The sequence below is a fragment of the Glycine soja genome, chromosome 16, assembly GCF_004193775.1.
Source record: "Glycine soja cultivar W05 chromosome 16, ASM419377v2, whole genome shotgun sequence".
NCBI lineage: Eukaryota > Viridiplantae > Streptophyta > Magnoliopsida > Fabales > Fabaceae > Glycine > Glycine soja.
Window position 1 is genome coordinate 2,019,025 of NC_041017.1, and position 58,732 is coordinate 2,077,756.

At 31.7% G+C, this 58,732-nt stretch overlaps 5 protein-coding genes and 1 long non-coding RNA gene across 8 annotated transcripts; 4 read left to right on the top strand and 2 right to left on the bottom strand.

The window, feature by feature from the left end:
* Positions 1-12,530: 12,530 nt before the first annotated feature.
* On the top strand, positions 12,531-14,599 carry LOC114389405 (AAA-ATPase At2g46620-like). Its single transcript, XM_028350073.1, has one exon. The coding sequence runs from the start codon at positions 12,787-12,789 to the stop codon at positions 14,212-14,214; it is 1,428 nt and encodes a 475-aa protein (XP_028205874.1). The 5' UTR covers positions 12,531-12,786; the 3' UTR covers positions 14,215-14,599.
* A 3,344-nt stretch (positions 14,600-17,943) lies between these two features.
* LOC114390201 (ras-related protein RABA3-like) lies at positions 17,944-20,014 on the bottom strand. Of its 2 annotated transcripts, none has more exons than XM_028350902.1 (2): positions 19,466-20,014; positions 17,944-18,633 (listed from the first exon to the last, which is right to left on the bottom strand). In XM_028350902.1, the coding sequence occupies exons 1-2, from the start codon at positions 19,741-19,743 to the stop codon at positions 18,183-18,185; spliced, it is 729 nt and encodes a 242-aa protein (XP_028206703.1). In that variant the 5' UTR covers positions 19,744-20,014; the 3' UTR covers positions 17,944-18,182. The 2 variants fall into 2 exon arrangements, with proteins under 2 accessions (XP_028206703.1, XP_028206702.1); XM_028350901.1 differs by having other exon boundaries at positions 17,944-18,639; positions 19,466-19,990.
* A 3,805-nt stretch (positions 20,015-23,819) lies between these two features.
* Positions 23,820-25,847, top strand: LOC114389516. Its single transcript, XR_003661789.1, has 2 exons — positions 23,820-23,938; positions 25,478-25,847. It is a non-coding gene; the product is annotated as an uncharacterized LOC114389516 (long non-coding RNA).
* Positions 25,848-34,085: 8,238 nt separating this feature from the next.
* LOC114390528 (U-box domain-containing protein 44-like) lies at positions 34,086-41,101 on the top strand. The gene is made up of 5 exons (XM_028351284.1): positions 34,086-34,379; positions 35,497-36,873; positions 37,456-37,759; positions 38,070-38,563; positions 39,537-41,101. The coding sequence occupies exons 2-5, from the start codon at positions 35,653-35,655 to the stop codon at positions 40,530-40,532; spliced, it is 3,015 nt and encodes a 1,004-aa protein (XP_028207085.1). The 5' UTR covers positions 34,086-34,379; positions 35,497-35,652; the 3' UTR covers positions 40,533-41,101.
* Positions 41,102-41,961: 860 nt separating this feature from the next.
* Positions 41,962-44,127, top strand: LOC114390163 (pentatricopeptide repeat-containing protein At5g08510-like). The gene is made up of 2 exons (XM_028350865.1): positions 41,962-42,983; positions 43,427-44,127. The coding sequence occupies exons 1-2, from the start codon at positions 42,054-42,056 to the stop codon at positions 44,033-44,035; spliced, it is 1,539 nt and encodes a 512-aa protein (XP_028206666.1). The 5' UTR covers positions 41,962-42,053; the 3' UTR covers positions 44,036-44,127.
* Positions 44,128-44,966: 839 nt separating this feature from the next.
* Positions 44,967-51,244, bottom strand: LOC114390666 (calcium-transporting ATPase, endoplasmic reticulum-type-like). Of its 2 annotated transcripts, none has more exons than XM_028351487.1 (8): positions 50,890-51,244; positions 48,978-50,487; positions 48,774-48,895; positions 47,750-48,028; positions 47,250-47,633; positions 46,664-46,773; positions 46,356-46,584; positions 44,967-45,801 (listed from the first exon to the last, which is right to left on the bottom strand). In XM_028351487.1, exons 2-8 carry the CDS (start codon positions 50,461-50,463, stop codon positions 45,238-45,240), a joined length of 3,174 nt encoding a protein of 1,057 aa, XP_028207288.1. In that variant the 5' UTR covers positions 50,464-50,487; positions 50,890-51,244; the 3' UTR covers positions 44,967-45,237. The 2 variants fall into 2 exon arrangements, with proteins under 2 accessions (XP_028207288.1, XP_028207289.1); XM_028351488.1 differs by having other exon boundaries at positions 50,792-50,903.
* Between the last annotated feature and the right edge of the window lie 7,488 nt (positions 51,245-58,732).

Genomic DNA, 58,732 nt, shown 5'->3' on the forward strand with positions numbered 1-58,732 from the left:
AATTATAAGCATTTTAAAAAATTGTTAGATCGAGCTTAATAACGCCCTTAAATTTTTTAATAAAGATCTGACACGAAAAATAACGGATAAAAAAAAAGGAATAACTAGCGTTTTTTAAACAGACCTAAGAAGAACTATGTTCATGAAAGTTGTTTGTCTAAATATGATTAAATAGTTTATTTAGCAAATATTTCTTTTTTTAATTTTGTGAATGATCTTAAAAAAGATTATTATTTTATATTATTTAATCGTTTCCAAAGGATCACTAATAATTGAGATCAATTAACCTTTCTTTTTTAAAGGAAATCAATTAACCTTTTTGAATGCATTGATAGGTATTTAGGTTAAATTACTTCATTAGTTGTCATTTTTTAGGAACTAAATTAAGCTAAGCCATTATGAATGATTGGATGGCTTTTCACCAAAAAATAAAATAAAATAGATAGCTGGTTTTTTCAGTCCTGATTAGATAGGTAGACTATGTTGCAAATGAAGCTTGCAACCCACATGGTTTTGGGTCTTCTCAATGTCCGTTAAGCCTTATGGACTTCTTGCCTATAAAGGATAAGCCTTTTCTTCCTGCCTCTCATTTTTTGCTTCCTGCACGGTTGCACCTCCAATATTTTTAATATCCCCTTATTACCCCTCTCTGCTTCTTCTGTTGTGCTTCTTCTCCCTTCTCAACACTATGGCAGAGATCCTATGCAACTGAACCAAACCAAAATCTTCCATCAAGAACAAACCAAATTGAAAAAACCACAATGGACAAACTTTGTCATCCAATCCATTAAGCTAGCCTAGAGGCAAACTGTAATATAGTAAGCAACAGCTTAGAACTGACTTGACCGGAATAAATAAATCAGAACTCATGGAGTAAATTTTGTTATTTCTATAGTACTTTATAATTATTTCTTTTTATTTGACAGTTTTTATTTTTTGTCCAAAATTAATCATAGCTATTAATTGATATAATTAAAAAAAAATAATACTAACAAGATATCTAATTCCTCTAAAATAATGGAATATACTTTATTTGGTTAGAAACGGCTTAATTATTTCTGGAATATTTGACAGACCATAAAAAACTGTTAGGTGCTTAGAAACTATTGGAAACAGTTTACATATATCCATCAGTACTGCTCAATTGTTTTGAGAAGCGATCTTAGTCGAGAGCTTATGCGAGTTTGGATTTTCGTGGGAAGGTTGCAAAAGTAAGTTCAAGAGTAAGATTCAATTGAAATCATATTTGGCTGTCCTTCAAAATTATGTTTGAGTAAATTTTGGCTTTAAGAGAAATAAAACTTGAAATACATTTGCAAATTGAAATTTAACACAAATTTAAATTTAATTTTTTTAATCCAAATATGCACTTAGTTAGACTATGTTTGATTTTTTTTGTTTGGAATGTTTCAAACTCAATTTAGAGTAAACTTAGTTTTATGGCGTGTTTAATTATCATAAAAATTTAAAATATATTTTTTTATTAAAATTTTGCCTAAAAATACAATTTTACAGAAACAAAACACTTAATTAGTTGTTTTTACTAATTCAGTTAGTAAATTTAAGTTGAACTTAAACTTAAAACTTAAGTTTACAAATTTTAATCCAAATATACACTCAGCAGTCTCAAGGGTTGTAGTTGGACTAAGCCGCAAAAACCATTCAACAATTTTAAGCTATGCTTGATTTTTTATTTGAGATACTCCGAATTTAGTTTGGAAAATAAACTCAATTTTCTGACATATTTAGTTATCTTTTTTGGTACAGGACGTATTTAGTTACCTAAAAGTATGTTGCACGATAAAATTTTATCTAAAAATTTAGTTTTGTAGAAGCAAAATTTGTATTACTTTATAAACTTTAATTCAAACATGTACATCATCTTGAATGGTTTTTTTAGAAGATTAAGCATTGAAACCAAAAAATGATAATCAAACAGCACCTTAATTTGCATTTTTTAAGGGTTAAGTTAAATGAACCATTGTGTCTAGCTCTTCTCTTTTTCATTTTTGTGTTGAGTATAAAAATTATCAACCATTGTGTCTTTATTGCAACCTCAAACAGTGGCCTTTAATTTAATTATTTTGGTGAATTTTCACTGACACGCAATTATTAGAAACAAGGAATGATCCTATGACAAAATTACCCTAAAGCAGTATGAAACTACCCTGCTCAAACTTTTTCTCGATCACTTTAATTATCAATCTATATATCCTAATATGTGTCGGTTACTTCACTAACCTAGAGGGAAACCTTTGTGAAGTTAATTATCATGTTGTTCCAAGACCAATAATATAAACTTGCTAAACGACGTCATAAGTCACATTACATTTTTGTTTTCTTCATTATCTTGTTTATCGATAGGGTAAACACAAACACACAAACGCTTGTTCAACATTGCAAGATTACCCGTCAAATTAATCTGATGCTTATCATTTTATTATCATCTATCTATTTACGTACGTCACGGCAATGCAAAACATTGGACGCCGACATTCTTGTAGTATTGTCTAGTTGTGCTTAAACCTAATTAGTAGATAACATTGTTAATATACATCCTCAATACTGCAAATTAACGCTAAAGTCATCAAATGCAAGAATAATAATATTTTAATATTTAATATTCATTACTTGGCGGCTGAATTTTCTCAATCAATTTCTGAATATTGCTTGCAGCCTTTTGCCCTGAACAACAGTGATACACTAGTGCCTTTCCTCCCTATATTGATTGCTTCATTAATTTCATAAGTTTTTCTGTGGTTCTCAGTTCCCTTTCATGTCTCTTTCTGAGTAAGGTTAAAGCTGGTCTTGAGTACCGTACGTATTTCAAAGTTCAACACAATCTCTTTACATCAATGTAGCTGCCAAAATCCCTCATGTGATCCACAAGACATTACTCACACTAAACCCTAAATAATAATAATAAAAGTATTTTCAATGGTGCACAGAGTTGTTTAATTATTTTTTTAGGTCCTATAATAGTACAAGAGATTTAAGAAATTCAACAATTAAGTTTTGTTTTCAATAATGTAATTTTTAAGAATTTAAAATATAATAAAAAAATTAACATAATTCAAAGCCGGAAGTTCCTCATTATGTAAAGGTAGAAGGAAAAGTCATTTTACACAATCTTATCTTTACATGTCCAAAGATAATATTTTTGAATTTGAATCCATAACCAATAAATTATCAGGGTGTAGCTTTACTTTTGCGCGGAGAATCGTCCTCAATCTTTAAGACTGTCTTTGATAGAGATCAATGAGGGAAATAGAGGGGATGAAAATAGGTAATTAAGAAAAGAAAAGGAAAAAAAAAAGATCCAAATACTAATTATTTAGTTTAAAAGAAATAAAGTGAAAATAAAATTGTAAGATAATTTGTTTTAAAAGAAAGGAAATGAAGAAATATAAATTATTAATCCTTATAATGCATGTCATTCTCTATATTATTAATTTTGAGCATAATCAATTGTGTATAGTAAGATAATCAATTGTTTTCACCACATTGTCAAAAAAACTTCAACAAATAGGAATAGTAAGTCAGACAATTAAAAATCAGCATTTCTTCTCTTTTCTTCTTATGAATAAAGGAGAACTTTGCAGCGGCGAGCGTGAGACCTCAAAATTTTCTTGCATATGTCCACTCTGTCAAAGCAAAGAAATAGGTATATTTCTCCTTACTTCTCTTCATTTCTTTTCTAGCTTATTTCTTCTCAACCAAACGTAAAGAGTTTAAAATAAATCATACAATAATTCATAATTCTTAAGAACAATTAACAACTGCTGTTTATATTAGTAGTTTTATATAAGAACTGTCACATCAATTTTTTTAATAATGAAACTGTGTAATAATTAGTTCTTAAATTTAACAATCTCGCTCCTAAATGATTTTTATTGGAGATGCTCAAACGACGATGATAAAAAAAGAAGAAACATGCATGATTGAAAGTAGCATTACCCAATAGTTAATAGAAATGCATCATGCATGTTCCATGCATGCGGTCGATCAGTACTGCAAAAATAGATACTTTAATATAAAAGAGTGAAAGACAAATAAATGGACCTTATTGAGCAGATGCAAATGCAAACAATTGTTCAGTGCAGTCTCAACCAATTTGCCACAGTAAGCAGCTTTAATTTGGAGGCTCCACCAAATCCTTAGTTTGACATGCATTTGTCCTATTTAGAGCTTATTTCATGATTAATTTGCAGAACCATATGTTCAACCAAACCAATAATCTACGACCCAAAAAGATTTTATTTAAAATAAAATAAAATAAAAAGCTAGCCAGAAAACCCTAAAATTCACGTGTTGTACGGAACAGAAGTCCAGATACAATAATATAGCGATTTGTATTTTATTTGATGTGGTGAAACAGTTAATTAAGACAAAAGCAAAGGGTATGAAACAGTCCAAAAAGGCATATTGGCATGATGTCTTGGCAATATGCTTAATTAGTGAAGTGTCGTCAAGTAGACTATTGTCCTATTCTTACAAAATTACAATCAAAGTGATGATAGAGATGCTTTTGGTTTTCAGGCCTGCTTATGTATAAAACCGGAGGCAGTTTTTGCCCTAGTTACTTTTATTTTTATTTTTGGATTTTGACCCATAAGTTTCTTCTATTTGGAATTTCAATATTTCACATCACTTTGAAAGATTCCTCTGATTGACTTAATATTAATGTTAAAAACAAACATAAAATAATGAGATCTAGAAGTTCTATTAAGACTTAAAGTATATTATTACTTACATAAGAAGCCTCTCAAGGTTGAACGTGCAGCAAAATAGTAGTTAGAAAGATCGAAACCCACCAAAGCACATACACGATGAAGAATTAATATTATACACTAGTCCAGTATAATTGTGTCCGCTATTTCTTTAGCTCTTCAGTGGTTGCAAGGGTTAAATTATGAGTGAAAACAAATAAAGTCATGCATAGAGGTCATGTACGAAGCCCAAAATAAAAATTAAAAAACGAAAAGTAAAGAATAGGGTACCCGTAAATGGAAGAAAAGATAAAAGATAGTTCGTGAATTTAATTTTTATTTCGATTAATAATTATAAAAAAAAACTTGTCTTATTTCGAATTTCTTTCTTTCTTTTCAAAATTTATAAAAAGGTTCTGAAAATATAAGATAAATAATGAAATGACAAATGTACACGTTATTTCCATCATTTCATTCACAAATCCTTAATTAAAAAAATAAGAAGCACAATACATGTGATATTTTTGGTATAGTTATTAACGAAAACATAAAATATATTAATTTTACAACCAAAGGCGCCGTGCCCTTACTTATTTTGAACAACATATTTTCTGTATTTTTTATAACCACTAATTACAAGTAAATAAACAAAATTTATTTAAAAATGGAAAAATATAAACAGGCATTTTTATGTTACAAATTAATACTCCAAATATTAAAGTGGAAATACTTTTTAAAGATATATATTTCATATATTGTTAATGTTTTTAAACTACATCAACAATGAATATACTGGTTCATCATTCATTAGTTGAAGTTTAATTTAATAATTAGAGTTGCAGTGACGGTAATTAAATATGTTTTTAATGTATTAAATAGTAAACTGATGTAAAATTATGAGAAAAATAAGTTAATTAAGAAAACTTTTAGATTCGGAAATGGTTATATTACATGTTCTATAATATTAAAGAAAAATAATAATAAATAGCCATTAATATGTATATTTCATATATTCATAGTTGCTTATTTTAATTCACATTATTTTTCAAAAATATTATAATTTTTTTTTAAAAGTCCATGTTAAACTTTTTTCTGTCTTATTTCTTAACTATTTTTGGCCAATTTTACTTCACCAATTTTCTTGCTAGGTTTTTTTGGACGGGTACATTAATTCTCGATCGATTCAATCAATTGAACCACTTTTCAAAAGTATGTTGCTAATATAGATTATTTATGTTTTTTATTAATACATCAAATATTAGTACAATGAATAATTTTTTTAGTGTAGACTTTCAAAAATTATACTAATCGTTTAAGTAATGACGACTATACTAATTACAAAGATAATCAAAGCATTGGACAATTTATATATTTGTCTATAATGTCAACTTTTTTTCGTATAAAGCTCTGAAGCAACAATCCTATTAGGCTGCAATTTCTCTGAAAGTTTATGTCTTATTTAATTCGAAATTTGTGGTATATTCTATTCCCCCGTCGTATTCTTCGGGAACTGTTAATTAGATGAGAGAACGACAGAATGGGATGGATGGGAAACTTTCACCTCCTTTTAATTAACACAAAACTTTCACTTACAGAATAGGATTTGGGATTTACCTAGCGTGTAGTTGCTAATTGGTATAATATACTAGTGAGAAAGATGATTTATAGAGCTTTCACGAGTAACGTATAGTAGACGATCAATGCAAACGGACTAGGGTTAACTTGACTTGACCAGTTCCTTTCAATAGTTTGTTTGAGAGAAAATTCCTTTTAATAGTTCTGTTCAGCTTTATTCATTGTGTATATCCTTCCTTACTAGGTTTGAAAAGCCATCTTAAATTAATTACTTCTGTCATAACTTGAACCACTAAATAATAATCGCTTCCTAGCTTCAATAGTAACAAAATTTTCCCTAAGAATTAATTAATTAATCCGTGTTTGTATTTATAAGACTTCATTACCTAATTTACTTAATTTATTTTTATCATTAATACTCTTCTTTCTTATAATTATTTGTTAAAACATTTTTTCTCTTATTTTTATTAGAGATATTTATAGTCTGAAAATAATTAATATTAGAAATATTATAGATTGCATTTTATAAAAAGGAACACTATTTATTTTAAATTTAAATCTTATAAATAAAGATAGAGAGAGTAAAATTTATTAGTAAGATTTTAATAAACAGTTTTGTAAATAAATAAATAAAAAAGATAACATATATTAACTATCTTTTATAAATTAATTTTTTATTCAAATTAATTAATTTATGAAAACTTTCTCATTTAGTTTGTCTAAAATTTTATTTTAACCTCTACATACATAAATATATTGGTTTTTTGAATTCTACATGTTTCTGAAAAATATATTGAAAACCAAGATATATTGAAAAGTATCTCTTTGAATTTTGAAAAAACGACTAATTAAAATCAATATGTATTTCTTAAATAAACATTGCCAAAGGCAGAGAAAATTATTAACTTGGAAACAAAAATAGATTGAAAAAAGTAGCAAGTCACCGACTGATCGAAGGAATCTGATGGAATCACAGAGAAACATATAAAAGAGAAATAATTAATCTGGAATTTAAGTCATCCTTATAATAATAAGGTAAGGATGAAAACGAACCAGTGAAACGGAAAGTTGATGACCTAAACACAAGCAAGAGGAAAAAACCTTTGAGAAATTTGCAATTAGTGTCGCAATCGAGAGTGTGTGTCACTGTGTCACCCGGGTATTCGGGAGTTCAGACTTGAGACTTGCACAAAAACAATATTAAGATGGAAAGTCCTTAATTACGACCATGATTCAAACAGCTAGCCCTTTCAGTTATTATGCATATGATAGTAAGAATGCATAGCGAGAACATATCACTCTCAAATGTCAAATAGTTGAATATGTATGATGTTGGAATACAATTCTGAATTGAAGTTTTACATTAGATAAAAAATAAAAATAAAATTAAAATCATATAAATAAATTAGATATTATATTTTAATTCAAAATTTTAAGACTTAAATTTATAAAAAAAAATTACTTATATATTACCCCCTCGGTTTCATAATATATGATCACGTATAAAATCCTGCTTGGTTAATTAATTACAACCCGTTTCATATATATGCTAAACTGATGGTTTCAAGTTAAAATTCACACTTGGTAAAGGAACAGTGGGGGCCTCGGGGAATTAAGGTGGAAATGGGGGGTGTTTGAGTTCTGAAAAGGCAATTAGAATTGATTAAGAACAACTTGAAAACTTATAATATAGAAAGTTGTATATTAGTAATATTTCAAAAGTTATCAGAGGTAAAAGAAGAGTTACTGAAATGGAACTTCCAATAAATTCATCAGGATGGCCTAGGAGTGGGAAATTTAAGTAGTACATATAAGAGGTCATAGGTTTAAACCTAAGTACGAATATTATTATACACAAAAAGAAAATGAAACTTCAAATTAAAGCACAAGTGTTAATAAAAAGTCTACCTCAATTAGTGTAGTGTACGTGAGTTATTAATACTTAAAGATTTCGATTTTTCTCTTGAAATAAAATGTTGCTATATATATAAAAGCAAAAGTGTCATATTTAATTATCATTTGAGGATGCGATTTTAATAGATGAATTGTATAAACTAACTTAATAATTACTATAGCAACATTTTATTGATAACAAAAATATTAAAAATAAAATTCAATTGCCAGATTGTATCTATTTTTAGTTGTTAAGAAAATAAAAAAATTAAGTATCATAGATTTAAAAAAATTGTGTGACACGCACACAAAAAAAAACACGTATAATTTTTTTTGAAATTAAAATATATTATTAATTAAAACATGATTATAATATAAATTAAGATGTTAAAAATATGATATGAACTTAAAAAAATCCCATTCATATATACATAAATAAAAGTATAAAAAATAGTAAATTATTATAATAATTCAGTCACTCCACACCACAGCAGAAGGCAACATATAAAATAAGTTACTAGTAACATATAAAAGAAATTTCTAGTAACATGTAAAAAATATAAATTTATTTCATTAAATTATATTTTTAATTGACAAAGAAGAAAACATATAAAAAAAATTCTACTAACAATGAATAATTGTAATTTATTATATGTAGAAGTTAATATTTATATTAATTTAGATGGAGAAACAAAAAAATATTTAATTTAAAGAAATAAACAGAAAATACATACCCTCTATATGTTTAACCTTAACAAGATTCAAAGGTAGATTTTTTATAAGACTCACATAACTCTCGGCATAAGCAGTCCAACCCTGCAAACTAATGTCTAAATGGGTCAAACTCTTTGGTAGATACTAGATGCAGTACAAAGCACATGATTCTATGGCTTCAGAGTCAGCGATATTGAAAGAATTGAAGTTGGACACGCAGGTAAGGGCTCTCTGTTCTCGGATTTCGACTAGGATATTATCAAACTATCAACTTTAGCTATCTTGTTAATATATTTTAATTAATTTTTAGTTTTTTTATTAGTTAAAAAGTTAATTTAGTTATTTAATAAATAATTTTTTTAGGAATTTTTAATATTTTTTTAAAACATACAAGAAGTAATATTTTTTAAAATATTATTTTTTTATCTTTTTATATTTTTTCTTAATATATTTATCAAATTTGATATTTATTTTTGAAATAACTCATAATTTTATTATTTTTTTATTATTTTACACTTTTCAATTATTTTAATAATATTTTTTATTATAAGTTAATATGATGTTAGTTTTTTAATTTTAAATTAATTTTTCAACTAATTTTGTTAAATATAACCTTAATTATATAAATTGTGCAATTTAATACTCACAATTGTTGTGAAAAAAGGAATAAAATAAATAAAAATAGAAGAGAGATAATAAAAAAAAGGAAAAAACAGAGTGGAAATTAAATAATATCTAATGTTAGGTTGTTTAGTTTATGAAAAATAGTGTAAAAATAATATTATAAAATTATTTGATTTTTATCAAATTAACATATAAGACCTTTCCAAAAATGTGTCATAGGTACAAAAAATTACCACAAGTAATTATCAAGAAGATTTTTTTTCTATTGAGAGGATTTTCTAGTTGGAGATCGAGAAAGACAACTCCATTTATGCTTTTCTCTCTCCAATTGAAATATTTTAATTAGTTATTAGTTACTGAAAATGCCTCAAACCCTTATTAGGAGGTCACAATTTTACTTGTACACATTGTGTTAGTGTGGATGCACTTTTGAATTACTGACATTGGGATTATGGGACTTATTCTATGTGAACTTTTTTCTTCTCTAATTTGAATGTACCAAATCACCTAAAATAAATTGGTTTGCGCACATCCGCCCCAACCAAACCCAGCATAAAAGAGGATTCGTGGAAGCGTGGGGGCATATTTTGTACTCAATCCTTTATAAAACACTCCATATATATTGATTTTGAGAGAGTAATTATTGTTATAATAATGTTAATGGAGAACTCAACTTGCAAAGTAGTATTTTTGTTACTTTTATCTTGTCATATTTTTAAGAGATTTATTTATTTATTTATTTATTTTCAAAGACAACACAATTAAATTTTAATATTGTTATATTTAAACTCACATGTTAAAAAGATATCAATATTTTCTTTACAAGTATTATTGGATCTATCAATTTTTTCATAACACTATAACTTCACCTCAATGTCTTATCCTTAGCATGAAGAGTATGTTGAATTGAAATTCATATTAACTAATGATGTCACCAAAATATAATATATAACTATATAAGTGGAAGTAAAAGCTAGAAAACTGTCATCTTACAAATTATCTTTGTAAGATTAAATTAGACCTAAGCTCGTATATGAAAAACTAATTTCAACAAGAAGAAAAAAAAACTAAATTCTATTATATAATCAAACAACATTAGAGACGATGATTATCTATAAAAGAAATATTTCTTTTCAATTATATTTTTCTTTCTCTTTTTTTAAAAATTACAAATGCTTTAATTTTCTCTTTTTTTATAGTCTTGTTTATTATTGTCAAAATTCTTTTTTCATTATTTACAAAAGACATTGAATATTTGCACTTATCAAAGAAAATACTTGGTTTTCCAAAATTCGGCTCTATATAAATTGATTTTAACAAAACTGCTTCATAAATTACTACTGAAACCTAAGTTGAAAATTTTGGAGAATACTTATGATTATAAGTTCCTAGAGAACTCAACTCGCGACTCTTGATTGAAATAAAGTTTTGTTTAGATAAATAAAAAAAACGAAGAAAAGTGACATTGATCAAAGCACACTAATTAAGAAAGCTTGATCTAAGTATATAATAATGAGAATATTAATCAAAACACGATAATTTACTGTTATCAACATTTTTAAAAAATGTTTTCATCGTGATTGTACATATTATACTGTATATCATAATGATAATCACGCTTAACATTATTCTATATAAAGACAAATTTTATAGATTAAAACAATTTGGATTTTCTACCAAAAACAAATCGGGTAATATGATATTGATCAAAATATCTTTGAATAGGTCTGTATAACTATCGTAACATATTTTTTTTAATCTTTAATATTTTACAATTTTCAAAAGAAAAAGGAAATAGTATTAAGAATGTAAAGGGAAAAAGGAAGAGGAAATTATAAAAGGTATCGTTGATAGGTGTTCTAAGATGTCTCCCTTCAACTGAAAATAAAGACAAAATATTTCTTATAAGGAATTCGGCAATGATCTTTCTTTGAACTAGTTTTTAATTCCTTTATATGTAATAGAGTGAATAAATTATACTAATTTTGATGATGATTTTATTAAAATATTAATCAGGATAAAGTCATTCTTTTTCTTTCATTCGTTCATTTCATTGTAACCGTAGTTGAAAGGTATATAATTGACTTACTATGGTTGACCACTTGACTCAATACTTAAATATTAAGAAAATAAGTACTATTACTATAGTTGTTTTTAAATTTAATCTGAAATCGATCATTATTAATAAGTATTAATTGATTATCCCCCGACCACACACAAACGATAAAGAAAACATTAATTATATAATTTATATAATAATTGATTATCCCCCCCCCCCCCCCCCCGTAATTTATATACATATGCTCGTGTGACCAAATATAACTTCTCATTTTCGTAGAAAAAAAATTATTTTAAAATAATTGATTATTTTAATTTTTCATCATAAAATTAATTATTTTTTATCACCTATATTCTTTATAATATTAATATTAATAATATTAGCTACAAAAATAAAAAATAAATTAATGATAATAAAATTAATTTTATAAAATTGTTATTCTTTTTTATTTATTTATTAATAATTATAATGAGACGGTAAATATGTCCCCTCAATATATATTAAGTGTACGAAATGAGAAAGCTGAGATTGAGAAAATTAAGTATTAATTATTTATCATAAATATTCTATTTTAAAATACAAGTAAGTTTTTAAAAATTCCTAGGAACTTCTCGTTAAATACATTTCTGTGTGTATGGTTTGTATGGCTGACTACTTGAGTCCATATTTACAAAAGAATAATACATCATAATTATTTTTAAATTTAATTTAAATTGATTATTAATAAGAAAAAATTGGTTAATCACGTGGCAGCACATGATCGGCCAATTAATGCATCAATAAATATTAAAGTTTTAGTTTCCATGACAACAAAATAAAACTAATTAAATATTTTTCAAAAATAAAAAATAAAAAAATTATCATGGTTCTTTCACCTAATTCCGTGTTGAAAGAGAAATTAATAAATCAGATTACGTGACCAAATGCGTTATATATATAAATCCCCCCACTCCCCCAAATGGAAATCCAAAATTTTGTTGAAGGAGAATGATAAAGACGTAGAAGTTGAATTGAACAGAACACACACACGTAGCTCCAAAGTGCAAACAAAGACGAAGGAGGGTCCATTCCATTGTCCTCAAAACCACACATTCCTCCAACAAAATGCAAACATGATTCTACTTTTTTCATACCCCAAAACCCCAAACTTGGTGAAACATTAGACACACAAATTGGGACTTCTTCGAAGAATCTTCCATCATTGTCGTCCCCATGTTCCTCGTAATCCTAAGTGTCGTCGTAGGTTTCACGGTTCGGTGGTTGCTGTTCAAAACGGGATTGATGCACACCATAAGAAAACGCTTCCGAAGGGTCGTGGATTGGTGCCACGTGTACCAGTTCCTCAAAGTCCCCGAATTCAACGAAACCAATAATATGCGGCGGAATAACCTTCACCGCAAAGTTTCTCTCTATTTGCATTCCCTTCCTTCCATAGAGGACGCTGACTTCACCAATCTCATAACCGGAAATGACCAAACTGACATCGTTTTGCGCCTCGACCCGAACCAAACCATCGAGGACCGCTTCCTTGGTGCCACACTCTATTGGTTCAACCAAAAAACCGAACCGAACCGGATTTCCACCTTCGTTCTCCAAATCAGAAAAACCGATAAACGTCGCATCCTTCGCCAGTACCTCCGCCACATCAACACTGTCGCCGACGAGATGGAGAACCAAAGCAAGCGCAATTTACGGTTGTTCATGAACGCCTCCGCCGTCGAAGACGGCGGCACACGGTGGAGATCCGTTCCGTTTACTCATCCGGCGATGTTTGAAACGATGGCGATGGAGAAGGATCTGAAGAACAAGATCAAGTCAGATCTCGAATCGTTTCTCAAGGCGAAGCAGTATTACCGGAAAATCGGCCGGGCGTGGAAGCGGAGCTACCTCCTGTACGGTGCCGGAGGCACCGGAAAATCCAGCTTCGTCGCCGCGATGGCTAACTTTCTCCGCTACGACGTGTACGACGTGGATCTCTCCAAGATTCGCGGCGATTCGGATCTGATGTTTCTGTTAACGGAAACGACGGCGAAATCGGTAATCGTGGTGGAGGATCTCGACCGGTTTCTGGAACCGGAGCCGGAGACAGCGACGGCGGTTACCGCGTCGGGGATCCAGAGCTTCATGGACGGAATCGTTAGCGCGTGTTGTGGCGAGGAGAGGGTGATGGTGTTCACGATGAACAGCAAGGAGTGCGTGGACCCGGACCTGCTGCGGCCGGGTCGGGTCGACGTGCACATCCACTTCCCGGTGTGCGATTTCTCGGCGTTCAAGACGCTGGCGAGCAGCTACCTCGGCGTGAGGAAGCACAAGCTGTTCGCGCAGGTGGAGGAGATTTTCCGGCACGGCGCGACTCTCAGCCCCGCGGAGATCAGCGAGTTGATGATCGCGAATCGGACCTCGCCGAGTCGCGCCATCAAATCGGTGATCGGGGCGCTGCAATCGGACGGTGATGGGAGAAGATCGTATGCTGATTCGATCAGACGGCGGATAGAGGGTGATGACGTGGACAAAGCGCCCTGTGGTGGGGACGGGTTCTCTACGGTTAAAGATATCCGGAAGTTGTACGGTTTCTTCAAATTGCGGAACGGCAGAAGAACTTCTCAACAACAGTCTAATTCCTCTCCCCATGATACTTGATCACCAGAGATGAAAAAAAGAAATTAAAAAAATGTTTTTAAAAATTTTGTCAATTTTGTTGGCAAAGTTTTTTTTAAAAAAAAATATTTATTGGCAGGATATCCCAATCAAAATTGTCCATACTTTGGTCCCTCAGAATTGATTTGCCATGGGATGTTTTAGTGGGGATGTAAACAAAATTAAATGATAGAACTAGAAACTTTCTTAATGTAAGAGAAAATTAGAAAACTACTCCATTGTAAAGTTTCCTTTTTCAATTTTGATGAATGGTGGAGTCAATTGTATAGATTTCACATTGGAAAAAACAAAACAAAAAGTTCAAATGTTTTGATTTCCCCCCCTCTTTTTCATTGTTTACATATATTGATCTAGGAGCTATGCTTGACAAGGAAGAAAAATTCGACTTATCATTTTTTTCCCCAAATTGACTGAGAATCACGTTTATTACTTTTGATAATTTCAAGCTTCTTACAAATAAGAAATACTACTATAATATAATTGGCTAACTAGCAATTTCTAGTTGTTTCAATTTCACTATCAGCTCCTGTTGATTAAATGGTTATTTTTTATTATTTTTTTAGTTCACATTTTAATTTTGAAACTTTCCACAGTCAAAAGTCCTGTATCTGATTTATACACTACGAAAAAATCAAATAAAAAGTTACTAGTGATAGATATTTATACGAGACAGTTGAGTAGTGATTCAAGAGTCAACCTGCAAATGAAAAAAAAAAAAACTACATTTAAAAATTATGTACATAATTTTCTTTTTTCTGATGATCAATATGAGTCAAGCAATAACACAAATAAGAATTAATAAATGTTACAAATAATTTTATTTTTATTATATGCCATTAATTTAAGAATATGAATAATTTATGGTTTGTTTTATTGCTATCTGCCAATGGTTTTAGAATTTTGGTAATTATATGCGAAAAATCAACATCATAAATACACCAATGAAACTTATAAATTTTGTTTGGCAGTGTGTTTGTGGCTCGTACTTCGTGTAGGGTTAGTATGCTTATAAATATTAAATAATGAAATGTATATAGATATTATCTTGGTTAAACTATTTTTTTTAATTATGTCTTCTAATTTTTAAAGTTATTCAATTTGATCATACGATTTAAATTAAACTAAAAATGTTAGAAAAAAGTGTGTCATGTTGACTCCATCTCACCCATTTTTTAATATTATTAGTTCAATTTAGAAGATAAAATTAAAATAAAGTTATTTTAAAAATTAAAAGATGTAATTGAATAAGAAAATAGTAGATCAAATGGAATAAAAACAAAAGAATAGTACCTAAAAATAAATTAAAGGATAAAAAATTAATTTAATCCGATATCTTTGAGGAACAAATTAAAAAGGAAAATTGGATTGACATGAAAAGAAATGATTTATTTTATGCGTTAACGTTTTCCTGTAATATATGATAGCAGGCACGGCATACTATTTATAATCATTAATTATTGACCTGTATGATTGGCGTGTTTATTATAGAAATATGCTGTGTAACAAAAAAAAAAAATAATAGAAATATTTGTATAGTTGATAGATATATTATGGGGAATTGTTTCATGTAATTGCAAGAGAGATTGTATATGTGTATCATGAATTGAATATCACATGTGCTAGTGAGCAATGTCTAAATTTTAGGTGTCGATGCCTATACAGAGGATAGGGATGCATCAGCATTCAGCGGCATTTTATAATTAATTTTTTAAAGAATTCTTACTCTTTTAAATAAAATTGCTATATCATCAAATTTAGTTTAGATAAACTGCTAAAGTCCAAGCATTATGGCATTATTACTAGCATAAATTTACCAAGTATATTAAGTGAGTTTTCATTTTTTTATCAATAGATTGGTGGAAAAATAATTGTTTTTCTTTCATTTTTATTTAGGCTCTATTTACTTCTATTTTTATTTTCTGTTTTTATTTTTAATTTACAAAATTATTATATTATTTTCAATATGTTTCTTTCTTTTTAAAGATTTCTACAGAAAATAGTAAAATTATTTTTTTTCTATTTATTATACAAATATTTAAAAACATGAAACAAATTGAAAATAACATGTGATGCCAGTTTTGTAAATTAAAAGTAAAAAAAATCCTTAATTATGATAGATTTTAAAGACAAAATGATACAGATTTGTGACATATTCGTGACATACAATAATAGCTGAATTTCATGTTTATCAAAATAGGTTTACGTGATTATTTATTTAACTATAAAACACTATCTGAATTACTTAAATATAATTATTTTAAAAATTAATAAATTTATCATAAATGATAAATTATGATTCAATAACAAATTATGATTCAATAACGACATAAAACATATTATACTTTTAGTGCATAATTATTTTTCTCGAAGCAAATTAATAATAATAATCTTAAAAAATAGGCCTTATTCAAAATGTTTTTTTAGTTTTTAGTTATGAAAAAAAGACCAAATTCAAATTAAAAAAAAATAGAAAAATCGAAAATATAATTAAACTTAAAGTTTATAAAAACAAAACAGTAGTATATAACTTATATTTTCCCTCTTGTCTTACCTTATTATAAATATTATTTTAGATACCAATCTTATTATACTGTAATTATTGAAATGATACTAACATTACTCTTTTTAAAATTAGGTATTCAGCATGACTTGGATGTAATTAATTGAGATTTTATCGAATTCAACGGTATTCAATTAAGTAAGTCAAGCCAGTCTCTGGGGCTATTAATTACAGTGTCTTCTAAACTCATGGACATAACAGAAGTTGATTAATTAAAACTAGTGCAGCAATTAAGGGGAATTCAACTTGATCAACTTACATCATTTTGTCTATGAAAGTGGAAACACACAGGGTTGAGCAAGTTATAACAAATTGACTATATTCTTTGGTATAATTATGAATGAAAAAAAATGGACCGTTGAAACTATTTAAAACAGATTTTGAATTAAGATATTTTGTTTGGGAGGATATGTTTGTTGCAGTTTTGTCTTGCTAACCAAAAGAGTGTTTGACCAGATAAATAAGCTACAATTTTCAGCCTATTTGACTAATTTATTTTGACTAGCTCATAAATTTATTTAATTAAAATAGTTTTTTTAATAAATATTAATATTACTATTGCAGTGTTTAATGAATGTTACTTCACGTTGCATTTTAACTTGTAATTACCTAACATTTTTTTTTATCTTCACTATCTTATTAGAATTCTTCTTTTATGATTCTTATATTAAAAATCTTACTATTGAGCACGTGAATGAACTTAGAGCGAGTTTATTTTAACTTAATTAACGAAAAACAACATCCTGTATATTTTAAAATACTTGATTTATATGTGCATAATTCTAGAATGTGGACAATCTAAAAATGTATTGTTTTTTGTTTTATGAACAGGATTTTATAATTCAGAAGAGCCTTTTGTAGGAGGAGCAGGTTCTTTGCGAAGGAAAATTTGGCCCATTTGGATTTTCGATGAGGTGCAGGAAGCAAAGGCCCAACTCCAGATAAACAGAGTTTAATTGGAGCGGATGGGAAGTGAGCGACGGGCCCGTTACAGATGCCACATTGTCCACTAATGATTTAATTAATTCTTTTAATGAAACACATACTGTACTATATTAATCATTCAAACACTTACTGTACTCACATTTTTTTTTATCAGTTTAGAAGTTACATTAAGGTGAATGTTCTAAATAAACACCACAGTCCATAAGTTCGTTAGCTATCAGTACACTTTTTCAGTAAATGTGCCATAACTGTAATAATTCATAATCATAACGAAACAGGATAACTATTACTCTTCAACTCAGCATGGAAAGCAATAGCAAATAAAATCAACTTAGCCTTCCACACTCACCGTTAAGGATACTCATGTATATATACTTTTCACTCACTCTGCTCTTTTTCCCAAACTCAAAATCAAAATACACAAACTTAAATCTCACTACCAATATTAACAAGAGCACGAAGACAATTTCTTCATCTCACTAATTTCCAATTCAGGACCTAAGATTATATCAACCTTTGTTCCTTTGAGTGAGGCAACATTGGTGTCACCATTCTCCTTCCCTAAACCACATTCCAAAGCCTTTTTGGACACTACCCTATTGATCTCTTCTAGCAATTTGAGAAATGCACTCTCCACATTGTCACCACTGAGAGCTGAAGTCTCGGAGAAGAAGAGGCCTTGGTCCTCAGCAAACTCCACTGCATCCTCAGTTGGTACCATTCTCTGGTCCACAAGATCAGCTTTGTTCCCAACCAACATGATCACAATGGAGCTATCTGCGTGCGCACGCAGCTCCTCCACCCATCTCGCTACATGATCAAACGATTGCCTCTTCGTTATGTCGTAGACAAGCATTGCCCCTAATGCACCTCTGTAGTATGCACTTGTTACAGCCCTGTACCTATGTAATGTGTTAAATTTGTGAGAATTTATCTGCACCAAAATTATAAGTATTACAAGTACAGACAAAGAAGTCCCACATTGGATAAGAATAAACAAGTTCAGTAACATATAATTGAGAGTGACACAAATTTAATCTTTTGGATGTTATGTCAAATTTAATTGTGGTTTGTTTGAGACTTATTAGCTCCCAAGTTTACTTTTGTTGGTTTATCCCCTCTTCCATCATATTGCATAACATATTAACATTTTCCTTCATGGGAGATATAAGTTGGTCTAGTGGTGAATGGGAAAGGGAAGAAGAGAGAGGCCTCGGATTCGAATTTTTCCGTTAATAAAAACTAATAATACTAACAACTAAAAAAAAAAAAAAATCCTTCATCATTATTGCACACAGTTTGCAATTTTGAATTCATAGGATTCTAGCAAACTTTTTCAGAGCTTGGAATGGTATATAGAATATGACAATGTGAATGGACTTAGATGTTAAGAAGCATTGCATTCTACCAAAACTGTTATAGTGTCTCAATACAACCCCTTATAACATTAATGTGACTTTTGGAGCCTAATCAAGGAAAATGAAATACCTATAAAAACAAAAGTCAAGAACATGTGCTTCTTGGCCATGTATGTTTCCTAAGTCAAATTGGTATCACATTGAATAGTCAAACAATAATATAATAACCTTTGAATCCGTACCATACCATCATTGAAACTCAATGTCTGTCCACCCTTGAGTTCAAAGGAATGGCAAGAAAATTATAGACAAAGAATCAAAACACAAGCATGAATTAGAGATAGAAAGAGAGAGAAAGAATGCAATGAACCTTTCCTGGCCAGCAGTGTCCCAGATCTGAGCTTTGATGACTTTGGCATTAATAGTGACAGTCCTAGTCTGGAATTCAACCCCAATGGTGGACTTTGAGTCAAAGCAGAACTCATTCTTTGCAAACCTTGAGAGTATTTGAGTCTTTCCAACTGCTGAGTCCCCTATCACCACCACCTTAAAAACATAGTCTATTTTCTCTTGCACATCATAATCCACTTTCTCATGTCCATTCTCTTGCCTCTTCTCAGCCTCAACCCCATTCATTTCTGGGTTCATTTTCTTCCCAAGACAATTAAAAGAGCTTGAAAAAAGAATAGGTCAATGTGATCCTATTTTTCACTTGCACAAACGAGGCTCTAATTAAAACCTTGGTCTTATTCTTCTTCCACAGCAAAATAAAGTACAACTTGGACTAAGTATAAACTAATGGTCATGGGGGTGAGTAGAAGCAAGAAAAGGAACAGGAAACTGGTTGAAAAATTATGAACCGGACAAAATCAATGTTGAATCACTGGCAAAAGTGTAGGAAGAAAAAATGGGGTCCAGTTCTGTGTCTCCCTTTTAATATTATTATGTGGCACTATTATATTGCCGTGATGCCTTCTGCTGCTAATAATACATCATGGGATGTAATTTAGCAATTGTTTTAGTCGAAAAGGAAAACATAAATGTAAATTAATCAACAAATAAACTAAAAAGCTATGGTGGTTTGCCTCAGGTTAAGGAAACCTGGAATCATGGTTTTTGTTTTTAATGGTTTAAGTGTTTACAATTTCGGATCACTTTGGTCTTAATTTAAGGCGCAATCCAAGGACACATGACTTTTCTTTTCACGATTCTTTACATTTTTTCCGTTTGATCTTTTTCTTTATCATAATATAATTGATTTTTTTTAATCAAATTAATATAATTGATTTGTGTCTCGCAAATTGATATAATTAGATTAAATCATAGAAACAAATTGAGTACTACCATTACCAATATAGTTGATGATGCGAAAATGAAGAACAAGTAAGATACAATAAGAATGTTCCTCCTTGATAACCACTGAGTTGGACAAATTTCTTGGATTAGTTCAGAGTAATGACACTTTTTTTGTCTAGATTACAAATATCCTTCATGGAATACAATCATATTCGAGTTAGATAAAATTATTATGAACAATAAAGCTACAAACTCAAAATTTGAACAACTGATTAAGTTTGAATAATGCAACGTTAGTTGATTTAGGCACTTAGTTGATAGTAGTAGTAATGTTACTGTTTAATAATACATACTATATATGTATACATAGTATTGTCAATTTTTTAACATCCATTGGCTGCTTTTAAATTAATCAGACTTGTTATCTAAAATCTATAATATCTGAACTTTTGCATTATATGCTTCACTTACTGATCGGTGCAAATGAAATAGTGGTGAACAAAATATAATACGAAAACTACAAACAAAAAGCAAGTAGAAAAAGAAAACCGTAAGGAAGGCTCTGACAATGACTCTTGCTTTATTTGTTCCATGAAGATCAAGATCCTCTGCATTTGTTAAAAGAGAACTGCATTAACATGGTCGTTTGATTTAATTTATTAAAAAATAAATTTATCTTGTGAAATTGAATTCATTAAATTTTAAGAGTGAAATTTAGAACTACACATCCTGTTAGTTTATTTTGATACTGCAGGGGATCTTATTCTGTTCAATGGTATTATTATTATGAGTGAAAAGAAATTTGTGTAGTTTGTACATACAGTAGCAGGAGCATGGCCTACTACCTTTGTTTTGTTCCAGCCACACATGAAAGATTCTGAATTATTTTTGTCTCCCTTTTTTCCTTTGGCTTCTGGCAGTGGTCATGGTCTATGAACAACATCCATTGCGATGACGTACGTAGCAATTAGTAGCATAGCTTAACTTATCCTTTGTTCCACCCACAGAGATTATGTAACACTAATAATAACATCATTGTGCAAGATGAGTTCTTAGTGTTAAATCATAATACGGCTTTAATCGCATTAATGACAATGAATGCATTATTATGACAATAAATTATTGTACATGTGCATTGAACAGAAACAATATTTAAGAATAAGAGAAAGAACGAAAGCAAAGAAGGGATGTTATGTTAGCATAATAATTAAGTCCTGGAAACATTTAACTCGTTTGATTGGACCCCGGAAATTAAAGAGTCATTGAGTTTATGTACGGCTATACGTACCATTTTGTTGTGAGTGGTAGGTATGGATGTAGTGGTTGGTTAGAGGATATGTTGCATATATATATATATATATATATATATATATATATATATATATATATAGTTTTGGTTTAATAGTTGCTCTGGTAGATGTGCTTGTCCACACTTTACATTTTACGTTTTAATTCTTATATTTAGAATCTCTACATTTTAGTTCGAATACAACCTGTTGTTAGTTAGTAACTTTATCAGTTATAAGTTCTCTAGCTAAAGTCGCTGCAAAATTGAAATCAGCACAAAATTGTATAAACTTAGCACAAAAACAATGTGCTTTTTTAAAAATTTTGGCAGTTTTGCACTATCAGTCTCAATTTTGGGACGGTTTTAGAAAATTTAAAATTAACAAAGTTACTTAGTGACCAATAACAAGGACTAAAACATATAAATAATTGTTCAGAGATTAAAATGTAAATTTTTTAAGTATAAGGACTAAAACACAAAATACAAACAACTTTAGGGGCTAAAGTCCAAATAACTACAGGAAACAAATAAGCAATCAAACATGTAGTTTTTATATTGTATCTTTAAAATCTTGACTAGTGCAGCCCTTATTGTCAAGGAAATTCTTTTATATGATTGAAGATCACTATATGTGGTCATTGATCCTAATTAATCTATGCAGTAGAGTTTTTCAGTTTATCATTTTTTTTAATAAAATTTGATTATATATGAGGTAAAGATTCACTAGAACCATAACAATATGTACCGTATAGTAATTTGTTCTCGCAGTAGTCAAGACAGTTTATGCATTTGATAGTAAAAATGAGATTGCTATGAAAGTGACTGTGAGGCAATATGATATACTTTCTCCGAAGGAACCCAAAGTATATATGATGGACCTTTATTTAGTGCTTTCCTTTACAAAGTAATCGCTCTTTTGCCATTTTGTTCTACTCTTTTGCATTACAAGCTGTAATTCTTTGTCAATCACAATTTTAATTAATTTCCTGAAATTCAAGTGGGATTTAATTAAATTTTTACAATGGTACTACTCACAATTTTTTCCACATAATTTACAATCTCATAATCATCAATGATGCTAAATTCTGAGTTATATATTACACAAGACTAAAGTTTTTCTTTTCCAAATTGTATGGTAGTTGCTAAATATCGATCTATTCAATGTTTGTGAATTGATGCTGTAAAGTAACGATCATAGTACGATAGAGTCCAATTTTGAAAGAGAAGAAAAAGAAAATTCAACTGCGCTATAACAGCTGTTGCATTCTTTCATGAGTTTCATCTGAATCTGATGAAAGGGACCTCGTTTATTAACTTCCATTTGAAGTAGTCAGAAGTCACTTGGGTTCTCAGGTTTTACCAACCGTGACAAACAGACTTTAGAGGACCCAAACTTATCCTCCCATATAGCCTTTAAAATCTCTTCTACCCCACTCTCCCTCTTCTCTCTTCTCATTGATACTTTGCCAAGTTCTGTTTCCAACATTCAAATTGCATTTCAATAGTCAATATAATCCCCAATCAAGCCTTTTTTTTCATATTATTATTAGATAGAATGTACTTACTTTAACAAATTATATTCCTGGGAGATTCAAGTAAGTATTTTAACCATCTAGATTACAATGGTTTGATATTTATGATGATAAATATGTTTTACAACTACAATCCTGTTCATGCAACCTTTCCTCTTTTGGTGGACAATCCTTCTCAAGCAAATTCACTAGGGTCTAAGGGCTAATTGAGTAGTGGCAACTAAAGGAAACTGCCTTCAATTTAGGCTTATGAAGTGATCAGTGGCAGAATTTTGGTTGGAGCGGGGTAGTCATGCTCCCCCAATTTTTTTTTTCTTCCTTTAACAATATATATGATACTATAAATAATTGCAATTATATGTATTTAAATTACTTGATCCCCTCAAAAAATTCTAGCAAGATCCGCCACTGTTAATACAATAAGCTTGTTTTAGGTAGTTATTTACTGAAAGTCTCAACATGTCATTGGTGTCCTACACCATAGTGTCAGTGTCTCTTTGTTCTACTACTTATTTTTAATAAAAAAAAAATATAAAAAACTCACAAATCTTATACAAGATTGGCCCACAAAGACCAGGAGAGCCATTCCAAAATGAGGACTTCCACAACCATATTATCATAAATAAATAACTATGAAATCCCACTAAGGTTCTGGCACTATAGAGATTGCTTTCTATCTTCATGCTTCCAATTAACTTCTTCAACCATCAGTATTGACATATGGATGGTAACATCTCTACCTATTTGTTATTACCCTTGTTTCTTGTTATGATGATGTTGGGTTTGCTACTTGCATGCATCCTATAACTAATGGAACTTGTAATTTTTGTTTGAGTTATAATATGTTTGGAATAGTTTGCTAACATCAAATTCTGGAGTGTGCAAACTAATTAATTTAATATGTTTGGCAAAACTATAACCGGGCTGTGTTTGAACACAATTTTGCATGTTAAGCAATAACTCAAGTAGTTGTGAAATACTCGAATCAGTTTCTTTTCTTTGTTAATGATATAGTATCTTGATTTGATGCAAAAGTCATGAATCATGATCACTCTGTCTGTGTACGCGACATGCAACGACTCTAATTGGATTTGAAGGTTTATCAAGTCTAATGCTTGATATTTCAGCCCGTGTACGTACCTTGTTCAATGTGTTTACATTAGCAGAGTGAAAATATACTCACAATCTCATATTTTCAATTCAACCTACCTAATTCTGGGGTGATGTTTCAGAGCCAACGTTGGAAGAAGTGCCGGCAAGCGAGCAATTCACAAAATTTTATTAGTTGTTGGAATAATATTGACATATATAAATTAGTAAAAACAAAACTCATTATAATTTGTTTTTTAACTAATATTTAAATTATAGAGATAAATTATAACTACACATGTTATATTAAGAAAAAAAATAAAAATTTAATGAAGGGAATTGCCCCTTTTCTCTTCTCTACGTAGATCCGTTCGTTCCTGCTAGCAAGACAACAACACTGTTGTTGGAGTGTTAAGTTCCACTGATAAAATATCTGCTAATATTATTTAATTACTTGTTAGCTATTTATTATAAAAGAGTCCATTTATGTGATCAAATTAAATTGATGTTAATTAAGCACATCAGACTCTTAATTTAATTAATATGAGCCTTTATAAGAGTGGATATAGGTGTTGTTGAGACATTAGAAAATAGTAGATACTCTATTAGGTTAGCATATAGCATATTATAAGTATGTTATGATTCTCAATATATATATTTTACAATTCGTTATCTTCTTTACGAAGAGAGACTAAGGTCACATTAGGAAACTCAATAGATACTATATTACACATGACAATACTATCTCTGATATAATATATAAGAAATAAGTTATAGGACTAGAGGTAATAATTTTTTGTTGTTTTCTGTTTTTTGTTAACAGGATTAGGGCTTAAGACCCAAGAATAGCATTTTGTTTACAACTTTATATCATTTAAACATAATTAAATATTCTTAACTCAATTTTAAAATATCATTTTTAATAACAAATCAATTTTTGCAATTCTTTTAAAATTAATTATTTTAGCTTTAGCTGTTTTAAAATCAATTCTGTGAATTAGAAATACAATCTTTTAGTAAAATAAAAGGAGCAAGTCTACTTTTACCAAAAAAAAAAATCAAAATAAGGAGTGCTCCAACATTGTGTTTGATAAGTAAATGATATATGAATATATTTCATTTTTTTATTATATTACATTACATTACATATCTCTTTTTATGTCCTTTTCTCTTTCAGGGTAAATTGATTGTTGTTTTGGAAGGTCTGAAGATGCCTCATACCCTGAGAATAATCCTCCTATAAGCTAAACCAGATTTATGCAATTTATTTCTTACAACAAACACCGACACGAGCAGTGTACACTCATTGATCTTTTGGTCAGAACTATAGTCATCAATGACTTCAGAGAAGCCAATACAGCGTTGGATGTGCTGTCAAAGATAGCGATGCAACATATGCATCACCATCAACGACTTTAAAGTGTTCATGTATTCATTTTTTTTCTTGATGTTTGTGAAGTTTATGTCCTCGTTGTGTACTTGTGCATATTAGAGCAAAAGTTTTTATACCTAAAGTTTTGAATTTAATACACTACTTTTTTTATGACCATGATTATCTTTTAATTTAATTTATTGAATTAAAGATTAAATTCACTCATAATTTTAGTAATATAAGACTAATAAACTCTTCTTGGAACATGAAAAAAGACCACTACATGGATAATTTCAGTTTGAGTTCAGAGGATTTTTTTTTTTCAAACTAATAGATTTAATTTAATTTGATTTTGAAAATATTAAAAAAAATAAAAGATAAATGATTATTTTTAAATAATTCAAATTTACAATATATATATATATATATATATATATCAAATGTATAAATTATATTATAATAAAAAATTGTATAAATAAAATATCTTTGTATAAATTATATTTTTAATTTATAATAACACTTTTGTGATATCGTATTTCTTTTAATTATTGACAATTTTTTTAAAAAAAAAAATCATTAAAATTTAATTTATAAATAAATATCAAAGATTCTCTTGAGTTTTTTGTGTGTTTTTTCTTTATTCTCTCTCATTCTTTCATAGGCGTAAATTAGTTTGGTCTTCACGCAACCTTCAGTTAAGCATGATTTGCCGTGGGGTAATCTCGTGCTAAGCACGCCTCCATGATTCAAACTTCTTCATACTTCATGACGCTAAGCCTGCGGTGCCCACTACGCAACTACATCGATGAGTGTTTGAGACGTGCTAAGACGCAGCTTCATATCTTCAATTTTACTTCTTTGAGATTTACTTTGTTTTTCTGTACCACTTAGTCACCAAGCACTATAAATTCACAAGGTTTTAACCCTTTTTGCACAAAAATTTAAATGATGTTAAAAATCCAATTATTCACATAAAAAGGAAGAATTAAGAGAAAAAAATTAACAATTTTTACATAATTTAATCCCAAAATATACTTATACATAACAGTTATCAATTATAAAAATATAATATATAAAATAAAAATAAAGCTTATATAAGTATACATATTCTAATTTATGTGAAAATAGAATTTAATCTTATGTATTATATTTTAAAAGATAATATATAAGATTATAAAAATATAATAAATTAAAAAGAATAAAATTTGAATTTTGAAATATTTTTGCATAAAACTTACATTAATATTATATTTACATCAAATATCCAAATGAGAACTTGGGTATAGTGGTAAAATAGTGTATTTCTGATATAGTCAATGTTTAAAATTTAATGGTCATGGATCATATTTTGTTTATTTGTTTTAGCAAATATGGTTGCAATAAATATGATAGTATCAAAGCTTATTGCTAAAAATTAGTTTGTAGGAAATAATTATGATTCATATTATTATAGTAATTTTCGTTAAAAAATATTTTGTTTTAATTTGTATTAGTCTATCGTAGAATATTATATTGATGATATTAAATGAATCAATTTTACTTCTTTCATACATTTGATAATATTGTGTTAATTATATTGTATATTTGAATGAATCATGATATAAAATAATAATTCTAAGAAAAAAAGATCAGATTTAAATAAATAACCCGTTGTTTCGAATCAAACCAAACCGTTCATGAATAAAATGAGTTAGGTTGGGTTTCAATTTTTTTTTTTATAAAAACCAAATCAAATTAAACCGATCAAATTTAATTAGATTGGACTCTAAATTTGATCAAAATTAAGCTGAATCACTCATGCACACTCCTCTCCCGAATATGGGAAACACACCCTGTTTCTCGCCCGCTCCATTTCGTGTCTAGTGGTCTTCCTACAATTGTGTATCTCCAATTGTAAGTAGATTATAGTTTTCAAAACTCCACTGGTACCTTACCTTCTGATATTATGTGAAAACCAAACTCATTCTCACATACTTGACATATATTATCAAGAGAGCGACGCCTATTGAGTAGCTACGTAATATCATAACACACGTCTCTCTATCACTACTTATATTATGCTTTCTCACCGTGCAAATAACAAATGCGTTGTTGCATTTCGATTTGTTCGTAGAACTGGTAAAAGCAAAGAGCAAAATAGGGCTAATTTTCCACGCAATTGTATTGTATTGTATAAAATGACATTTAGGAACTAGTATACGTCTATTTTATGTATGTTCTTGGATGTGGACTATTTTTTCTTCTCTTTTTTAGCAAAAGGAAAAATAGTATAATAGCTGTTTCCCCCTAGTTTGCCATCTTAGAATTAAACCAACTTCTTACACAATCACACAAGTAGCATTTGTTTGAATTCTTTAGAACTTAATAATTATTTTAAATTTAAAATTAAAACAATTCAATAAATATATTTTTTTACCACAAATACTTTTTTAATTAGTTTTAAATAATTTATTTTTGAATATTGAGATTTAAAATAAAAAACTAAACTAAAAGTAAAAAAATAGCCTCATTAAAATTTTATTTATTGAAAAACATTTTTTAAGATTCTATTTATAACATTTTTAATTTTTTAAGAATCCTATTTGAGTCAAATTCTCAGTTTAAAATGAAGAAGAAACTATAATAAGTTAGATGAAATACTAGTTTTAGCCTTTTAGGAGACGAATCCCTATATGTGATTACAAGTTACAAACGCCTCTGCTAAGACAAAGTCACACAAACCTCTCTGGGGCAGTACATTGTTGATTGCTTTATTCCTTATGTGGTCCGGTTGTTAATTTTGATTGGTAGTGTTGCCATACACACGCACACACAAAGAAAGCTTTTGACTAGGAGTTTTGACATGTGATTATGAAAATGTTGATCCCTATAATATAACGTACCTCACCATCACAGAATTCAGGAAAAAGGGGTATAAACTATTAAAACTAATAAAAAGTCATTATTCATATTATGGACCTGGAATATTACAGCAATGGTGAAGATTTTGGCCTATGATTTTTTTTTTCACGATTTTACTATAAATACTTATTTATCGGTCAGATGAAATCAATACCTTTTATTCCGATATACAAATATTTAAGAAAAACATATAAAAATTTGAAATGTAACTAAATCAATTTTATTCAAATCACTTAAATAAATTCAAGTGGGTAAAATAGTCACATTAACTTTATTATTACCAAATAAAACTTATTAAAAACATCTCCAGTTCAAAACAAGACCGTCTAAAACTCCAAAAAATGAACTAAAGATTCAACATGTGAAACAAAATGAAAAAAACTACATGTCCAAAACTTCTTGCAATTAATACAAAATCTCATGTCTCAATGTCATATTCTATCAAAATATTGTGTTTTAGTATTTTCTAACATAAGGTTCTCCATAGCCATCCATCTAATCATCTGCTCCTACGAATACAAAGTTCGAGATCATCACATGATCCAAACACAAACAACACATAGGGAGTGAGTTATCACATTCCTAACTAATAGAGAGAAATGAGACAACATAGCTATACATATTATATAAATAAAATATATTTTACTTTAACATAACTCATGTCATTCCACCACTTATCGTGTAACATCACATCTCAACACTATACGTCTTACACATTTTCACATCATTTACGTACTCAAGGATCAAAACATAATATTATTCGGCCAATTAATATCGATCAATACATAAATGTTATGTAACAAATATACTAAGACTCAATCATATATACAATATGATACCATGTCAGTGAAAAACCTCGCCGGGTGCCTAGGAGTACATGACAAGACAAACCACACACTGGTAAGTCAAGTCACTCTCACTAGGTAAAATCATAGGGAGACCAATCAGAGTCACTCTATTTTGTGAGGATGCTTCAACCACATGAGATCAACATAAGCTTCAAGGAACATTCAAACCGAGTGTATTTACCCTCAAGGCCTACATTTCTAAGAGTCATTCAGAGCTTTTCCCCCTTGATTCAGGTCCAACCCAGAAAACATTTTAGCAGACAGACTTTATCTATGAACTTTACAAAACACACAACTCCTCAATTATTCTCAAAATAATTTTAACTCATCGCGCCTCAAAGTGATTAAACTCGTTGGGTTCCTATAGTGGATCCCATCACAATACTCGTCGCAAATTAACTCATCTCCCTTGAAGGATCTTACCGTTGTGTGATTGTATAGTTCATAGCTCACAACTCAATACACATAACATCTCAATACACATGTGTGATCTTACAATTTAACATATACTTAACTTGTTACTTACACATAGTTCATCATACTTCCATAATCACAAGATAACACGTTATCATGTCTCATACATTATATACATGTCACACAATAATAATATTAATATGTTATTTTCATATGATTGAACTCATCAAACAATTTTACATAATCATATCAAAATCAAAGAAATTAAAATCATAGGTAAAAAACATGAAAATATCAAGATCACTTAATTTTATCAACCAATTCACATCAGGGCATCAATTGGCCCGTCAAACACAACAATCTTGTAACATCTCATTTTTCGTAAATAAAATTTTAGAGAATGAAGAGGTTATTATAATTAAATAAATAAATAAAAATATTTATAATAAAATAATGATTTGAGAGAAGATAAAATAAAAATATTTAATTTATTCATTTGATAGATAATAAAATAGAGTTCTTTTTTATAAAATAATAAAAATAAATAAATAAAATAAATAATAAGTTATGAGTATCCTAGGTATAAATAGTGATGTTAGGTCAGTTTTCAAACGAAGTCTCCTCTTGTTTTTCTTTCTTTCTCCTTCCAAAACTATTTCATTTTCTCGCAGACCACTAAACTTGTCTCAGAAAAATAACGATCTTGGACTCATTCATCGTTGGATCGTCATGAAATTTTAGCACCACATTTTCAACTCAATTCCTAGCATTTTCACCGTTGTTAATTTAAAAATAGTGCTTGAGCTGAGAGAAATACACTTCGCACTGTAGACTTTTCTTTTCTCGCAGAAATCCAAAACTGTCTCGGTAAAACTATGATCCTGGACTCGTTAACCGTTGGATTGTCGTGAAATTTTTATATGTTGTTTAAGATTCAGTTACGCACCCATTAACCGTTGGGATTTGCGTGATAATTTTCCTGGAGGGAGATAATGGAATCGCACGAAGACAGTACAATTGGAGGCTTCAATCCCTTCTCGTTCTCTCTAATGTTTAGGAACCCTATCAAAGCAATCAGAGGAGAAACTTGAGGAATCTCAAGAAATTGCTAGAGATGCCGTTATCGCTGCCGGAACATACGTGAGCCCGCTTAGAGGTAAGGGATGCGTTTATCGCAATTGGGGTTAGAATGAACATGTGTATGGATCCTTAGAAAATTAAATTGGGTTTATTTTGGAATGTTTATTAAATTATAATTTTTCCTTTACTATTATAAATACAATATTGATGTCCTGATGCAAATTGGTTGATAAAATAAAGTGATCTTGGTGTTTTTATTTTTTTTATATCTATGATTTTGATTAATTGATTTTGGTATAATTGTGTGAAATTATTTGAGGGATTTTATTCCCCATGTAGTGATAAACTTTTTGTATTAATTGTTATATTGAGATTATGAAATGGTGATTCAAATTGTGAGTATGTGATAATTTGAACTTGTGATTAATGGTGAAATAAATGTGTATTGAGATGTGTGTATTGAGTTGTAAGTTATGAACTATGCAATCACACAATTGTAAGACCCTTTAAGGACAACGATTATTGTGATGAGATCTACTGTGGGAGCCCGACGAGTTAAAATAATTTTAAAAATAATTAAGTAATTGTGTGTATTGCATAGTTCATAGGTAAAGTGTATATAATTCATGAGGTGTGATAACGTGTTAATTGAGATTATACCATTGTAATTGAGATCGAATGTATGTGATAAATTGTGTATGTATGTGATTGAGATGTTGTGTGCATTGAGTTGTGAACTATGAATTGTACAATCGCACGACTATAAGACCCTTTAAGGGCAACGAGTTAATGCTAAATCCCTTTAAGAGCGATGAGTTAATGCTAAGACCCTTTAAGGGTGATGAGTTAATGCTAAGACTCTTTAAGGGCGACGAGATAAACTATTTGAGAACAATTGAGGAGTCGTGTGTTTTGTACAATTCATAGATAGAGTTTGTGTGCTAAAATGTTTTCTAGGTTGGACCTGAATCAGGAGGAAGAGGCCCTAACCGACTCTTCGGAGTGTAGGCCTTAGGGGTCACCTAGTTTGAGTGCTCCTTTAAGCCTATATTGATCCCATATGGTTGGAGTATTTTCGCAAAACACTGTGTCCCTTACTGGTCTTCCTATGATTTTACCTAGTGAGAGTGACCTAACTTGCTAGTGTGTGGTTTGTCTTGTCATGTACTCCTAGGCGCCCGACAGGGTTTTTCACCGACATGGTACCACATTGCATATAAGATTGAGTTTTAGTGTATATGTTGCATAACATTTGTGTATTGATCGATATTGATTGACTTGATGACATTGTGTTTTGATCCTTGAGTACGTGAATGTTGTAAAAACGAATATGAAATGTGTTGTGTGATGATGTGATGATGTGATGTTGGATGACAAAGTGGTGAAATGATGTGAGCTATGTTTAAGTAAGTTTTATTTTATTTTTATGATATTTATACCTACATGTTGTATCATTACTCTTCATTAGTTAGGAATGTGATAACTCACTCCCTGTGTGTTATTTGTGTTTGGATCCTGTAATGATCTTGAACTTTGTGTTCAAGGGAGCATATGACTAGGTGAATCGCTTTAAGGAACCTTGTGCTGAAGGACGTCGGGACACAATGCTCTGATAGGATGTGACATTGAGGCGTAAGTTTATATTAATTGCATGATGTTAGTCTATTTTATTTTACCTCACTGATTTAGCATAACATTTTGTAAATTTTGACGGCCTTGTTTCGAGTCGAATATATTTTTAATAAGTTTTAATTGAAAATAGTGAAGCGAATGTGAACCTTTTACTCACGTGAATTTGTTTACCAATTTTTTATATATTTTATTTATTTATATATATGTCGGGGTAGAGGGTATCACAAATCTCGTAACTGTAAACATAAAGGAAGAATTACAATACAGTAAACATCCCAAAACAAATTCCAATTTGATCCTCTAAGGATCCCTACAAATGTTTATTCTAACCCCAATTGCGATAAATTCATTTCTTACCTCTAAGTCGACTCACGTGTGTAGTTCGACAGCGATAGCGACATCTCTAGCGGTTCCCTAAGATTCCTCAAGTTTTTCCTCTGGTTGTTCTGTTAGGGTTTCCAAGTGTTAGAGTGAAGGATAAGGGATTTGAGTTTCCATTTCCTCTATGTGAGGAACATTTCTCTAACCGCAGTCATTATTTCACGATCCAATGGTTAACGAGTTTGGGATCTTAGTTTTACTAAGACAGATTTGAATGTATGCGAGAAAAAAAGAACTATGTGTAAGAGACATTTCTCTCACCACAAACATAATCTCGCAAATCCCATCTATGGGGATGTGCGAAAATAAGTTCCGAATCCGGTGTTCAAACTTCAAAAGAAAGGGTTTTGGCAGAAGGGGAAGAGAAAACGAATTTGAGAGGAGGAGAGAGAGCATAGAGACATATCGTGAAGTATCGTAAATGTAAAAATTGACCTAATACGACTCTATTTATAACTAGGGTACTTTCAATCTATTATTTACTCTATTTTTATTTATTTTATTATTTTATAAAAAAAGCTATATTTTATTGTCTATCAAATGAGTAAATAAAATATTCTTTTTATTTTCTAAGAACATGTTTATTTTATTTATCTTAAAATCATTATTTTAATTAATAAAGTTATTTCTTTTTATTTATTTGATTAAAAAAACTCATTATTTTTCTAAAACTCTATTTATTTTTAAATATATATATATATATATATATATATATATTAATTTATTTAAAAAATGAGATGTTATACAAAACTCTTCTTCATATTTAAAAATTAAAACAGTTACATCTCAGAATTTTCTATTCAGCAGTGACTTTTATATTATTATATTCCACGGATATTGTTTCAAAGGCTCATTCATCCAACATGGTCAATATTTTTCGAGAACCATGTTGCACGGGGCCGGTAATTATTATATTTGTATTTATATTTATGCATACATGACACAATGAAATAATAATAATAAATAATGATGATGGATCAACAAAAGTTCGATTATCACTGTCAATACAAACATTTTGTTCATAAATAATCAATCTATAGATAGTTCAATAAGTCATGAATTTGTCGTGATCTGATTAGATACAAAAATTTGAAGTCGCCTAAACTTTGTAAGGATTAAAAAAGTAATAATAATAATGGTAAACCTTATGCAGCTGAGAAACTTTACTATGTGGCTGGTCAAACGAAGCCAGGGCAAGCTTGGAAATGAGATGGAAAAGTCCTCTAGACTTAGACAAGGGAGACCTCTTGTTGGGATAGTAGAGAAAAAAAAAAAACATTGGATGAACACCATACAATACAACACAACACAATTCAACCTCTTTCAATTTTTAAGCTCTTTCAAATATTGTAATCTCAGCCTCTGTGATATAGGATCTAGTTTCTCAGGGAAAGTTATGTTGTAGTTGTCTTTGCTGAAACGGGGTTTCTCAATCCTCATGGCTCCCTCAGGTATGTGTTGACTTTGACTCTTCCCTTTGTTGCTTGTTCAAGAAATCAGAACATACATGTCAATGGGGTCACCCCACCTTTTTTTAGCTTTCTTGACATCTCGTTTACTGTATGTTTTTGGTATAATATAAGATACTTGGTTCACCTGCAGATGGTAGTAACCAAATCCATGTTTTTTTTTTTTTGTGATTGATGTTGTTGCCTAACCAAAAAGAGTAGGTATGTAGGAAGGGGATGCAATTCTGTAGTTTGGGGTGGAGGAACTAGCTTTTTTGGGAGATGAATTTGTCTTTTTTTGTTTGGGAACTGAGAAAATGTTAATGGAGATTGGAGAAAGATAACTTAAGAGTGGCATTATATTCGGCATCCCAGAATTACATGGAAAAGAAAGGGTTGTCAACTAGTCAAGTCAACTTTATCCTCCTTGGACTCAGTTCTTCAAAATTCATAATGGCATGACCATTTTTCTTTGCCACAGAACATTGTAGATTGGAGAAGATCAACTTGTATGTATGAATGTAGTCAAAGCAATTTTAGGTTCTTGATTCATCTCAATTTGCTCTTCTTCCTTCCTTACAGCAATGAGCTGGACATGATGTCAAGTCCAGAATCTGTTGCTTGTGCTGAAAAACAGTAAAATGAGAAATGTGACTTATTTTTTTATCAGCTCAAGAGATTGTCAATATTTGTTCGAAGTTTAGTGTGATTTCTTTATTCATAATATCGTCCCAAACTAACTGAGACATTAAATGTATACTAGTTTATGATAATAATTTATTGAGTAAACAGTTTAATTAGTCTCTGAAAGATATACCATCGGTCATGTTTCTCTCTGGATTATGAAACTTAAATTCGTGGTATCTCTGAATGTGCTTTTAATTGTTTAATTAATGTGTATTCCTTTAGTCAAGTTAGTTTATAGGATTCTTGTTGTAGGGAATTATATAACTGAAAATGCACATTCAAGAACCTTAAACATAATTTCGCTCATTCAAGAACTAATTTGACAGTCAAATAACTTTTTGGGACTAATTTGACTGTTTACTCATAATTTATCATTAGTTCAATGTAGAAAATGAATCTGATTAGCTCTTTTTTTTTAATATATTGGTACCAGATTTAGGCATTTGGAATTGAATTAGACTGAGTATGGGAGCGTATCCATCAGAGTTTTTGGGAAATTTCTGCCTCCCTTCTGCCAATATTAGTAACAGTATTCTTATTTCATGGGAAGGAAAAGGGCCTTATTTCCTTGCCTAAGTTGTGTTACAAAATGATGGTTCTAGATGTGTTATCTGGTCCTACCGGAACGGCCATTTCTCAAACTGTAGATACCATTGCTGACTTCCTAGTTACTGCCAATGATGTCCTTGTGCAAAAGGATAGTTTTAAGGAACTTGCTGCTTACATGGAAAGAATTAAGCCAGTCTTAGAAGAATTGAGGAAAGGAAAAGTCAGTGATTCTGAGAGGTTCAACCGCACCATTGAGATCATGAATAAAGAAATTAAAGATGCAAACCAACTATGTCTAGATTGCAGCAAGAAGAGTAAGTTTTATCTACTAATGAACTGCAGGTCCATAGCTAAGAGCTTAGAAAACCACACAAAACAGCTGAGTAGGGCACTTGGTCTTCTTCCTTTAGCCACAACAGGACTTTCTTCAGGAATAGGTGAAGAAATTGAAAAGCTATGCGAAGATATGAAGACAGCTGGATTTAAGGCAGCTCTAGCTGAAGAAGAGATTTTAGAGAAAATCGAGTCAGGGATAAGGGAAAACAATGTTGACCGTTCCTACGCCAATAAGTTGCTACTTGACATTACTGATGCTGTTGGGATTGGGAATGAGAGGTCAACAATAAAGATAGAACTTGAAGAGTTTAAGAGTGAGATTGAAAATGCGCGTGTTAGGAAGGACTTGGCCGAGGCTATGCAAATGGATCAAATCATTGCTTTGTTGGAAAGGGCTGATGCAGCTTCATCAACTAAGGACAAGGAACTCAAATACTTTGCGAAACGCCAATCTTTGGGTACTCAAATCATGGAGCCTTTGCAGTCATTTTATTGCCCCATCACCCAGGATGTTATGGTGGATCCTGTAGAAATTTCATCAGGGCAGACATTTGAGAGAAGTGCCATAGAAAAGTGGTTTGCTGAAGGAAACAAATTGTGCCCCTTGACCTTGATTCCTTTAGACACATCAATTTTGAGACCTAACAAAAAGTTGAAACAATCCATACAAGAGTGGAAAGATAGAAATATAATGATTACAATTGCCACATTGAAAGAAAAAATCCTATCTGGAAATGATGAAGAAGTGCTGCATGATCTGGAAACTCTTCAGACTTTGTGTGAAGAAAAAAACCAACACAGGGAATGGGTGATTTTAGAGGATTACATACAAACTCTCATCCAAATTTTGTCAAAAAACCGTGATATAAGGAAATTATCTCTTTTCATCCTTGGCATGCTGGCAAAGGACAATGAAGACGCTAAGGTACTTAAATTGATACTCTCCTTTTATATATTTTATCAAGGTGCATAGCAAATTTGCTACATTCAATATTTGCTTTCTAAAGATATATTGATCAATGACAGCCATAGTTTTAGATAAAATAAATGCATTCTAGACATTTTGGTTAAAAGTGATTGTAGCTTCAATAACATGTAAGCTAGATTCTAGGAACCAAACATGGAAAAATGAATCTGGAGAAGAAATTCAAAGTTAGTGTAAATATGTGATGCAGACTATCTTAGAGGCAAGGACCAATTGGTTAGGACCTTTCTAATGAATCTAATCGATCCAGTTCCACTATCAGAAATTAGAAAACACTACCATAATAATGAGCTTGTGAATAAAAGATAATCAACTTATCTAGAATATTAATCATTTTGTACTCCTTAGTCCTTTCTCTTCTTTTAATTAACTTTCCTCCTTGTTTTCTTCTTAACTTATTTTTTATCTGTCTACAAGATTGATGGTTGAATCTCCTTTTTAAATGTTACTTTAGATTGTATTGAACTATATGTGATTTCAAAATGGACATTCAGCGTTGCTATTTAACTTTCTGTTCTGCAGAAAAGAATTTCAGCCGCTGACCATGCAATTGAATCGATTGTTCGGTCTCTTGGACGTCGTCCTGAGGAAAGGAAGTTAGCAGTGGCGTTACTGCTCGAGTTATCCAAATATGATGCGGCACGAGAACACATTGGAAAAGTTCAAGGTTGCATACTACTATTGGTGACCATGTCTAGTGGAGATGACAATCAAGCTGCTAGAGATGCAACAGAGCTATTGGAGAATCTTTCGTACTCCGCTCAGAATGTTATACAGATGGCAAAAACAAATTACTTCAAGCATTTATTGCAGCATCTCTCCACAGGTTTATTCTTTAAGCTGCATAAGTAGAGTCAGTGTATTAGTATTCAATTGCACATTCTTTTTCCCCTCTTCATTTTCTTTTAAAAGATACGCAGGTAACATAAAAGATCAGATTCACAAATATTTTTTTATCTTGTGCAACTAGTAGTGCAAGGAAGTATGTTATGTTTTGTTATTAAGTTTCTAAGAACAGAATAAATTTCAGTTAAGAACACTACTTCAATCAATCTGAATGTTGGCTACAAAAAGATAAGGGTGATTGTGTCAGAACAAGCCTTTACCATAAGCTGTTTCTACCTCTTTCTATGCAGGACCAGATGACGTAAAGATGACTATGGCCACAAATTTAGCCGAAATGGAGTTAACTGACCACAATAGGGAGTCCTTATTTGATGGTGGTGTACTGGTTCCTCTTCTTCACATGTTCTTACATAATGATCTACAGGTGAAAACTGTTGCTATTAAGGCACTTAAGAATTTATCCAGCTCAAAGAAAAATGGACAGGAAATGATAAGACAGGGAGCTGCACGGCCACTACTTAACCTTCTTTTCAATCAAAGCTTACACACCACAGGTTTGTGGGAAGATGTAGCAGCCATAATTATGCAACTTGCTGCATCAACTATCTCTCAGGATTCCCAAACACCTGTTTTATTACTAGATTTTGATGATGATGTTTCCCGTCTCTTCAATTTAGTTAGTGTCCCACAGTCTGCTGTGCAAGTGCAACAAAACATTATCCAGACCTTTTATTCCTTGTGTCAAACACCCTCAGCTTCATTTATCAGAACCAAACTAATAGAGGTATGTATCTTACTGAAACTAAGTGCACCGACAACAGCTAGAAATGTTTTTCTGTTGAATCATGACTCTAGTGCACTAAATAGGCAAATCACTCAACATTGTCAATGCCAAGACATATAGAAAAGAGCTAGGCATCAACATTTAAGTTCTAAAAGATCCATCTTACTGTCTAAGTGTCTATCCTGATAATCATGTTTAAGACACTTGGCAAATATCTTTCAGTTAGAAAAGAACAAAAACTTGATGCTATCAATAGACCGAGTCTTTCTGTCAAATGAAACTCCTGCCTGTTCAAGATTTTCAAGGCACGAAATTGCTGATTACTTAAGACATCATGCATCTAGGTGTAACTTTCTATTAACTAAAGAGCAAAGACAACGCTGGGTAGATTATAGCCTTATGAATATTGCATGCTTAATTGAGCAAGCATCCAGGAAGCAATTGCTTTCAGAGTTTTCTTGTAAGCACTCAATTAAGTTTAGTAATTAATTACATTTGGCTTAGATATGATATAAACAAACTTGTTCTCATATTTCCTTAATTTCCCGATTTTCATTCTTTAATATTAATGTCATGACTGATATCGGATAGGTGATGATCGTGTCATAACTTGCTACTAGTCTTCTGAATTGTTTTTCATCCCACTTTTCTTTCCATGCTTATGCCATTGTTCTTTTGGGGTTTCATGTAGTTTCTAATGAAGATATGTTGAGGTGTTGGGACTAATTTTCTAGTATAAGCTATGCCAATATAACGCGTACAGTTATACCTTATGCCAGAGTTAATACATACACCCATACATGTATAGATATACCTTATGGTCATGGCTATGCCAATATTTGGCGGATTGAGGACCAAAATTTCCAGTGTTTGGCTTTGAGTTCACTTGATGTGTTTCTGACTCCTTCACTTTTCCAGTTTTTGTTGCATGAAAGTATACCATAATTGAATTAGTTTGCTTATTTATGCACAGTGCTCAGCGGTTCCAGAATTGGTTCAACTGTGTGAGAATGAAAACCTAAACCTACGAGCAAGTGCTGTAAAGTTGTTTTCTTGCTTGGTAGAGAGTTGTGACGAAGGCATCATACAGGAGCATGTGAATCAGAAATGCATTAATACTCTACTCCAGATCATAAAATCTCCATCTGATGAAGAGGAAATACTTTCTGCCATGGGAATAATATGCTATCTTCCCGAAGTTGACCAGATAACTCAATGGCTTTTGGATGCTGGTGCACTGCCAATCATTAAAACTTACGTCCAAAATGGGGAAAACAGAGATCATCAAAGGAATAACTTAGTAGAGAATGCCATTGGTGCCCTATGTCGTTTTACAGTTCCAACAAACTTGGAATGGCAAAAAAGTGCAGCTGAAACTGGGATCATGACTCTTTTAGTGCAGCTGCTTGAAAATGGAACAAACTTGACAAAGCAACGCGTGGCACAGTCTCTTGCTCAATTTTCTAAAAGCTCATTTAAGCTGAGCCGGCCAATATCAAAGCGCAAAGGACTGTGGTGTTTCTCAGCTCCTGCTGACATTGGCTGCATGGTTCATGAAGGAATATGCTCAGTCAAATCATCATTTTGCCTTTTGGAGGCTAATGCAGTTGGACCACTCACAAGGACTCTTGGGGAACCTGATCCCGGAGTTTGTGAGGCTTCTTTGGACGCTCTATTAACATTAATTGAAGGTGAAAGACTTCAGAGTGGTAGTAAAGTGCTTTCAGAAGCAAATGCCATACCACTAATAATAAGATACCTTGGCTCCACCTCCCCTGGCTTGCAGGAGAAGTCTCTACATGCTTTGGAAAGGATTTTTCGGCTGGTCGAATACAAACAGATGTATGGAGCCTCAGCTCAAATGCCTCTAGTTGACTTAACTCAGAGGGGTAATGGTAGTGTTAGGTCCATGTCAGCTAGAATATTGGCACATTTGAACGTGCTTCACGATCAATCTTCATATTTCTAAAGAAAAATGTTGGTTCAAGTTTGTGTACTGAGCTAAGCTAGGTAGCTAACCATGTTGTGGAGTAACCTTCTCTTGATGCATTGTGCATGACATCAACTACATGCTTGGACAGGAAATGGAGCCTTTTATAACAGAGATAACTGCTTTCCTCAAAGCAACAACATTGTTTCACATACCAGGAGAACCTCACATGGTGTTCCTCAATCTGTTGTAACCATTTGACCAAAAATCTTTGCAAGTGTGCACTTGGCTAGTTCTCATGAAGTGTCCCTTTAGCTCTTGAACCATTGTGAGTTGTGACCAATGTTCTGTTGGGGCTGTTAATGTGTCAAGGAATTAGCGCCATTGGACATGCAGGGATTTATTTGAGGCCTACATTAAACGTCTCAAATAGTATAACTTGTAACTTTGAAGATTGATTGTTGTCACTGCTTGGTGTAAAAGTAATAAAAAAATCCCTTTTCTTTAATAATTGTATTCTTTGCTATTCGAACTCATTGTGATTCTTCTTATACAGTGAAAAGGTAGAGAGATATTTGACAAGGAGTATGGCAGTCATCTCTTTGTTATGATGTTGTGTTGTTAACTATAACTGCACTATAATATTATGCATGTGAAGTCTGGTAATCATATGCATAATATTCATTTAAAGAGTGTCACTAACACACTTCTAACGCTTTATTTTTAACATATTCTTTATTATTGATTAAATTTTTTGAAAGTTGCAAAATTATGAGTGAAGTTCATTAAATCAAAAGTAAAATTCACATTTTTTTGTGATTTTCAATAAGCACTCCCTTCAAGCATACAGTAACAGACTATTGGAGGAGCAAAGCAATTGTGGAGCAAGCAAAAGCATAGCACGAGTCAAGAAGTATAACTACACATAAATTCGAAGTTGTTATTTTGATGCACACATGTTTTTATATTATTATTGGCTCTCATGTTGTTGTTATTTGTTTTATTTAAATAGGTCAATCTTACATTTTTAAAGTTTTTTAAATGATCTAGAAGTTAACTTCTATAATAAAAATATAAAAGTCCAACTTGTTTAATAAATAAACTTAATTTGATTGGTGTAAATTGTACATAGTTGATGAGTGGTTTCACTCTTCGGATGATTATAAGTTCTATATATTATACTGTAATAGTACCATTCCGTTATGATGTCTTATTTTAAGTCGTAAACTTCAATTTAAGAATATAGCATTTGAATAAAATTGTTGTTAATATTGATTTTAATAATTTAAAGACTACATCAGAGTATAACTGATTTTTTTAATGTTAAATACTTAAATTGAAATTTGCCCTATACGATCAAGTAACGTAGCATTGCAACAATAATATTAATACTACACCTGTCATTATACTATTTACTCAATAATTAAATTATGGGCTTTTAAACAAGTTAAACCAACCAAACTGAGATTAGAAGTGACATTTATACGAGGCAAACAAACAACTTCCAAGTTTCCAACATTTGAGGAACTCAACTCAAACCAAAAAAAGATTTGTGATGTAATGAGGCAAGTGAAGCAAATTCATGGTTACACTCTAAGAAATGGCATAGACCAGACCAAAATCCTTATTGAGAAGCTACTTGAAATCCCAAACCTTCACTATGCACACAAGGTGTTGCACCATTCCCCAAAGCCAACCCTTTTCCTCTACAACAAGCTCATTCAAGCCTACTCCTCCCACCCTCAACACCAACACCAATGTTTCTCCCTTTACTCCCAAATGCTCCTTCATAGCTTCCTACCAAACCAACACACTTTCAACTTTCTCTTCTCTGCATGCACCTCCCTTTCTTCCCCATCCCTTGGCCAAATGCTCCATACCCATTTCATCAAATCAGGCTTTGAACCTGACCTCTTTGCAGCCACTGCTTTGCTTGACATGTATACAAAAGTTGGTACTTTGGAGCTGGCACGCAAACTGTTTGATCAAATGCCTGTGAGAGGGGTGCCCACGTGGAATGCTATGATGGCTGGGCATGCAAGATTTGGTGATATGGATGTAGCTTTGGAATTGTTTAGATTGATGCCTTCTAGGAATGTGGTGTCATGGACCACCATGATATCAGGTTACTCGCGGAGCAAAAAGTACGGGGAGGCTTTGGGGTTGTTCCTGAGGATGGAGCAGGAGAAAGGGATGATGCCCAATGCAGTAACCTTGGCAAGCATTTTTCCAGCTTTTGCAAATCTTGGAGCACTGGAGATTGGGCAGAGGGTTGAAGCATACGCAAGGAAGAATGGGTTCTTTAAGAATTTATATGTGAGCAATGCTGTGTTGGAGATGTATGCAAAATGTGGTAAGATTGATGTTGCTTGGAAGGTGTTCAATGAGATTGGCAGCTTGAGAAACTTGTGCTCTTGGAATTCAATGATCATGGGTTTGGCTGTCCATGGAGAATGTTGCAAGACCCTTAAGCTTTATGATCAAATGCTGGTAAGCAGTTTGGTTGGCCTTGTTCTTAATTTCCTCTGGTTAAATTATTGATCCGGTCCTTTTAGTTGTCTCCATTTTATGTTTAGTCCCCCCTATACAAGAAAACTGTAAGTTTTAGTTCTTACACATGCATAAAAAGTTGAGTTTTGATCCCAATTGATAATACAAAAGAAAACATTTTGCTGGTATAAGACCGCTGCAAAATTTTTCTAGCGATGATAAACCATTACAAAAACTGTGTAGGGACTAAAACTTATCATTTTCTTGTAAAGGGAATAAAACTTAAAATGAGTACAACTATAGGAACTAAGTAAATAGTTTAACCATTTCCTCCACAGATTTCATAATAGACCCTTTTAAACCATGGTCCATGAAGCAGTGATTTTGAACCTTGAGAAGTTGTAAATGATACTAACCATGTGCGCATGCACTGATGGTGCCAGGGAGAAGGAACTTCACCTGATGATGTGACATTTGTGGGGCTCCTCTTGGCATGTACTCATGGAGGCATGGTTGAAAAAGGCAGGCATATCTTCAAGTCAATGACCACATCCTTCAACATTATTCCCAAACTAGAACACTATGGATGCATGGTTGATCTCCTAGGCCGTGCCGGGCAATTGAGAGAAGCTTATGAGGTAATACAAAGAATGCCCATGAAACCAGACTCAGTGATATGGGGAGCTCTATTGGGAGCTTGCAGCTTCCATGATAATGTTGAGCTGGCTGAGATTGCAGCCGAGTCTCTATTTGCACTTGAGCCTTGGAATCCAGGAAACTATGTCATTCTTTCCAACATTTATGCATCAGCTGGCCAATGGGATGGAGTTGCAAAGCTCAGGAAAGTGATGAAGGGAAGCAAAATTACAAAGTCAGCTGGACATAGTTTCATTGAAGAGGGAGGCCAACTGCATAAGTTCATTGTGGAAGATAGATCACATCCTGAAAGCAACGAAATTTTTGCCTTGCTTGATGGAGTTTATGAAATGATAAAGCTTAATAGAAGTGCATTTGAATGTCATTTGGATCTTGATTTGAGCAACTATTCATAGGGATTAAGATTAATCATAGTGGATACCCCAAACTTGTAACCTTGAAATTTTCCTCCATTCCCATTTTGGCCAAGCAAATGTGTTGGCATTTACTCAGTTTTTAATAATCACAGATTCAATGGTCAAAAATAAAATAAGAATAAAGTATCAAATTAATCCTTAAATTACATTTGCTAGTCATTTTAGTCCCTAGAATCACGAAAAAGGAAAATTTAGTCATTGAAATTAGCAACTATCAGTCATTTTTTTAAAAACACTTTTTTTAAAAAAAAATTCAAAACTTGATATTTTTTTTGAGAAATTAACTGGTAAATAGCATAAAATAATTTTAGAAAACAGTTTTAAAACTAAAAGGTGAAAAGAGAATCAAACAAGCCATAGGTTTTTTTCTCTCATAATTATAGGAATTAAATGGACTGGTGCTTATAATTTTAGAGATTAATTTAATGTATTACTACTGAATAAAAATATCCATTTTTTGCACACTAAGTCTAACAGCCTATCAAGCTTCATGAAATATATATTATGAAAGAGTTTAAAGGAAGATTCATAATTCGAAAAACCAATCGTAATTTCTTTGCCTCTCTCTGCAAGATAACTATCTTTTGAATAAAATGAAATCGCTCAATATCATTATTATCAAGACTTTGTAATCAACTTCACAAATGGCCAATGCCACTTCTTTTTAGTTGGTGACGATGACGGGTTCTGGCTGGGAAAAGTCACCATCAATATTTTAAAAAAAAATTGTAGAAAGCCTTTTTTTTTCGACTTGCATTCCCCTATCTAACGACAAAAAAAAATGCATTTTCATCAATACTTGCAGGTAATATGCTAAGCCTAAAACTTTATATATATATATATATATATATATATATATATATATATATATATATATATATATATATTTGAAGTTTAGTACACCAAAATATAAACAGAACTTCCTCTTTCTTTGTTCCTTTGACTCAACATTTAGATTTTTCTCAAAGGAAAAAAGTAAAAGAGAGCAATTGAACAAAATGTTCATAAAAGATATACTTACTGTAATAATCATAAAAAGTGACAAATTTCTTGCCATAAATTAATGAGCTGTAGTTTTCCTAAAGGCTAGAGAAAAGAATATATCAAAGAATTTGGCTTGATACTTTATCATCCTATCTCCATCTTTTATTGCTTCCTATAGTGGCCATGTGCCTGAGACTTCATGCTTCTTTCTCCTTAGTCAACAACCTTCTATGACTCCTCACCACTAACTTTAGAATCTCATCAATAAGAATAACAGGTGCTGATATCAAAAGTACCATAAACCACTCGTTCAAACTAAGTGGAATAACACCAAACACTTCTGCAAGGAATGGGGTGTAGAGTATGAGGCAATGTAGTCCTAATGATATTGACATAGCCACCAAAAGCCAAGGGTTCCTCCAAGGTGGTAGTTTCCTCAAGCTATTCTCTTCTGAGAGGGCATTCAAAGAGTTAAACATCTCAATTGCCACCAAGACTGAGAGAGAGAGGGTCATGGCCTTTACTTTGCCAACTGAGAAATAATCACATGGATTTGAAAATGTGATCAATCTACCCCCAGCAACCTCAAATGGAGCAATGGTGAAATTAGACCATGAGGGACACTCCCCCCAGTTGCGAAGCTGGGACAATTCTATGATTGTGTGACCATCACTCACAAGGTTGATGCCAAGAAAAGATGCTTGAGTGTACCACAAGACAAAAATGCCAACTGTGGCTAGTCCCACATAGGAACCAATTACCTGTCATGAGCATTAGTTTCGTTACCATGTGATAAATACAAGAGTAAAAAATTGCGTATGAACGTACATTGAACATTTTACACTCTCACCTAATAATTACAAACTAACATATATGGTTAGTTTGTTGACTTTGACAATAATTACCTTAAAAATCATACATATCATAATTTTTTTATTAGTTGACACTTGACAGTAAAAAAACTTTTACACTGATATTGTATAGAATTTATAAAAACTGTTTTTTTCACCAAAAAAGAAGATTAGAATTTATAAATGAACAAAACTTAGATGCAATTCCTTAAATACTTTTCATATTTTTCCTCAATCATAACTGGAGTTTCACTTCAATAATTCTCGTAATAAAAATTTGCATTAAAAGTTAACATAGGTTAAAGAAATGAAACTCGAATTTCAATTGGAGAACAGATTTGAAACTCAAATTCCACGAAAAAATTGTAAGGAATTGCATCTAAGTTTTGTCCACAATGAGAATGCTTTAGCATAGACATGCAAAGTTGTGCATTAAATTGAGAAGAGACTTGGGCAAAACGTACCAGATAACGGAAAAGAACCCAAGAACTTATTAGAGGATCATCATTTCTGCGAGGTGGTTTCTGCATGATATCAATATCAGCAGGGTTAAAACCAAGAGCTGTTGCAGGTGGACCATCAGTCACCAAATTCACCCACAGAAGTTGCACTGGAATCATGCATTCTGGGATCCCCAGAGCAGCAGTCAAGAATATGGATATTACTTCCCCAACATTGGATGATATCATGTACCTGAAGAAGATTGAGTAAATGTGAAGGATTGGTGTAGATAAATCATATTCAAAATGAAATACCAAGAGACATAACATACCTGATAAATGACTTCATGTTATTATAAATAGAGCGACCCTCAGCAACAGCTGAAACTATGGTACTAAAATTGTCATCTGCAAGCACCATATCTGAAGCTTCTTTTGCAACCTGTTGTGTTTTAGTAGACAAGGTTATTGAACTTCCAATCAGAATGCTAAGAAGTCCAAGTAGACCCATATCAGGTCTCAATTTATTTTTAGTCAATATACAATTCACACTTTATGGTGATGTTTCTGAAGAAAAGAAATAGGAAAAACTTAGATACTGTTCCTTAAGGTTCTTTAGTGTTGCTTTTCGATCAGAATTGGAATTTCACCTTGATAATTTATGTTGGCATTTAGTACAAACCTTTGTTAAACTGATTACTAAGATGAAACTCCAATTCTGATTGGAAAACAGCACCAATAGTATCTAAAGAACATTTGTACATGGAAATATACATCTCAACTTATTATGACAATACTAACATAAATACAATGCCACAAGAGAAAAAAAGAAGAAAGAAATGGAAGGGTCATGATATGAGTATGACATTGACATAAAACAAAGTTAGTTGCACCCCACTATAGCAAAAGTTATGTCACCTCTGTCCCAGTGATGCCCATAGCAATCCCTATGTCGGCAAGCTTAAGAGCAGGTGCATCATTTACACCATCTCCAGTCATTGCAACAATCTCTCCCATTTCCTTCAGTAGTCTAACAATTTCTTGCTTGTGTCTAGGCTCAGCTCGAGAGAAAACCTTGCCTCCAGGTCTCAACAATATTTTAACTTGTTCTGAAGGAGAAAATGAGATGAATTCCTTACCAGTCAAACTTTGCCCTGTGAGATCCTCATCTTTAGAGAACAATTTGATTTCCCTACAAATAGCCTCTGCTGTTGACTTATTATCTCCAGTTATCACCATAACTCTAATGCCAGCTTCCTTACAATCCTCAATTGCTTTGTGAACTTCCTCACGAGGAGGGTCCTGATCAAGACAAATACACAATTATTATGAACTAAATGAATGTCCTCAAAAAGTTGCATCACAAAAGAGTGATCATTGATTGATTCATTGATCCATAAGTAATGGCACAAACTTACTCTTAAACCAATAATGCCAACAAAAACTAGATCACTTTCAATGGATGAGTAGTGTGTTGGATCAAGCAATTTCTTGTGTGCAGGATGAGTGTCAGCATAATAGTCTGAAAATTCTCCTAAGTCGTCGTTATATGCGAAACCCAAGCAACGCAATCCCTTTGAACTCATCTCCTGGAGTCTTTGAAGAAGTAGTTCCCTGCATTGATCATCTATTGGAACCACAGATCCATCAGCAAGTTGCACATGTGAACTACGCTCCAGTAAACTCTCAACAGCACCCTGAGATTCAATTACTTTTGAACTTAAAAAAAGCAGCACTAGATGAAACCAGGCATAGAAAAAAGTCCCAGTTTGTGAATAGGGAATATCAAAACAACTCTCAATTTTTACTCAAGGAGACATTTTACTATTAACGCCAGATAAAGATAATCTTTCTTGTTCTAGCTATTGAAACATACCCCACAAGTTAAGAATTAATGAGACACAAATCAAAGGCCATAATGTTAGTGAGAACTGAAAAATGTGAGTTCAAGAATTAAAAAACGAAAAATAATACATAATAACATCACGCAAAGAAAGTAGTAATCATTAAAAAAAAATGTTATGACACGAGACAAAATAGTCACTGTCAAAATTTGAATCATAAGAACTCAATAATCTGGCTCAGCATCACAAACCCCTTTTGGCCCCTTGCTGCCCAACTTGAATCATATTCAAACCACGTTAACCTTTCCATTTCTACTTCGCCTGTCATTTCTACTTGTTTAAGTAAATTTCACTGAAAGCAAAGTAGAAAACATACTAAAATCCTGAAAGATCTTTAGGGAATGTCTTTTAACTATGTAGCAGAATATCATTTCTTCTTTCAAATGATAATAAATGGTTTTATATAAGGTCCAATTGTAAATACGTATTTTAAGTATGCTACTTTCTGTGCATAGTAATACGCTTCAGTTCAAACAACCGTTGATCATTTCTTTTCTGATAAAAGCCATGGTGGTGATAAAGCATCAGATCAAGTCACCTTGACAAGAAGCCGATTTTGACCATTTGGTTCACGAACAATGACACTCATCGACTTCCGAATTCGATCAAACTCCAAAGTAGCTACCTTTTTGGATCTTTTATTCCACCACTCACAGCATCCTGTACAGCAAAGTTTAAACAATACTTTGTTACTCCTAGCACTATAGCACTTATGACATAAAGTTCAAGTCCATCTGCTAACCTAACTTCACCACAGTGTTGCCATTCATCATGTTGTTTGCAGCAAGTTCTGTATTATCGCGAATTTTGTTCCTTGACTTTGCATCTGGAACTCCCATTTTTTCAACCAAAACTTTGAGAGCAGCTTCAGTAGGCAAACCTGTGGCTCTAAAAAGGCGACCGTCGAAGTAAATCCCGGCATCATTACAAACAGCACATATTTCAGCCATGACTTGCAAATTGACATCCATGTTATAGCAACCCCAATCAACAATGCCCCCATCCTTAGGATCATAAGTTGTGCCTTCAACACCAATGAGTCTAGAAGCAGTGGTTTTCCCTCCCAAAGTAAAGAACTCTGTCACAGCCATCTGATTTGTTGTCAAAGTGCCAGTTTTGTCTGAACATATCACAGTGGTACATCCCAAAGTTTCCACACTTGGAAGCTTTCTCACAATTGCATTCTTTTGAGCCATTTTCCGTGTACCGAGTGCTAAACAAGTTGTGATAACAGCAGGAAGGCCTTCAGGGATAGCAGCAACAGCAAGGGCAACAGCAATTTTGAAATAGTAGGTACACTTTTGGAATGAAAATTTGATGTTTGAGGGCCATCCATCCACAACATCCCAAGAAATGAAATTCTTGTAATTAATAACCCAAACAATGAGACAAACTAGCCCAATTGCAGTGGTAAGCCTGTTACCAAACTCATCCAGCTTCTTCTTCAAAGGGGTGTCACTCTCCTCCTGAGAAGCCTCATGTATCTGCTTCTGTATCTTTCCAATTTCAGTGTCCATTCCTGTGGTGATAACAATGCAAACACAACTCCCATTGACAACAGTGGTGCCTGCAAACACCATGTTCTCTTTAGCCTGCAACTCACAGTCATCCAAGAAAACAGGATTTGTTCCCTTGAGAACCGGCATTGCTTCTCCGGTTAAAGAACTTTGCTCAACCCTCAATATCGAGGTTTTCAAAGCCGCAACTCTCATGTCAGCGGGGGCCTTATCTCCAACATGCAGCTCCACGATATCACCAGGAACAAGCTCTCTTGCAGGCAAATCAGGCACAAAATAGCCATCCCTTAACACTTTTCCGGACTCACATTGCAACTCTTTGAGAGCTTCAAGGGCCTTCTCTGCATTGTTCTCTTGCCAAACCCCAACAATTGCATTAAGAACCAGAATCAAAATTATCACGAGCGGCTCCACATATGCCTCGAATCCGGACTCCTCCGAGTCACTTCCGTGAAAGTAAGCCAAGAGAAATGATATGAAGGCTGCAGCCAAAAGTATCTTCACCAGCATGTCATCAAATTGTTCCAACACAAGTTCCCACAAGGGTTTTCCCTTCTCCTTTGCTAACTCATTCCAACCATACTTTTCGAGCCGCTTCTGAACCTCATAAGTACTCAGACCCTTGTCCAGTTTCACACCGTACTCTTTCAAACACTGTTCAACGGACCAGGACCATGCAGGGAATGGTTTTTCCTCCATTGAAACCTTCATGTATGTGCTTCTCCAAATTCACCACTGAAAATTATACATTAAATAAATGTCATAACAACCAGAAGAAGAAAAAAAGCCTTATCCCACATGCTGTTAAAATTCACATACATCAAAGCACTCCCTAAACAGATCATAAACACTAGAAAATAATCTCAACCGTGTTATCTTGGACATAAAAACAAGAAAAAGAGAGAGAAAAAAAAAAGTATTTCCTGTTTTTCAGGAAGTAAACTGACAAAGACACAAAGTGATTGCAGAAGACAAATTTTTATATTATGGTACATGAAAAACATCTTGTGAGAACATCAAATGGAGACAAATTGCGTACCTTATCCCTCTCTCTCACACACACAAACAGCATAAAGTGCATGGTGAAGTCAAGATATTTGGTTAAGTTACAAAGATGGAAATAAACAGAATTTGTACCATTAGAAGAAGCAGAAAACGTTGAATTGTTTTAGCTTGGAAACCAAGCAAAGCTATGGCCTGGAATTTTCCAAAGATGCTGTGAGGGTGGAAAATGAAATCCTTTCGCCCAAGAAATAGAAGTTGTGAAGACTGAGGACTAATCACTGGTCAATTGGTATTGTCTTTGAACACAACTTTGGATAAATCTTCTTGTGTTGTGGGGTTAGGAAACTCCTTCATCTCTGAAAGAGAATTTCAGAATCTGATGCCTTTAAAATTCTTCTTCTTCTTTTTCAGTATAAATTATTATAACCAGTGCTCAAGTCCAGTCAGTTATACTTTAGAATTTTCTAAAGGGGTGCGTGAGACGTGAGTTGGAATGAACTGCACACCCCCACTTTCTGCTTTTGACTTTGCTTAAAACCATTTATTAACTGCAACGTTACACTTACACATTTGAAATTTGTTTGTCTTAATTTCATATCATATTCTGCTTTAAATGCATTTATTATACTTTTATTATTTTTAATACATTTACTATCATGGATAAACTCTTCTTTCAGGTATTCGTGACTGAACTAAATACTATGTAACAGTTATTAGACATTTGTGTGGTCAGTTTTATTAATTACTAATTATCTATTCAATTTCTATTCAATTATTTTAGTAAAATCTTTTATTTTAATAGTATTTTTTTTATTCATAAGATTTGAATAATTTGAAACTTTGTTTAAGGAGATGAGTCCAGTTTCACTAGGACATCAAAGATGATTATTTAAGTTGAAATAATTTGAGGTAAATATAAAAATTGACTTAATTAAAAAATTACATAAATGAAAATAATTTTAAAACCTATTTGAAAATTCTCAAATAATTGAGTAACCTCCTGAATAATTTATTATACTTGGATGCAATATTTCTTATAATACTAGCGAACGGCTAATTTGTTGCTTAAGGATTCGTCCAAGATATGACAAATGAGAATAGTGATTAAAAATGAAATTGATATTAATAGTTAAAGGATCTGCGAACAAAAACTATGATTAAAAAATTGTAAAGAACAATAATTCAAGGTAAGAAAAGGGTGACAGAAAGGTTGGTGAACGCGGTGTCTGCAGGTAGTGGGAGTACACAACAACATTATCAATCTGAAAATGGTAATGCTTGTTTTCTAGTTCTATTTTATCATTTTTATGTTGGGGATTGACTTTTAAAATTTATAATAAATAATAAATTTAGCTGACTTGTTAAAAAGGAGTTTTTGTTTGAGTCATCGTAACCCAATGAGATCCCTTAAATTGAAAAAATGTACGTATTTTTAATAAAATAAAATCATTTATAACAACTTTTGACCAAAAAGATACTATTAAATAACTTCAAGAAATTAATTGAAATGCACCAATAATGTAAAGATAATTTATATTATCTATGATTACTATATATATATATTTGTTAATATTGTTTATTTTATAACAATTATTTTAAAAATTATGTGTAAGATAATTTTTAATTAACTGATCATATAAATTTTTTTATGCTAGCAATATGTAAAAACTAAACTAAAATTTAATTCTTCTATGTTTTTTTAATTATGTGCGCATGAGTACTTGGTATAAAAATATTAAGTACACATTATTTTTAAATTACTTAGAAATAAATATTAAATAAAATGTGTGTTTTAAAGGTCAGTTTTATAAGTTAAAGTTATTATTAAAAATTATTATGAAAATACATTGATAATATTAAATGTTATATTTTTCTCTAATTTTTTCACTTTATTTTCCTATCATATACTCATAAAAATTTAATATTCATTTATTTATTTGCAAACTTTTCATTTTAACATTGCCGTGGCACGTACTGAACCAAATGCAAGTTGGACCAATATCATTTTCTAAACAGAGATTAACTAAAAAAAACTAAAAGAGTAGTACAGAGTAAGTTTTGACTGAAACAGGTTTCTTGTGAATTTGACGAAAATAATTTCGTATTAAGCGGCATTTCTCCTTTTATTTTCACTCTTGCGTTCAGCATGATGTTCCTTAATTCTTGTTATAAAAATGTATTACTATTAAATTTATTTAATCACATAACAAAAGCATATGAAAATTAAAATCAATAACAAATTCATTATCCTGGCAATTGGGAACACAGCATGAAACTTGAATAAATTAAAAACTCTTTTTATATGATGGTATGATTATCTCTTACACTTTAAAGACACGAGTGCTAGCCTGTTAGGCTATGTGTTAATGTCACAATTATGACATCCGGTGCATTTGCAACAACCGAGCTAATTTCTTTATTTTTTTTTTAGCTGTTCTTGTACGATCTCTTAAAAATTATATAATTTTAAATTAAATCACAAAATTAAATATTAACACAAACTAAGTGAAGAACACCAAAATAGCTAAAAAAAATGACAGGAAAAAAGCCAATTTCTTACAACAACGAGTGTGTAATTATAATTAGCAATAGCTTTATAAGACCGAAGTTCAATGGGGAAAAAGATGGTTTGTTAATTAACCCTTAAAAAGTATGCAAACACCAAACTATGTTTTATACGGCAAAGGACTTTTGATTTGCATGTTATCATTCTCATTCAAAATACCCAGACATTGTCCTTCTCCTTTGTTTATTAAACCTGAACCAACCTGGTAATACCCACTTCTTTTTCTTTACTCTCTCTCTTCTTTTTAACCTTTTTTTTTTTTTACTCTCTATATATTTTTTTCCTTAAACATTTGATTATACCAAACCCAGGTAGTGAGATGTATTTAATTTTGTCGAGTATAAACTTTTTTCTACCGTGGAAGCTTCGATGTAATTTTCTCTTTCCTTTTCTATCCATGATGTCTATTTCGTGCTTTGTGCTTCGCATATACGAAGCTGACCAACTACACTTTGCTCCGTCAAGTTGTATTCTTAACGTTTCAAATTAAAATAGCTTACATCTGACTTTTATCAAGGATAACCAAAACGCATACGCCACAATGTCAATATGTCATCTTCCAAAAAGTTTAAAATATTTTGTGACTGTAGAGTACATAGGTTAACAATTAATGAAGTGTTCGTCATAAAGTGGGTTTTGTTCGGAAAAGAGATTAAACGGAAGAGTAAAAAGACTTAATGATGCTTGTTATGACTAAATAATAATAATCAAAGTTTAATTATTTTGCGGGTTTCATACTTTTATCAAATTTTTAGTTAAATCCTTGAACTTTTTTTAATTGTGTCAGCAAATTTACATGAATGAGTTAATTTTATAAAAAAATTATAAGAATAAATAGATTTTGAAAATACTAGAGACAATGAGTAAGTCGTGTTTTAAAGGACTTCATATAAAGAAGTCATATTTTAAAATAATTGTGTTATTCCTATAATTTTTTTAAAAAATTTAACCTATTCACATAAATTTACCAATTCTCATTTCTTCAAATTGTCATTATGAGAAACTACTCGCATATATCTAATTAAAAGTGTAAAGAGTGGATTAATATTTACGGAGTGTATTATAAGTACAATTGAATTAATTGTGAGAAATTTTTATAAAGTTTTAACATTTTCAAGTCAATCCAACCTAACTACTCTTTTAGAATCCTCTCACAATTGTTTGAACCTACAAAAGGTTTAGTGAAAAACACATTCCCCCTTGTGATAATTATGGAATCACCCTTTTTTTTATTTGGAGACATTGAACCACCTCTTTCATTTTATTTTCCCTTTAGCAAAGACCTTGTCCCACTTAGTTGGTGAGACCCTATCGCTTCGTGTCCAAAAGGCACTTAGCAAATCTATTTTAATCTATATCAATTATATGCAATTTACTCATTTTAATTAGTATTCATCTACTTGATGTTATGGTTTGTATCTCCTTTCTTAAGTTTTTGGCATATTGCCTCCTGTTTTTTCATACTAGGTGTCTATTACCTTTGCAGGGTGTCTATTACCTTTGCAGGGTGTAAACATCATATATAGCAGGTATACTAATTCAATTAAATTGACTATTATCTCATTTATCTTGTCATTATCACTACATGCCTATAATTTGGGATGTTACACCAACAATGATTCCTCTAGCCGCTTGAACTAGAAAAGTCTTTGATATACTTGGATTACTATCTATGAATTTGCCAAAGCAATTAGTGATAATGATCCTTAATATCAAATAGTTTGACTAATAATGCAGATACAAGATATTAGTATAATGTTATCTATTGAAAGTTCATTACCATGTTATTGATAAAATCCGTTGATCTAAAAAAACTTGATACAAAACCTAAGCTCACTGCAAAATTTTTCATGTTTTTTATAAGTTCTCTAAGTTGAGAGGAAATTTAACTCTCCAAACTTACATATACACAAATTTCAAGCATCACACTTCAATTTTTTGGGATTGACTCCTTTGCATTGATTTGATCAGAATAACATTAAACTTAAAGATCTTTATCAATTTTTTTTGTAATTCTACCATTTTCTCAGAATTATGAATACAACAAATATACACATATTTAACTTAAATGAACTACTTTTGAAATTAGTGCCTTTATTACAATGAACATTTACATATATGATACATTAAAGCCTAACTAATTGTTGATATATTGCATAGATTTATAAGTTTTTTCAATACACTCATTACTAATGACATAGTACCCCAATGGTGTTGGTTAAACGTCAAAAAGGGAAATTCTCAAGTTAAACACACAAATTTCTATAAATATTCAATTTTTCTAATCATTTGATAAAAATGATTAAATATATTTTTCGTCTCTATAAATATTAAAATGCTTGTCCATATCCCAGGCTAAACCCTCTTTCTCTCTCTCTTCAACACCATGTGGATCTGTTGGTAGTTGTTTTTTTTTTAACAACAAAAAACATATGTATTCAAACGTATCAAGGGTACCAACAAGGAGTACAAGATACAATAAACACATCACCAAAAATCATACACGACAATAGGTGAGCCCAAAATCCACATCTATACCCAAGTAATGCCAAGAAGAAAAACGCACAAAAATTAAACATAATGCAAGATGGTTGTTGTGGTTGTGGTTGATGGAGGCCGGGGTTGTGGTGGAAGTATTTGGAGGCCTAGGTGAAGGCAGATTTGGTCAAAGATGGTGGTGATGGAGACACACAACAGCGTCAAGGTGGCAAATATGAGAAAGAGAGAGAAATGTGTGCACCTTTGAGGTGATGGAGAGGGAAAAGATGGAGGTGAGGGAGAGTTGGACGATGGCGTCGTAAGGGCAGACATCACAGCCAAGGCAGGTGAGGAGGAAATGTAATGTGACGGGGATCGCTAGAGTGCGAAGATGAAAGGGTTGGACTAGTTCAAGCACATCCACCAAAGGTAGGACTGAAACATGTGGAACTCGTTGTTCACGTGGGAGATGCTATGGTTGTATTTGCCATGACAATCTAACAATGTCGTGGTGGCGGTTGCGCTGGCGGTGTCGACACTACAGTTGTGTTTGAAAGGGTTAAAAATCCTACAATTTATGAAATCTAGGGTTGTAGGATTAAAAACTGCCACAAATTTGTGGAGATGCTATGGTTGTATTTGCCATGACAATCAAATCACAATTTGTGAGGATTAAAAACCCCATAAATGAAAGGGTTTTTTCAAAAAGAAATCCTACCATTTGTGGTAGTTTTTAACCCTCACAAATTGTGATTTAATTTTTTTAAAAAAATTATTGTAATTTATGGGGGTTTTTAACCCCCACAAATTACATGTTAAAATTTAAATTAAAAAAAAGTCACGTAGGTTCAGTTTCATTCAAGTCTAGCTCTAAGCCAAAAACAACATATTTTAATTTTGTGAGGACAAAAAAATACAAAATTTTTTACAATGACAAATTTCAAATGTTTCTATATTTATAAGAATAAAAAATATATTTTACCCAACAATATAATATAAAGGAAAAGATAATACAACAATAAATCAGTTGCTTTAAGACTTTAGAATAAGCATTATTTTGTCTCGTCTCCACAAGTATTTTGTAGTTGAGTCATAACTTGCCCACCATACAACACTAGATTATGCATGAGTCTTTGATGTCAATTAAAATAATCTATACAATCCCTTTATGTCATCTTACATATAACATCTAGAGCCCCATTATATTGGGCATGATCAGAGTATCCTTATACCATCAACTTTTGATCAATCTAAATATCATTCAACGTGAATAGTTAGTATATATTATGATTTTTTTAGATAATCTATTAAAGACTCATTTATCTAGGTTTTGGTAAGTGTTAGTCGTTGTTTACGATTAACTTTTGTACTAAATAGTTACATAAAATTAACATCTTTTTCCCAATTTATGGTTCTTTTTGTAGGAATTGTACATATCTTCATGTTTAATTTGATTTTATATAGTAGATACTCCCATTTTGTGAATTAATGTTGAAATCACTTCAATTTTAGGCTAAAAGAAGAGAAGGTTCAAGTAGCTGGTGTCTCGCTAAGCGAGGCATATGCGCTTAGCGAGTGACATCCGTTAAGCGAGGTACACAACTCGCTTAGCGTGTTGAGAAACCCTAGAAGAGGATCAGTCAGAGATGTGTTCGTCCAGCGAGTTGTTTGTCTCTTCTCGCGCTCAAGGCGCCCAGCTCGCTAAGCCAAAATTCACCTACTTTCGCTTAGTGAGCCAATCTCGCTAAGCGAGCCTTCAGAATCTAAAACGTCAAGGAGCCTTTAAAACACTGAAGTTGGCGGAAACTAAGGGAGGAATCGAAAAATAAAGCCATGAGAGAAGCTAGAGTGACAGAAACGAAGCCACCAAGAGAGTTTAGGTTAGAGAAGTGAGATTAGGGTTCTAGAGGTTGAAGGAGACATCCTCAACCCTCCTTAGCCATTTTCTTCCCTCCAAAATTTGTTCTTCTTTGTATTGAAAGCTCATTACTTGTAATGGAAGGCTAAACCTCTTGGTTGAGGAGTTCTGCTGAACCTTTGATGTAATGTTCTTTCACTATCTATTTAATATTATTTTTATGTGTTCATTGCTTCTATCCATGCTTATTTTTATATGCTTGTGGCTTGATCACCCATTTGTATGTATAGTTAGGATTTTTAGCATTGGAAAGTGCTTTAAAGCCTTAGAACTTGATAAAGCAAGCTAGAAAACTGTATGTCTAGGAATGAAGTGTAGTGATTTAGTTTTTATTATGTTGTAATCTTAATGCAACTCTTTTAAGTTGAGTTTGTTGAGGGATCAAGGACGAGGTTTAAAGAGAGTTAAGCCCATTCACTCGAGAGATCTTGGTTTGGGTAATTTTTCAGCATAAGAATACTAGGATAACATTAAATGAAGAAAAATATATAGCAACATCAAGGTAGATTCAGTAGAACAACTCAACACTTTTTACTTGACTATTTTTACTTCTCAAACCATAAATAAGTTTATAGTTAACTAGATTTCCACACAAAAATCTAACTTGATATTTACTTCGCTTTTAGTTGTGTACAAATGTTTGCTCACTGAACATACATTTTCTGAGTGAAACAAATTTCTTGTGGATATGATACTCGGTTCTTACCGTTTTTATATTATTTGTGTGACTCGGTGCACTTGTCGAATAGCATCGCAGAGAGAGCAAACAATAAGCATCATTGATAAGTGCTAAATGTGAACTATTTTTAATAATAAAAATATATTGAAAATATCTTTAAAAATATTTATTTAGCAATTATTTTTTGCTTAAATTTAGGAATTGATATTTTTCTTATTTATGACTTGCAAATATGAAAAGGAGGGATTAAAAGCGAAAAAGATCCAAAAATATGAATAAGGAAGATTTTCGGCATCAGACCCAAGTCCACTCCAACAACTATAAAAAGGAAGTC

What these genes read in the sequence shown, in the direction of transcription:
- LOC114389405 (XM_028350073.1), top strand. Translation starts at nt 12,787, where the DNA reads ATGTTCCTCGTAATCCTAAGTGTCGTCGTAGGTTTCACGGTTCGGTGG.
- LOC114390201 (XM_028350901.1), bottom strand. Translation starts at nt 19,743, where the DNA reads ATGAACCCAGAAATGAATGGGGTTGAGGCTGAGAAGAGGCAAGAGAAT. An exon ending in GACACTGCTGGCCAGGAAAG is followed by an intron (nt 18,640 to 19,465) that starts GTTCATTGCATT and finishes CACATTACATAG; the next exon opens with GTACAGGGCTGTAACAAGTG.
- LOC114390528 (XM_028351284.1), top strand. Translation starts at nt 35,653, where the DNA reads ATGATGGTTCTAGATGTGTTATCTGGTCCTACCGGAACGGCCATTTCT. An exon ending in AGGACAATGAAGACGCTAAG is followed by an intron (nt 36,874 to 37,455) that starts GTACTTAAATTG and finishes TCTGTTCTGCAG; the next exon opens with AAAAGAATTTCAGCCGCTGA. An exon ending in ATTGCAGCATCTCTCCACAG is followed by an intron (nt 37,760 to 38,069) that starts GTTTATTCTTTA and finishes CTTTCTATGCAG; the next exon opens with GACCAGATGACGTAAAGATG.
- LOC114390163 (XM_028350865.1), top strand. Translation starts at nt 42,054, where the DNA reads ATGAGGCAAGTGAAGCAAATTCATGGTTACACTCTAAGAAATGGCATA. An exon ending in AGCTTTATGATCAAATGCTG is followed by an intron (nt 42,984 to 43,426) that starts GTAAGCAGTTTG and finishes TGATGGTGCCAG; the next exon opens with GGAGAAGGAACTTCACCTGA.
- LOC114390666 (XM_028351487.1), bottom strand. Translation starts at nt 50,463, where the DNA reads ATGAAGGTTTCAATGGAGGAAAAACCATTCCCTGCATGGTCCTGGTCC. An exon ending in TTGGCATTATTGGTTTAAGA is followed by an intron (nt 47,634 to 47,749) that starts GTAAGTTTGTGC and finishes TGTCTTGATCAG; the next exon opens with GACCCTCCTCGTGAGGAAGT. An exon ending in AACATGAAGTCATTTATCAG is followed by an intron (nt 46,585 to 46,663) that starts GTATGTTATGTC and finishes AATCTTCTTCAG; the next exon opens with GTACATGATATCATCCAATG.